This window comes from Pyrus communis, chromosome 3 (genome assembly GCF_041283825.1).
Source record: "Pyrus communis isolate YQ-2024b chromosome 3, ASM4128382v1, whole genome shotgun sequence".
Classification (NCBI taxonomy): Eukaryota; Viridiplantae; Streptophyta; class Magnoliopsida; order Rosales; family Rosaceae; genus Pyrus; species Pyrus communis.
Genome location: NC_142567.1, coordinates 11,456,809 through 11,528,897, shown reverse-complemented (window position 1 = coordinate 11,528,897; position 72,089 = coordinate 11,456,809). Strand labels below are relative to the sequence as shown.

Below are 72,089 nucleotides of genomic sequence, written 5' to 3'. Positions count from 1 at the left end.
CAAATCAAATTCATGCCTTAAGAAACAATAACTGGACGTAATCAATTCATATAAAACATATAATCATGGCTTTGAATTCACCTCTAACTAAAAAGAAATCAGTTCCACATGTTCATCATAATTGAAAACAAAATTAACATAAACATTGAACTAAAACTAAGGATAGAATACACCTAGAAACACTCCACACTCCAATGGCATGCATGACACTCCCTTGGATGGCAGATTGCACAAGTTTTCTTCTCCTTCATTCCTTACTTGCGGCACTAGGGTAGTGTAGGGTGAATTGTGGTGTTTGATGGCTGAAAGTATGAATGAATGAATGAGTGAATGAATGGATTGAATGGTGTGGCATAGGGTTATATTTATAGGCTAATTTATGCACAGTTTTTGAAGGAAAAGGATTGCACAATCCAATGGGAAAAGGGTTATAGTTTGGCAGAAACCTAGGGGGAAAGGGATACTAACCTGCGACATTCAATTAGGATCAGGTATAGGCTTCTAGAAAGGATGTTTAGGTCAGATTTCTAGAAGAACAAAGACTAAGGGGTGTGGCACCTTTGTAAGAGAAGGATTACAACTCCTAAACCTCCAAGGAATGGCATATATGCGGCACATAAAGGCTTAGGCTTCTAGAATCTGAGTTTATGTGTTTAAATGTATATCTAATCCCTTCTAAATAGCTAGATTTAAGGCACAACCTAATTTGGATAGTATAAGATAGGATAATGTTAGATTTAGGAAAGGATAAGGTTGGTTAGGATAGAATAAGATAAGGTTGGATAAGGTTCCTTATTTCTTGCTCTTTCCTTATCTTCTTTGCATTAGAACTTCTTTCTCCAGATTTGTAGCCTTTCCTAGCCTCTCTTGACTTGAATTTCGTCCATCCACTTTGCTCCATGGTTAAGTTATCCAATCCATGCCTAAAACTGCTCCAAATAGCTCCAAAATGCACTTTCTTGCTCCTTTTGCCATTAGGACCTAAAAGCATACGAAAATAGCTTAAAAGACTTTAATAAGTAGTAGTTAACTAACTAAATGCAAGGAAACAACATAGCTAAGTAGCATAAATATGTTGTTATCACAACCTCACACCAAACTCCGTCTAGAATTGTGAGGAATTGGTCGAGAAATTCCATGAACAATTCTATCGACCAGGGATGGAAATGTCAGTTTCATCATTAGCTAGGATGGTTGAAGCTTCAGACAAATCGCCAATGGAATACTTAACAAGGTTCAAGTCGGCCAGGAATTGGTGCCGAGTACCTCTCCCTGAAGTTGAATTCGTCATAATCGCTTTAAACGACTTGGACGTAGAATACAAAAAAAAATTCCTGGGGGAAAATATACGAGATATGTACGAATTGGCTCAGCACGTTAAGCAGTATGATTATTTGCTTCGAGAGGAAAAAATCTCAAAGTCCCCGTCCCAGGGAATGATATACAAGAATCCCACTGTCAGTTATGCATTGGCCGAAAGTGAGGATCCCTAATACGCCAGTGTGGACGCGGCTGAAATAGTAATAGACAAACCATATGTTTGTAAGGCATTAGCTTAAATCAGTCCTAAGGATGCCAAAACCCGCTTGGTCTCTGATAAGATGACTAAAACATCAAAAGTTTACACTTTCGATATCACCAAGGCCGATGCAATTTTTGACTAGTTGTTGGTAGCAAAGATCATAAAACTTCGGCCAGGACACAACATTCCTAAGGCCGAAGAGTTGAAAGGCAAAACATATTGCAAGTACCATAATTCGAACAAGTATGCTACCAATAATTACGTCGTGTTCCGTGATGCGATTCAAAGTTGGATTGAGAAGGGTAAGTTAAAATTTCCTGAGAAACAGATGGCGGTTGACGTCAATCCCTTCCCCTCGATGACAATTGGCATGGTGGATGCTCATCTCCCTAAAACAATCGAAAAGGGAAGGCCGAATTCGTCCCAGTACAACATGTCCGTAAGCAGATTGGTCAGCCGAGACTCAAGATTGATTTATTTTCAAATGTACCACCCACGAAATCTTCAGGGCCGATCGTCGTCGAACCTATGTTAGGTTTTAGTTTCGAAGAAACTGATGAATCAATGGTTTTGTGCGATCGCTGTAAAACACGAATTGCCCTAACTGAACCTAAAGAGAGAACACTTTAGGCTCAAACTTCATGTCAGCTATCCATGGCCACAGCAAAACCTCTGAAGGAACTCGGTGCCGGCCAACGTCGGCAGGTGTTTGATGCGAACTAAATAAGCACACAAATTAAAACCCTCTTGTGACAATTGTAGTATATGTATAAGTAGGGATCGTTCTTAACCGGGGATTAGGAGGGATTGCAAAATCACTTGGAAATTGACTCAAAAACGTAAAACAAACGTTAAAAACACTACACTAGACTCAAAGAATGCAAAACACTTATAAACACAAACTAAGACACTTTCTGACTAAATTGGACACTAAAGTAAAGGGGGATTGAGGTTTTGACGAAATTAAACTAAATGCACAGATTGCAATTAAAAGGCAGAATGTAAATATGAATGTGATGAAAATATGGATGAATGCTAGCTAGAAGGTTCTTCTCCACACATGTCACACTTGCATACAATTTGATTTTCAGTTGGTCTTTCGATGAATTATGAACCTTGACACTCCAAGTTAATTAGGTCCGCTTAAATTAACCTTCAGATTTCCCTAAAATCATTGAATTGGATGAATATGCATCGCAACCAAATTATTCCTAACAAGTTCTCTATATGAACAGCATGATAAAGATACAAGTTAGAATCATTACGTTCTTTGGAAATCATAAGCATCGACAAGGCATTTGTACTTATGAAAAGCATGATACTCTTGCCAGGAATTCATTTAACGCGATTGTTTATAAGCAACCTCCACTACTTGTGAATATAAGTTCATAACTATTAGGTGAAATTCACTTATATTCTAGCGTCATATTCATGCATGAAAATTAAGCTTGCACTCTCAACAAACATACACAAATAAGTTATCGATCAAGCAGTTAAACAAATTGAATTCACCATTCATGAAATTCCAACCAAAGGTAATCAATTCATATTGCAAGGATAAACATGGTTTTGAATCACCCCCTAGCTAATTAGGGATTTAGCCTCTCATGTTCATAGTAAGAGAAATACAATTGAATTTAAACATAAAGCACAAAGGATTGATTACACCTATAACGCACAACGAATCCACTTGAATTTCTGCGCGTCCAAGCTCCTCTTTCTCCTTTCCTTGCTGCGGCAGAGATGGTTTAGGGAATTTCTGGATGTTATTTTGGGTTGGGGATGGATTTAGGGAAGTTTGGTGGTGCGGCAAGGTAGTAGGGAGGTGTATGGAGGTGTGGAAGGTGGCTGGAAGGGATATGGTGGCTGCGGCAAGGATGGGGGAAGGCTGGAATTGGTGGTGAATGGAGAGGGAAAGCTACGGTTTAGAGTGAATTAGGTTTTTAGGTGGCTGAATGATAGAATAATCAGGTTCTAGGGTGAATTAAAGTGTATGGCTGAGATGGATTTTGTGGCTGCGGCTAAAGGAATGTGTGTGGCTGAAAAATGTGAAGAATGGATGAATAGGGTGCGGCTAGGTTGTAAAATGTGTAGGGTTTCAGAAAATAAACCCTAGCTTATTAAAATTAAATTAAAGTTAATTAAAAGGCTGCTAGAATTAGGGAATTAAATAAGAAATTAAAGGGGATGGCTTAATAGGTGTGGCTAGGGTTTAGGGTTAGGGATTTTGTGCATAAAATGGGACCAAAGTGCCCCTCCTTGCACGGCAAGGGAAGGAAAGAAGGGACAAGGGCACGGCAAGGGTGTTTAAGGGGCCTAGGGCCTTCGTTTTGTGTCCTAAAGTGCCTACAAGGCCTTCAAAGTGGCTAGAAAATACGGACGTTTAAGATTAGGAAAGGTTACCAAAACGAGAAACCTATGGTTACTTTCCTACTTCAAGTAGGAAACCTTGTTTGAGTAGGATTCCTCGTTTTGGTAGGAATTCATCGTTGGAGTAGGAATTCGTCGTTTCTTCAAGTCTTCAACTCTTTCATTACTCTTTCGCTCCAAAATACTCCAATTTGCATCTTCTTGCACACTTTGGCCTTTATAATCTGAAAATACACAAAAGTGGCCTTAAACACTAAAATAACTAAGTAAACACAACATAAATGCACGAGAACAAGCTACTTAAGTCGCATGAATATGCTCCTATCAGTGTTCGAGAGACTCGGCCCACATGTACAAGCAAAAGATCCAACCCCAGTCAGGCAACGTCTTGACTTTGACGTGCCATTCTATAATGAAGATTATTATTCGCGTAACTCCAGCAGTTCGAGTTCATCGGTGGGTCTAAAAACCTTCAATTACCTGGTGGCAGCCAAAAGAAGCAGTAGGAAGTGGTGACGACTGACCTACCCTGACCATTATGGCCGAATTACTTCAAGAGAAAAAGGCAGTTGATCGTGACTTTGAAACCACCATTGAAAAGTCCAAAAAAAGCATCAAGCTCATTCTTCGACCCGGAGATATGAAAGTCATCTTCAACATTTCAGACGAGAAGCCGAAAGTAAACTTCCCCTGTTACCACCACAAGAACCGTTAATAAAAGTACGACACAATTTGCATGCTCCATTTCTCGGTGAATCCTTGAAGTACATACGAGAATTTCATAAGAAATATTCCGCCAATGACTTTTATGGACTACCCAAGGCATGTCAGGAAGCCCTCGACCTAGCACTAACTTGTCGTGATGCTGAATAGATTATTTAGAAAACCACTGATCTAACAATGAAAGCTAGGTTCCAGCATATACGCTAGGCTCGAGTCCTCGGCTTTGAGGTCGACTGATACACAGATATAGACACCGTCGAACTACCTTTTTCCCTCGAAGACCTTCAGCATTTGCGATATCATTTCTAAGTCTTCTCGGCCGTGTCTCTTTTCGGCCTAACGGCCGATGAAGAGAATCGTGTGGCACGTTTAGATGCATACTTGGATACAAGGAACACCCGAATTGCCTATGAAGAACGAGCCCATAAAGCACTACAAGAACAAAATCACTCTTTGGCAATAAACAAGCTCGAGGATGACGACCAGAATAGAACCGATAATCCGGTTAAAGACACTCCAAAAGCTGATACCACACCCGCTCATTTGGAATACGACAACCAAGATCTTATGGGTCATTCGGTCCTCGAGCACATGGAAATCAACATGGTCCATGTCCTACCGGCTGAATTTCAACCGACCACTCACCAGTCAAATTTCTTGGATGGGGATGTGGTTGCCGAAGAAGCAACACAAGTCGATTTCATCGCTACTGAGGAGGATTGGGAAATTAGTAAAGACGATAAACTTAAAGCAGCCATGGCCGAATTGTTTCCTCGCTCTCTGATAGGAGCATATTCATGCGACTTAAATAGCTTGTTCTCGTGCATTTACGTTATGTTTCTTTAGTTATTTTAGTACTTTAAGCTATTTTCGTGTGTTTGTAGGTCCAAAGGGCTAAAGGAGCAAAAAGATGCATTTTGGAGACTTTTGGAGCACTTTTGGGCTAAGGATGGATAGCTTATGCTTGGAGCCAAAGTGTTGGACGAAATTGAAAACCTAATTGAAGACCAAAGTGTTGGAACCTTGTCCCTTTAGTTCTAGGACATTTAAACCTTTTCTTTATCCATTGCACATGCATCTCCATAAACCATCAACACATTTTCACCAACAATCTGCCCAAAAGCCGTGCATCACACATGCATTTCCAGTTCCCCCCTCTTGCATTCCCATCCTTTAATTCACCCACATGCACTCACAATCATCCACCTTTCTCCCATCAGATTTCCAACATTGCACATGCATTCCCCTTACAATTTCAGCCATCCTAGCTGTTTTGCACATGCATTCATTTAACCTAGCTGTCATGTTCCCTCTCCCATCCATTCATCTCCCTATAAAAACCATACACACTTCACACAACATTCATTCATTCTAATTCATTCCTCCATATTCAGAAATTCACCAAAAACACCAATCCTTGGTCGTGAGTTTCCCTTACAATCCAAACACCACCATCCTTCCATTTTCACCACTCCCCAAACCATTCACACCATCAAACTATCCTTAGACCTTGTGCTACAACGAAGAGGAAGATAAGAGTGCCTAAACGTTCATACAATTCAATTTTGAGTTGTTGGAATGTTTAGGTGTTTCTTTGATTTCAATGTTTAATTTCAATTCTCTTTGTTTTGTACCATGAGGAACTAAACCCCCCTTTAGCTAGGGGGTGATTCGAAATATATGTTTATGCTTGCATTTTGATTTGATTACTTCTAATTGCGTTTCATAAGTTGTGGATTCAATTTGTTTAACCGTTTGATTGATAACTTATTTATGTATGTTTATTGAGAATGCGCGCTTAATTTTCATGCATGAATATGACGCTAGAATATAAGTGAGTTTCACCTAATAGTTACGAACTTATATTCACAAGTAGTGGAGGTTCCTTATAAACAATCGCGTTAAACGAATTCTTGGCATAAGTTTCATGCAATCCATAGTAACGAATGCCTCGTCAACACTTATAATTTTCATAGAGCGTAATGATTCTTGCTTGTATCTCTTCTATGCATTCATGTTGAGGACTTGTGGGGAATGTTTTGAATTGTCGTATGCGCTAACCCATCCAATTCAATAACGTTAGGAAGATTTGAAGGTTAATTAGTGCATCACGGTTAACTTGGGGTGTTGAGCATTCATGGTTTATTGAAATGCAATTGGAAATCATTTTATTATGCAAGTGTAACATGTATGGAGATGAACCCCTTAGCTATTCTATCAACCATTCATTCCATTTCATCAATTTCATATTTACATTCTGTTTTAATTGCATTTTGTTCATTTAATTTAATTTCGTATAAACATAAATCCCCCTTTACTTTAATGTCAAATTAGTTAGAAATCAATTTAGTTTGTGTTTTTAAGAGTCTTGAGTCAATTTATTACCCAATTTCGTCCAAAGTAACCAAAGTGCTCAAATCTGCCCAGAAAGTGATTTTAAGGCAGTTTTGAGTGTTTTGGGTGCTGTTTGAGTCTTTTGGTTTGTTTTAGTGTTTTAAGTGTTTAGTTTTGCATTCTTTGAGTCTAGTTTAGTGTTTTAAACTTTATTTTACGTTTTTGAGTCAGTTTCCAAGTGATTTTGCAATCCCTCCTAATCCCTGATGCGAGATTTATACGCACACAAATTAAACCCTCTTTTTGTCAATTGTAGTAAGTATGCAAGTAGGGATCGTTCTGGACCGGGGATTAGGAGGGATTGCAAATCTCTTGGAAACTGACACAAAAACGTAAAAACAATATAAAACGCTATCCTAGACTCAAAGAATGCAAAACTAAAGTTTAAAACACTAAGACAAACCAAAAACTCAAAATGCTTTAAAACATAAACTAAACAGATTCTAAGCACTAAAGAATAAGAAAGTAAAGGGGGATTGAGTTTTGAACGAAATTAAACTAAATGAACAAATTGTAATTAAAGCAGAATGTAAATATGAATATGATGAAAATATGGATGAATGCTAGCTAAGGGGTTCATCTCCACATATGTTACACTTGCATAATAAAATGATTTCCAATTGGTCTTTCGATAAATTATGAAACTCAACACCCCGGGTTAATTAGGTCCGCTTAAATTAACCGTCAAGTTCTCCTTAAGTTAATGAATTGGATGGGTTAGCGCAACGCAATTCACAACATTCTCCAAAAGTCCTTTACGTGAACAGCACAATAAAGATACAATCAAAGATCATTAAGCATCATGAAAACTATAAGTGTTGACGAGGCCTACGTTACTATGGAATACGCATGAAACTAGTGCCAAGAATTCATTTAACGCGATTGTTTATAAGCAACCTCCACTACTTGTGAATATAAGTTCATAACTATTAGGTGAAACTCACTTATATTCTAGCGTCATATTCATGCATGAAAATTAAGCGTGCACTCTCAATAAACATACATAAATAAGTTATCAATCAAACGGTTAAACAAATTGAAATCACAACTTATAAAACGCAATTAGAAGTAATCAAATCAAAATGCAAGCATAAACATATATTTCGAATCCCCCTAGCTAAAGGGGGGTTTAGTTCCTCATACGTACAAAACAAAGAGAATTGAAAGTAAACATTGTAATCGAGGAAAAGAAACACCTAAACATTCCAACAACTCAAACTTGAATTGTATGAACGTTTAGGCACTCTTCTCCTCCTCTTCGTTGTAGCATAAGGTCTAAGGGATGTTGTTGATGTGTTGAATGGATTGGGGAATTATGGAAATGGATGAGGAGTGGTGTTTGGATTATAAGGGAAGGGAGACTCACGGCAATGACGGAATGGAAGTGTTTGTGGTGTGTTGTGTATGAAATGAGATGTTTTTTGAATGAATGAATGCAAGGGTATTTATAGGAGTAGTGGAGGGATATATGGCTGTTTGTTTAATGAATGATTATGAGTGAATGCATGTGACTTGTGGCTGCAAAGAGAAGGAGAAAAGCTGGAATTTCAAGGGGGAGTCACGGCAATGATGTTGGTGTTGTGTAAATGCATGTGTTTGCTGTTTTGGTTGTTGGTTAAAGTTTGTGTTTGCATGTGAATGTTGTTTGTGTGAAGTGTGTGTGAATGCATGTGAAATAAAGAGTGAATGGTGGCTGAATTAATGATGGAAAACAGTATGGAATGCATGTGAAATGTAAAGGGAAAAGTTGGAAATGGCTAGGAAGGTCACGGCATGGGTGTTTTGGTGCAATGATGAAAGGCAAAGTGCATGTGTTGATTTGTGGTGCAATGATAATGTTTTGTGGCTGAATTGGTGGTGGAATTATGATGGGAGTGCATATGATTAAAGAGTGGGAGTGCATGTGGGTGAATGTGAAGGGAATGCATGTGTTGATGACTAGGTTAGTGGGTGGAAATCTGAAAATGGCATAAGGGAATGGGAGCTCACGGTTTTGGCTAGTGTTTGAATGTGTAAAGTGTGTGTGAATGCATGTGAAGATGCTAATAAATAATGCATGTAGGGCTAGGAAATAAAATCATAACTTAAAGGGGGATAATTAAAGGGTGTTGAAAGGTTTTGCATGGCTTTGAAGTGATTGTGGATTGGGCTAGAGTTTAAGTACATGAAATGGACCCAAATTGCTCCTCCTTGCATGGCAAGGAATGGTGTTTGTGTTAAGCCCATGGCAAGGTGTTATGTGATTGGGTTAGGGCCATTGTTTTGTGTCTTCAAGTACATACAAGGCCTTCAATTTCATCCAACACTTGGGCTCCAAGCATAAGCTATCCATCCTTAGCCCAATAGTGCTCCAAAAAGCCCCAAAACGCTCCACAATGCATCCTTTCGTCAAACACGTCTTATTATCCTGAAAACACACAAAAGAAGCATAAAGGACTAAAATAACTAAAGAAACACAACGTAAATGCACGAGAACAAGCAAAGTAAGTCGCCTAAATATGCTCCTATCAATCCCCGGTTAAGAACGATCCCTACTTACATACTTACTACAATCGATAAAAAGAGGGTTTAATTTATGCGCGTATAAATCTCGCATCAAATTTTGGCGCCGTTGCCGGGGATTAGCAACTTTGCTAATCCTTTGGATTGTTATTTTCGTTTTCTTATTAGTTTTAGTTTTCGTCTCTGTTATATATATTTTAGTTTTAGTTTGTGATTTGTGTTTTGTTTATTGAATTCAAGTACTAGAAAAGCATAACATGGCACTTGATAATGCTTCTCTTTTGTCACAGCTCATGGAAAGGTCCCAAATGCAAAGCGTTTGTGCATTTGATCTTCAATCAAGGAATAACATGTTTTCCAATACTTACAATTCAGATTGGAGTGATCATTCAAACTCTATGTGGTGGGAACCTCAAAATGTTTAAGAAGAAGGATATTGGCAGCCATATGATGAATTCTATTCAACGCCTATGCAGCCACCACAACCTGCCCAAAGCAATGTAGGTAATTCAAGTGATAATGATAAGATTGTTCAATTACTTACTACTTTGACGCAGGGACTCCAACTTCAAAACAAAGAGAGGGAAAATCAAGACAAAAGGTTGGACTACTTGGAAAAGCAAATTGGGCAGATAGCGGAGTTTGTAGAACAAATTTGCGACCAAGGCGAACTCCCTAGTTCAACCATTGCAAATCCGAAGGAAGAATTTGAAACTGCCAAGGAAATCATGTTGAGATGTGACAAGGAGGTTGGAACGGACCCTCAACCATCAAAATCAAATTACAAGGAAAAGGAATACACCCAACCCACGGCAAGGGTGGAAACACCTTTACCGGAGGCACCTATTGCTCCTATGCCATCTAATTCAGGTATGGTTGTTCCAAATTTCATTATTTTTAACCCCGTTCCAACAAGTATCCCTATTCCTTGCAGATTCATGACTTCCAAGGAAGAAGAAGGTGAAAAAGACCTTCCAAAGGTGAAAAGTAGGGAATGTCATGAATTCATCAAAGAGGACGTTCTTGAAACCACAAAACCCAAAGAAGTTGAATTTGATGACATTGGACAAGTCATAACCATCACATGCAATCTGGCCAAGTCCAATATCCCTGAAACTTTCAAGGGAGTGGTGTTTGTCATTGAGTTCTTGTCGGACAAAACAAGTAAGTCATCTTTTCCAAATTCCATTACATTTTATACTAACTTGCTGTTTTTTATGAATCAGGCACCTACACTAGAATTCAAACCAATGCCGGTTCACTTCAAGTATCACCTTCCATTCAAGGACCAATTCCATGCCGTTTGATTTGATTAAAAAAAAAAAAAAAAAAAAAAAAAGATACTAAACATGGAGAAAGTGGAGCTTCACAAAGGTTGTTTACGTGAAGCCCCACTACGAGGCATCGGAGCGGAAGGCATCGGAGCGGAAGGCATCGGAGCCTAAGGCATCGGAGCGAGAGGCATCAAAGAAGAGGCCTCAATACTTGGCCAAGCGCTGGATGACCCAGGAAAAATGTGCCTCTGGAAGAAAGCTGCAAGCCTTTGACGGTCACTTTGACGGTCACTTTGCATTCGACCATTGGATTCTTGCAGCTCATCAAGCTTCCTCTTCATGCCTGATGAATAGTTATTTGCAAGCACATGCAAACTTCTATTCTCGTACTTAAGCAGTTTGATCTCTTGCTTAAGACTTTCCACCTCCGCCATCAATGATTCCACCTGACGGGAGCGGGCAAGCAGGCGTTGGCCCATGTTGGACACAGAACTCGTACACTGAACACTAAGTGCGAGGGACTCTTGAACGGCCAACTCATCGGACCGTCCTGACAGCAGCCTACTATCTTTTGGAGTGAGGAGGTTCCTAGCTACTATTGTAGCTGTTGTGGCGTCCTGCATCACGGAGTCTTCACCTGTGAGAGGACCGTTAGAAGATAAGAAAGAAGGGCGCCATACATTACCTTGACGCGGCGCGCCCGTATCACTGCTGAGACTCAATTCTAGCTAAGGTTCGATGGGTTTGCCATTTTTTCAAAAGTGTTCAAAGAGATGGGGTGGATGGAGTTAATTCTCAAAGGGCCGGAGTCGATTTTCAAGAATGGGCAATCTTCAGAGTGTGTTCGTTGTGGTGATCGATAGCTCTATAAAAAGCCAAGGTGACGCGTCCACCGATTCAAAAAGCCAGAATTTCCGGCGTAAGTTAAGCGACGCGTTCTCGGCTTTTCAGAAAACGCGTTCAACTTTGTCAAAAGTTCACGTGGAGGTCATCATCGCAGCTACACTTTTGCCGACAAGCGTAAATTTCGGCGACGCTTTTTCTGCTTTTCAGAAAACGCGTGCGACTTTGTCAAAAGAGCTCTGACAGAGCCGCGTACGCACTACTACGTGTCGTTCAAAAATCGAAGGGGCGTCGTGCAGAAATCGAAGAGGCGTCCGTTCAGAAATCGAAGAGACGTTTGTCGACACGGGTAAAAGAACAATACCACCACTTGATATTATCTCTATATATGTCGACCTTCGTCTTTTATGGCAAGGCAAACCTGAAGAAAATGCCCAACTCTCCCTCACCTCTGAGGGTGCACTCCCAGCAAAGCCTTTCGAAATACTCAATTCTTTCTTCTTCCCCAAAGATGATACCAGATGCCTGGAGTACAGATGACCCAGGAGGAAATGACGGATTGAAGTGTACTGATTCGTTCACCGCTTCTTCAAAAGCAAAGGTATCTCATATGATCAAGGTCAAAAGCAAAAGTATCTCATATCATGCTCTTTCCCTGTCTTTTTCTTTGTCCTTGTTCTTACTCGCATGGCAAAGTGAAAGAAGCAATCAGCCGGCACTTGGAGTCAGTCTTCCGATCTGGATCCGACTGCCTGGAATTTATTCCTGATTGCTTACCTAGCGTTGCTCTCGAGTAGTCATCTTCAACGGTTGATACACTTCCAGAGAAGGGACCACTCCTGCAAAGATTGAACAAAGAAACAGATAAAAGGGGAAAGCTCAGACCTCCAGGGGAGACCAAAAGAATCCTGCTGCCCAGTTCAAGAGTAGCACAAAGGAAAATCAACGATGGGAGGAAACCAGTTCAAGAGTAGCCTGTGGAATCACAAAGATCAAAGCCTCAATGCAATCACCAAGGAGAAGAGGGAATTTACACTCCATAACCAGATTTGCGTCCCTAAACTCTTCTCTTTGTTAGTTACATTCTGCCATGTTTAGTATGTTTAGTTGCTTTTTGTGTGTTTACTTATGTTTTGTGTGAATCTATGCTTAAAACATTGAGGACAATGTTTGATTTAAGTGTGGGGGGGGGGTAACTAATGTTGTTAATGCAAATTCGTGGGATTTTATCACCCATAACTTTAAATGTTGTTCCTTGCTGTTTTAAGGTGTTTTTAAGATGTTTTAGAGTGTTTTATTATGTTTTGTTTTTATAACTCCGAAAATCACATAAAAATTTGAAAAATATGTTTTGAAAAGCCTAAAAAGAGTGTTTTGAGTCGTTTTTTTTGTGTTTGTGTCTTAGGGTACCTTCCAACACAATGATAAGGATTTGGTTTGTAAATTGCATGACTGTTAAAAAGAGTTATAAACATAGAGAAAAGTTTGATTTACTCTTGGTATATGCTTGGTTATGGTTATAATATATGACTTCACATGCAATCATAAAAGAAAAATTCGTTTTTGTAACATGCTTGAAGGAAGGAACTTAAACAAACGCTACAACCCTGTTAGACTCGAGCCATTACCTTCTTTGGAGAGTTATTTTCTGTGATTTCTTGTTTTCTAAAGTCGTTGCATGATCTCATTATTCTTGCTTGGTTGCTAATTAGAAGGCGTTTCATCACTTAGTTCCAAATGCTAGAACTTGCATCCATTCCATTCAAAGCATGATTGCATAATATATATCAAGATGAAGTGTGTAGTGAAGCCATCAACCAAATAGCCAACCCATGCACTATATATTGTAGGTCATAATCCCCATTGAGCCATTGTTAGCCTTTGTTATTTGTTTATCCATATCATCCCTACCTAGCCTAGATTAGGACCACCCATACCCTTGTTCTTGAAGCATAGTAAGCATGATTTAGAGGGAATCCTTTCGATTATGCAAAACAACAAGTGTGGGGGAATTTGTGTGTGTGTGTTGATATGCCACAAAAAAAAGAAATAAGGCATGAGTGAGAATAAAAAGAAAAAAAAATTTCGTGGAAAAAGAAAAAGAAAAGAAAAAGTTGTGAAAAGAAAGAAAAAGAGTATGAAATAAGTGAAAATAAGCTCACATGTTTGTGGTAGTTGAAGAAAGGGTCCAAAACGTTGAATATGGCCCTAAGAGTTGTGTGAATTTTCCCCTTGTGTGTCTAAGTGAGTTTCTGCAATCATGAGTGATTCTAAGTGTCAAATTTCATTACTTTGCTTGTTATTGCCTAAAGAACGTTTGTTATCCTTACCTTTCATTGTTAGCCAATCACCCTTAACCCGTTACAACCCTTATGCTTCAATCTTGATCATTATGTTTTCAATAATGTGGAGTTTGGAATTGATGTAAGCATATGGTGTCCCTGGTTCTCGCATCTAATTAGTAGCATTCCTTTCATGAGATCATATTCATATACATTCCAGAAAATGCTTTCTTTGATATAACATATGTGAGTGTTAGAATTCATATTTACATCAATCTTCTCACATATAACTAGTGTAGGGTGTGTAGTCAGAAAATCTGTGTGAAAAACGAGTGCATATCTTGTAAGGATTTGAGCAAATTTTCTAAGGCATGTTACTTCATTCAAAACATGGTTTTAAATGCTTAATTGTGAAATAGTATGTGGTAACTATGAGTAAGAATGTACGTAAGTGTAAAGATGGCTAAAATCTGTGGGAATAATGATTTTTAACTTGTCATGTGCATTAGAAATCCGTGAGACGATTGTTGGAAGGTGTAGGTTGTGTTTTGTTCGTTTTGTCTAGTTTCGTGTTCTTTTGTTGTTTTGTTTTGCTCGAGGACTAGCAAAAGATAAGTGTGGGGGTATTTGATAGGAGCATATTCATGCGACTTAAATAGCTTGTTCTCGTGCATTTACGTTATGTTTCTTTAGTTATTTTAGTACTTTAAGCTATTTTCGTGTGTTTGTAGGTCCAAAGGGCTAAAGGAGCAAAAAGATGCATTTTGGAGACTTTTGGAGCACTTTTGGGCTAAGGATGGATAGCTTATGCTTGGAGCCAAAGTGTTGGACGAAATTGAAAACCTAATTGAAGACCAAAGTGTTGGAACCTTGTCCCTTTAGTTCTAGGACATTTAAACCTTTTCTTTATCCATTGCACATGCATCTCCATAAACCATCAACACATTTTCACCAACAATCTGCCCAAAAGCCGTGCATCACACATGCATTTCCAGCTCCCCCCTCTTGCATTCCCATCCTTTAATTCACCCACATGCACTCACAATCATCCACCTTTCTCCCATCAGATTTCCAACATTGCACATGCATTCCCCTTACAATTTCAGCCATCCTAGCTGTTTTGCACATGCATTCATTTAACCTAGCTGTCATGTTCCCTCTCCCATCCATTCATCTCCCTATAAAAACCATACACACTTCACACAACATTCATTCATTCTAATTCATTCCTCCATATTCAAAAATTCACCAAAAACACCAATCCTTGGCCGTGAGTTTCCCTTACAATCCAAACACCACCATCCTTCCATTTTCACCACTCCCCAAACCATTCACACCATCAAACTATCCTTAGACCTTGTGCTACAACGAAGAGGAAGATAAGAGTGCCTAAACGTTCATACAATTCAATTTTGAGTTGTTGGAATGTTTAGGTGTTTCTTTGATTTCAATGTTTAATTTCAATTCTCTTTGTTTTGTACCATGAGGAACTAAACCCCCCTTTAGCTAGGGGGTGATTCGAAGTATATGTTTATGCTTGCATTTTGATTTGATTACTTCTAATTGCGTTTCATAAGTTGTGGATTCAATTTGTTTAACCGTTTGATTGATAACTTATTTATGTATGTTTATTGAGAATGCGCACTTAATTTTCATGCATGAATATGACGCTAGAATATAAGTGAGTTTCACCTAATAGTTACGAACTTATATTCACAAGTAGTGGAGGTTGCTTATAAACAATCGCGTTAAACGAATTCTTGGCATAAGTTTCATGCAATCCATAGTAACGAATGTCTCGTCAACACTTATAATTTTCATAGAGCGTAATGATTCTTGCTTGTATCTCTTCTATGCATTCATGTTGAGGACTTGTGGGGAATGTTTTGAATTGTCGTATGCGCTAACCCATCCAATTCAATAACGTTAGGAAGATTTGAAGGTTAATTAGTGCATCACGGTTAACTTGGGGTGTTGAGCATTCATGGTTTATTGAAATGCAATTGGAAATCATTTTATTATGCAAGTGTAACATGTATGGAGATGAACCCCTTAGCTATTCTATAAACCATTCATTCCATTTCATCAATTTCATATTTACATTCTGTTTTAATTGCATTTTGTTCATTTAATTTAATTTCGTATAAACATAAATCCCCCTTTACTTTAATGTCAAATTAGTTAGAAATCAATTTAGTTTGTGTTTTTAAGAGTCTTGAGTCAATTTATTACCCAATTTCGTCCAAAGTAACCAAAGTGCTCAAATCTGCCCAGAAAGTGATTTTAAGGCAGTTTTGAGTGTTTTGGGTGCTGTTTGAGTCTTTTGGTTTGTTTTAGTGTTTTAAGTGTTTAGTTTTGCATTCTTTGAGTCTAGTTTAGTGTTTTAAACTTTATTTTACGTTTTTGAGTCAGTTTCCAAGTGATTTTGCAATCCCTCCTAATCCCCGGTTAAGAACGATCCCTACTTACATACTTACTACAATCGATAAAAAGAGGGTTTAATTTATGCGCGTATAAATTTCGCATCACTCTCCTTTTGTTAATCTCCAACATCTAAAGCCGTTATACGTCACGGCTCATATTGAAGGATACCTCATTTCCAAGGTGTTTATCAATTGTGGAGCCACAATCAACATCATGCCGATTTCCATCATGAAGGCATTACGTTGCTCCAATGATGAGCTCATACCGTCAGGAATAACGATGAGCAGCTTCATCTATGACAAGTCCCAAACCAAAGGAGTGATCCCATTAGAAGTAAGTGTGGCAAGTCGCAACCACATGACTGCATTCTTTATCATTGACTCAAAGACCGACTATAATGCATTACTTGGTCGCGATTGGATCCATTAAACAAGTTGCATTCCTTCATCGCTATACCAAATTCTCATCTTTTGGGAAGGCAAATCGGTAATAGACCATCCAGCCGACAATCAGCCGTTTGAGACCAACATGATTAAGGCTCGCTATTATGACAATCATGTCGGCTACATTACCCTACAAGGTTTTAACGAGGACGGCCGGCCGACTCGGATCTCAGTTCAGAAAGCCATCGAGATGGGCGCTGTGACTGTACAACAGGATTCGACGAACTCGGCTTGGCAGACCTAATTACCAACATTGATGACTGACGTCGCTAAACAAAAAAGGCATCGGGCCGCGGTTTCATGTACCATGGAACGTCTACTAGCTCATTGGCATGCTATTGCCAATCAACCACACTCGGGCATAAACCTAATCAATTTTTTTGCCGAAGGAAATAACAGCCCAGTGTTTTCGTTAGACAAAGTTCAGGCCGCATCGGCCGAACTCGAAGACAATCAGCCTCAAGTCAATGACCCATTGGAAGAGATAAATGTTGGCACAGCCAATGAGCCTCGGCCGTTGTTTATTAGTGTGTTGTTGCTTCACCCCATGAAAGTTGAACTTAGTAAATTACTCAATGAGTTTAAAGATTCTTTCGCGTGGAATTATCATGAGATGTCAAGCCTTGATCGAAACCTCATCGAACATAAATTACGCATTAAAGTTGGTAGTAAGCCTTTTTGACAACCCCCTTGCCGGTTCTCGACCGAAGTATAGCTCGGCATAAAGGATGAATTAGTTCGACTTTTGAAAGCCGGGTTTATTTGGATTGCTCGATACGTCGAATGGTTGGCCAACATCGTCCCGGTGCTAAAGAAAAATGAAGCCATACGCATCTGCATTGATTTTCGTAATTTGAATCTGGAAACTCCCAAGGATGAATACACAATGCCGATCTCGGATTTGTTAATTGATGCCGTATCCAATCATGAAATATTTTTCTTCATGGACGGCCATACAGGTTACAATTAGATCTTTATCGCTGAAGTTGATGTTCACAAGACTGTTTTCCGTTGCCCGGGGGCACTCGGTACATACGAATGGGTCGTCATGCCATTCAACCTCAAGAACGCCCGTGCCACATACTAATAAGTTATGAATACGATATTCCATGATTTGATCGGTATGGTCGTAGAAGTATATATCGACGATGTGGTTGTGAAATCAAAAAGCCGTCGAACGTATCTGGATGATCTTCGGCAAACATTCCTTTGTATGCGTCAGCATAGTCTAAAATTGAACCCGGCGAAATGCGCCTTCATTGTATCGGCCGGTAACTTCTTGGGTTTTCTTATGCACCATCGCGGCATCGAGGTCAATGAAAATAAAGCCCGTACAATCATTAGCGCTCCACCCCTGACGACCAAGAAGCAACTCTAGTCACTACTCGGGAAGATAAATTTTCTCTTTCGTTTTATAGCTAACTCGGCAGGTAAAATGGAAGCATTCTCTACACTTTTGAAACTTAAGGACTCAGATAAGTTTGAGTAGCGTGAAGAACATCAAGCAGCTTTTATCAAGGTCTCCCTTACCATGCCACCAGTATTAGTATCGCCTCGCCGCGGTAGGCCTCTCAAACTGTAAATTTCGGTAGCAGACAAGTCTATTGGTTGCCTCTTCGCGCAAGATAACGATGCTGGGTGTGAACAAGCTATCTTCTATCTCAGCCGAAATCTGAATTCGCCTGAGATCAATTATTCACCCGTTGAGAAACTTTGCTTAGCTTTGTTTTTTGTCGCGTCGAAACTTCGGCATTACATGCTCCTATCAGTTACACAGGTCATTGCCCAAACAGATGTTATTCGTTACATGCTTACTCGGCCTATCATAAAAGGCCAAATTGGGAAATGGACAATGACATTATCAGAGTTCAGTTTGCAGTATGTACCCCAAAAGGTCGTCAAAGGACAAGCCCTAGCCAATTTTCTGGCCCAACACCACTCTCCTTTTGGTTTTGGGGGCAGCGAAATCAACATCGATTTAGTCAAAACACGAGACAATTACTGGACGATGCATTTTGATGGTTCTAGCACCTCCACCTCAGCTGGTGTTGGTATCATCATTCAATCTCCTAACCACCACCGTTGGTATTTCTTTCTCAAGTTAGATTTCGACTGTACGAATAACCAGGTCGAATATGAAGCTCTCATCATTGGCCTTCACATCCTCCACGACTTAAGAGCAGCCCGTGTCCTCGTCCTCGGTGATTCTAAACTAGTGATTAACCAACTAAACGACGTTTTTCGTTGCATGAGTTGTACTTTGGCGCCCTATCACATAGGTGCCACCTATTTGGCCAAGTCGTTTGAAAGAATTACATTAGCACACATTTTGCATGTTCGAAACACTGACGCAGATGAACTTGCCTAAATAGCGTTTGGACCACAACTCCTAGGGGACAAGTTAGGCCGGGCAACACCCACAAAATGGCAGTCTTAGCCAGCCTTGGTTAATCAACAAGATTTCCAGCGCAGTTAAGTGATATGTACACAAGTGATGTCTTTACCAGCATTGCTAGAGCGAGGAGACCCTGTAGATATATGCACCATTGAGACAATGCCAATCGATTGAAGAACGGCAATTATACGATATCTCGACAACCCTAGCGACAAACACGACCGCAGAACGAGAGTACATGCCACAAACTACGTGTCGTACCAAAATGAGTTGTATCGGATGATTTATTGTTATTATGCCTCGGCTCACAAGAGGCTCCTCAAGCAATCGCCAAAGTACACGAAGGGATTTTTGGGGCTCACCAATCTGGATGTAAAATGCGTTGGTTGCTTCGTCGATACAATTACTTTTGGCCGAGTATATTGAAGGATTGCATCGAACACGCACGAGGATGCATACAGTGTCAGATTCATAGACCTATACAGAGAGCCCCGGCCAAATTATTCCACCCAGTTACCAAACCATGGCCGTTCAGAGGATGGGCAATAGACGTAATCGGCAAAATCACACCGTCATCCGGAGCAGCAAAACAGGCATGGATACTAGTGGCAATCGACTATTTTACTAAGTGGGTCGAAGCAAAATCATACACCGAGTTGACGACCAAAGAAGTTTGCAATTTCGTAGTGGAAAATATTGTGGCCAGATTCGGCGTACCAGAAACAATCATAACAGATAACGGTACAATCTTTACAACCGATAGGTTTAAGGAGTACATGGCAAGCCTAAATATTTGACTCGAGCAATCTACACCGTATTATCCATAGGCGAATGGCTTGGCCGAAGCAAGTAATAAGGTTTTGATCGGCATTCTTGAAAAAATAGTAAGAGAAAAACCTGGTATGTGGCATTTAAAGCTAAATGAAGCATTATGGGCCTATCGAACTTCACCCCGATCAGCCACTAGAACAACCCCATACACTCTAACCTACGGACACGACGCTATGCTGCTAATTGAGCTGAGTATAAATTCATTACGGGTGATTGAACAAAGTAGTTTGTTTAGTGCTGAATACAGTCAAGCCATGAGACAATAGTTGAAAAACTTGGAAGAAGTTCAGCTTGACGCTTATAACTTGTTAATAGCATAGAAAAAGATTGCCGAGCGAGCTTATAATAGGCATGTCAGACAAAAAACGTTCGGCGAATGAGAATTAGTATGGCAAACCGTGTTATCGGTTGGAATGAAAGACCCTAATTTTGGAAAATGGTTGCCAAATTGGGAAGGGCTGTTCGTCATACATAAAGTCTTCGGGAAGAGGCATACCATCTCCAAGATCGAACCGGTTTAATTCACAAACTACCAATCAATGGGAAATTTTTAAAAAAGTATTATCCGATCACGTGGGAAATGCGAGAATAGAGTTTATTTCATTAATAAGCCCTTAAAACAAGTATACAAATACAGATGGTCGATTCATTTACAGCTAAATATCCCTAAGGTGAGGAAGGAAGGAGAGTCTCAAGTACAGCCTTCAACTCCAACCACCTCACCTTACCTATAGTGACCTCGGCTTGACGATTCCTTTTGTCCATCTTTAGCTGCTTGACCCGCCGCACACTAGCTGAGTATTCGGTTATGCAAGATTTTCTGCCCGACTCGAAATCTCTAGCAAGCTTGGAAGCAATTGTCGATCTTTGGTTTTGAAGTTCGGCAATTTGATGATCGAGGTCGGCTAGCGTCTCTTTCTTTGTTTTCAGCATTTCGACCTTTGGACGCAGAGCTTCTTGAACGACCGTCGCAGTTTTCAAGTCACCTTCGGCACGAAGACCTCTTTCGAAAATACCGAAATATTCTTGAGTTCATTCCAGAGTAGAAGATGCTTGAGCGATGGCTTTATTGCTCAATTGACCATCAGCTGCAAGATCATTCAGATATGCCTCTACGAAATCGAGCCCCTAACATTCAAGAATTTGTGATGTTGAAAGGGATAGCAGCTCCTGCAGCTTGACAAGGGCGTCCAACTCGGCTGTTGACACGGAGGGTTTGGTTGTGGTCGTTAAAGAGCCAGTCACTCCCGATGTGGTCGTGATAAGGGCATCAAACTCAACCTCTCATGAAGGCTGCACATGAAAAGATTTTAGGCACATGGAGATTTTAAAACAAGAAGAACTGACCAAGAAAATTTGTTTTAGACCTGTCAGGAGGAGACTTCGGCCATGTCCCCTGGTTCAATGCTCAAACCGAGAGAGCTTAATGGCCGAGCCCAGTGCTTTAGACTGCTTCTCAATTCACATGGCCAATGAAGGTTATCTACGTTTGACGGTCACTGAGGTGGCCAAGAAATGTAGATAACACCTTTTGGTGCATAAATTTTTTGGTGAAATGAGAAAGTAGGCACCTGACATTAAATATTTCCTGGTTTAGAATTCTAAAGACAGGAGATTGGCCAAAGGAAAAAGAACCGACGTTACTTACGAAAGCTGAGGTGACTTCTTGGGGGGAATACCAAGATCCTGATCCTGCGGGTGAACAGGCGTTTCCGCAGTCGTTTCGGGCTGAACATGAAGCTTTTTCCCATGATCGGCCGTAGGGAAATCGACATGGTCAGTCGCCTCGACCACGAGGGGAATCTCATCACCCTCGTCGCTCTCGTCATCCTGAAATAAAAAGCTGTTAAGACTTGTAAATCTAAATACAACAACGAAGATCATTAGCGACATAATCATACCTCTTCCAAGATGATCGTCGACTATTTTTTTGGGAGATTTATCCCGACGGATGGGGCCATTTTCTCCAGGACGGGTCCAACCGTTGGCCCCGGAATTACAGGTTCTTTGACCAGTGGAGAAACCTCTGGATCAACCACGACCCTAAGGATTGGTCGGGCCGTTTGGCAGGATGATGTGGGCCGTTCTTCTGTCAGGGTTTGGACGACCGGGGTGGTAGGAGAATTATCAGGAGCAGTCGTTCCAGTAGTGTGGCTAGAGATCACGTGAATCTCCCGTTCCCCCTTTTTTGCTAATCTCTTGACGCGTTTTGAGGGTCAGGGAGCTTCACCGGCCACCTCAACTTCTAGATGACGCCGTTTTCTTTGCAAAGGATGCACGACGGCTTTGCTTCTCTTGGAGAGAACATATTTTTTTCTTAGCCACAGCCGCGGCAATCACGTCAGCTTTCTTCGACGCTTGACCATCTAAGAAAACGAGATTAAATTAGTGAAGTGTAGTGACAGTAAAAGGAGAAATAGAGGGAAGGGTAGCCATATACCTCAGGTTGACTATTTGGAATGGGGGGTAGAGGTTTTTCTAGGTTAATCGCCAAAACTTTTGTTAACGATGTCTTCGACCGAAACCCCAAAAAAGGCTTGAGTGTACTCTTCCCACCAGTCACCGAAAGTGTTAGTGCCAAGAGATTCAGGAAGAGTTGGTCGGAGGTGAAATGTTTTGCACTGATCCTGAAACTTTTTCTCGGAGTCTCTACACTCCCTCTCTGACAAACCAGAAAGACGTTCTCTTCTGAGGAGGGAACGAGAAGTGAGTAGAGGTACCGGACAACCTTGGAGATATCCGAGTTATCGGGCAGTAAAGTGGGGGTGGTAAACTTCCTAACTCCCTCGGCGAGAGTCATAACCGAGGGGAAGGTCGCGTGTTAACACGATTGACCCCCAATCCTGACGAAGGGCAGTATCTTCATTTTCATTCTATACTGATGTTGGAAGCCTGATGGAGCAAGGGTGCTCTTGACGATGACACACTAAAAATTCATCATCAGAGAGTACATCTAGGCTGAAGAGATATTTGAAGACCTCTTCGGCCTGGTGAGGAGGAGCTGGCCGGGATGCTAACTGAAGACCGAGCGAGATAGTGGGTTAGAAGTTGGAGATTTCTGGCTGAAGTGTGGTGAAATAGACCTGTAGCCAAAGTTGGAAGACCCAGAGGGGACCATTCTAGTTTAGGTCAATTTTGCCAATGGTCACCTTCGCCAGGCAGCGAAGAAGATTGGCGAGAACGGCCGAACTGAGCGCCAGGGTATAACCACTAGCCAGGGTTTCGGCCACTGGCATATTCTCGACCAGGCATTTGTTTGATTGGGTACAACAAATAAATTTGTCGTACCAGTAGAATAAGAAGGCTTTATGTTCTCCCTTCCGAAGACTTGCCTCTCCTCGGCCAGCAAAGTAGAAGATGAGAGTGATGTAGTTAAAGAAATTCTTGTGTAGTTTCTGAACCTTTTCATTTGAAGGCTTTTGGCTGTCTTGACTTAACGTCTGGACGGCTCGTTCATCAAAAAATGCCTTGAGGTCGAGATTCGATGGGCATCCAAAGAGTGCGGCATTTATCGGGGTACCAGAAAGAGAAGTCCCAAAAGGGCTAAAGGGAAGGACCATGGTGTTGGTAGCCGAGCATTAGAGACTCAGCGCTGCCATAAGAAGTTCCTTGTCTATAACTAGCTCCATGTTTAAGAGCCTAATGGCATCATAGATGCCAAGAGTCTTCCACTATTGATCGAAGAAATTTTCCATTTGGATGACCCAGGCTGCCCAATTGGCATTGGTTGTAGGCCAGGCTCCTTGGGGCTTCATTAGGTCCCACTTTGACCAGTTGAACCCTTGCAATAAGGGTGTCAGGCAGTAAGCCTTGAAGAGTCTGGTGATGGATGATGGTACTGCATCCTTGAAGGATTTCGAAAGTAAAATGGCGACGAGATTTTCAAAGGTTTCTGGAAGCATAAAATGCAGGTGGAAGAGACTCAGATATTTATAGGCATTTTGAGAGGAAGGCCAAACATTTTATAATCTAAGGCGTTTTGATTTTCGAATTTGAGGGAAAAATCGACCGGGAAATCACCAATCATTTCGGATATCTTGGAAATCTCCAAGGATAAGATCGACGTTTTTGAAGTTTAAAGACGCACGATTGCATGTTGCAATGAATTTAATGCATTGATGAGGAAGAGACGTTTCGACTGGTGCACGTTTTCGAGGGTCATGATTAAAGGCTGTTAGGTTAACTAAGGGGTTGACACACAGCAAAACGTGTGAGAAGATTTGGATCATGTGATCGTGTGTCATAAATGCACTCGACGGTTAGGACATATGAGGCTTTTCATTATCCCGTAGTTATCTTATGGGGATCGCTTCTTCAAGGTCTGAAATCGGCTAAGGGATTCTATGTCGAATACCTCAGAAGTGAAAGGGCAATGTTTGGGCCCAAAATGTTATTGGGTCGAAGAAGTCCTAATATGATAAGGGGTCTTAATACAATAAGGATTCTCGACCAGCAATGAATATGGCCTCAAAATGGGGTGAGATCAAAGTCATAATAGGAGTAGGATTGGTCGAGATAAAGTTGGAACAGAAAAAGAAGTCCTAATCCAAATATGGTTTCAGCTCAATCTTAAGGAGGATTTGTTGCTATAAATATAAGGCATCTTGCAATAATTAGTGCCCCTCAAATTCAACACACAATTGCCCTGCGCAAACCTCTCAAACATCTTGAGAATTTTTATTTTCTTTTTTTGCCAATACACCTTCAGTTTGGATAAACAACACTATGAAGGCAACCGGTGAACATCTTCAGTTTGGATAAACAGCATTATTGATGTAGAATCAGCCGACCAAGGAGCACCTTCAGTTTGGATAAACAGCACTGAGTCGAGGCCGACTAGTTACCTATCCAAGTCTCGGTCGAGAAGGGTTTCCGAATCCTTATTGGTAGAGGTCATCTTATTAGTCTTCTCGGCGAAGTAAGGTGTTACGAGTTACGACATTCGGCACATTGTACGCCAAGTGATTCTATGATTGGATACTCGCAAGTGAGTTTCAGAGTTCAGCATTTTGGCGGCCGAACCATATTTACCATTAAGACATACATCACCTTTGAGTATTTATGTCCATACAGCCTGGTGTCGATTCAACATGCTTATACTCTCACGAATATAATCACTGTGACCAAATCCTGGGCCGACGATTCGTGAACTTCACAAAACTAACAACCTTGTCTTTAGGCTCAAGAATCCAAAGGCCAAGATTTTTTCCTTCCTCGACCGCAATCACAAGATCAAGAAGTTAGCAACACGCTCAACGTAACATCAACAAATTTTACTCCTCGACCAAGCTCGGCCGACGAGTTGGCACGCTCCGCATCAACCGAAGGACGTAGTTAGCTCATTAGTTACTCGGCCTGCGCGCCAAGTAGGCTTTGTAATTTTTAGGGTCAACACACGGACTCTAGGTGAGTGGATCTTTTCCTTTCTATCGTGTATATACACACACACACACACACACACACACACATATGATTGATAATTCCATAAACGTTATTAAGTTGATTTAGGCATATTACCCACTTGTAATTATTATGAATACCTTGAGGCACAGTGCAAACTACGAATGGCTTGATCCCTGTTTAGGGTACGTAGGCAGTCTAACGAGACGTTAGATACAACCATAAAATAAATGAGACTAAATAATTGGGACAATAGCCTTGCTTGAGGAATTGAGCAATGTGAGGGACATTGGTGGAAAATGTGAGATTTAACCTTATGTTTTGGTGAATAAATGTTGGTCATAAAACAAAGAGTGACAAAGCAAGAAAATTGAAGTAAGCAAAACGTAAGTAATGATAGTTAATTAAACTAGTGTCTAGTTGGCCTTTTCACCGATAATTATTCCTGAAAGTAAATAGTTTGGGAGTAGGGCATTATTGATTGTATATTTTATGCCGTATTATATATTTTGGGAATACTATGAAATGCCTGATTCTTAGATTTGCATCATGGCATATTCTTATATATATTACATGAACCTAATTATTGTGAATGCTTTGAAATGCCAAATGACACTGCGGACGCCCAGGTAAGCTTCAGGTGAGTACTTGTTGATGATAATGATGGTAGTGAGTATGATTATGTTGAGATGAATTTAATGCTCATTATCCTGCACCTCGGTGTTAGTGCTCCGCTCGTGGCCAGGGCCTAGCCTTCACGTGATCATTCACCTCCCGCACCACACGCTCACCTTGGGTCCAAGGTAGGTGCCAGCCTGTCGTACAGACCACATTAGATGGTTCCGACTCGTAGGTAACTTGCGATACTTCGCACAGCTTTCACGTGATCGTAACAGTTGAGCGTATTTATTTACACCCAGCATGTCGTACAAACCACTTAGGTGGTTCCAACTCGTGTGCAGGATTTGGTAGATGAGCTAATTGATGAGATATGTGATGAGATATGGATAAGTTGTACAGGTCACTTTAGGTGACTTTGACTTATATGTTATCCATGATTGATGAGATATGTGATGAGATATGGATAAGTCGTACATGTCACTTTAAGTGACTCCGACTTATATGTTATCCATGATTGATGAGATACAGATAAGTTGTACATGTCACTTTAGGTGACTCCGACTTATATGCTAACAATGATTGATGAGATAATTGATGAGATATGGATTCAGCCATACAGGTCATGTGAGGTGACTCCGGCTAATATGTTGATGAGTTATTAGTTCAACTGTACAGGCCACCAAAAGTGGATCCGGTTGACATACCATTTCATATTAATTTATTTCACCTGGGTTACTTATTATGTGTTAGTGAGATATTTGGAATGGCATATTAATGAATTTCGCTTTTCTGAGCATGGTATTGAGATATATATATATATATATATACTTATATATACTTATATACTTATATATATATATATATATGTATATTCTATTTTCTGGAAAAGTATACAGGTGTTATGGCGAGGGGTTACTGCCTTTGGTAATTGAAATTGGTTTGAAAAGTTTTGTTTCACTCACTCACATTTTCTATTTATGCACCCCTCTAGGTACTAGCAGCAGAGTTTCTGTATTAACGAGGATTTGTGGCACTTCCCAGTAGAGGTGGCTTCTTTTGATGGTATAATCATTATCTTACCTTACTGTACTTTACTTATGCTCTATACCACACGTGAAATGGGTCCAGACCCTCTCACCGCGCACTCGTGTACTTAGGCACTTTTTGATTTTAATTTATTCACATTTTATACATTATCAAACTTATGGCTTCGTCACCTTCCTAGTGTCAGCCAGCACACCTCGATTCGGGGTCCTAGTGGACATTCCAGGTCAGAGTGTGTCACCAACAATTGTCTTCACGAAGGTAATTTGGAAGAAGCACTAAGCACAAATTTTGTGCTTCTGCAATACACTACTTTCCTTTTTTAGGGAAACATAAAACTCATTCGAAAGTACAGCCCGATAACCCAAAAAATGAGTAGAAAGTGCTCAGTCCAAGGGTTAGCTGATTTGGTAAGGGGTTTTGCCTCTCGATTAGTGATGATCTAGGGTTTCTGGTTACTTTCGTGGTCACCTAATTAGCATTTTCTCCATTTTTTTATTTAATTATACGATCTAGGGTATAGAGTATAATTCCTGCATCTTAATTTGTACAATGTAGGATTAGGCGTTTACTTACTTCTGGCAAAAGGTGGATGGAGGCACAATGGAGAAACAATGGTGGTAGTGCAACTTGTTTTGGTATTTTCTTAGTTGCTCGGAGATTGATACATTGTCAAAAGCCTTCAAGCTGCTTTGTTGAATTAAAATGAACAAAATTTTGTTTTGTTTACTAAGTCCTGGTTTTAAACATAAAGTTAGAATTCATGACGTTTCAGCTGCGCACTATGATATGGACCATATGGTTAAGACACAATTGAAGACTTCATGTGGGCAATGACATTTGTGGACATGATAGTTTGTTTCAAGTTTTCCTTTCTGCCCATGTCGTGGACATGGGTTACCAGTCACCAAACTTTGCCTGTCAACCATTGTCGACGAAATTCACTTGACCGTCACATTTCAGCTTGGCCGAAAGTCACCTCCCATCACCTACACTGGTGGTGCCTTGTATATTACCTTATTGATAAAAATTACTATTTTAAAAATCCCCTCTTGGCCTAGGTGCTAGGCAGCAGGTCACCGCCCAGATTAGTCCCTAAGGGTTTGAAAATTAAGAAAGTGTACATAGACCTGCTTAAACGTCTGCCTACCTGCTTAAACTTCTGCCTAGCCCGCTCAGGCGCCTTGCTCGCCTAGGCACCCACTTTGCCTGCCTAAACCTACCTTGGTCACGACTCTTACTTAAATAAAAAATCGATAACTTTCATTTTGCATTTTATTTTGTCAATAAAATGTAAGAGACTTGTTAAATACTTGGATGAACACTTATTATATGTTTCTTCCTCATGTTTTCAATATGTTCTAATACTTTATAATTTATATGTCATTTGATTTTGCAATAGATATATTGCGATACAGTTATGTGTCTTTTTTACTATATATAAACACTTATTTACACAATATATAATAAATTTACTTAAATCCTAAAATTGGTATTAGGCAGAACATCCGGTATATAAAAATAATAATCTGTTGGACTAACTAGTCAAGCCAGCAAGTTGACTAAGATAGATATGTTAGTTAATAAACCAAAGATTAAATTACCAATCTCAATTATCAATAGTTATCTTAGTCAGTAAGCTCTCAGTTTGTTCTAAGTTATTAGCATGTCAGGTAAGCATGATTGTGAGCACATACTTACTAAATATTCAAGTGATACATGTAGCTCATCTTGAGCTCTTGACCTTGTGGCACCGAGACCAGCTCACAAAAGTGGCAGCTCATCTTGAGCTCTTGACCTTGTGGCACCGAGACCAGCTCACAAACTATGCACATGATGATATGACAATGATATGCAGATCTGGATTTAGATGTCTAGTTAGTTTCTCCAATCAAATAGTTGAAGGAAGAAACTGACGAGAGTCCTACAGTGGGTCGGTTTTAAAGATTTGAAACTAGAAACACTTGACCACTAATTTAATGCAAAACCAAAGACAATGCAACCCCATTCTTCAATGATTAGGTGTTTAATGCACGAAAGAAGGTTTTGCAACTAAGGTTTCATAAATGAAGAACAAAGAGGAAAGTAAGGTCTTAAGGCCTTTCTCACTCTAACTTCTCGTTAGAAATATAATTTGAAAACCCCCAAAAACAAAGAACCTTGGCTGGGGATCTTAACCCCAAAAGCTTTGGCTTGTTTTTCACCTACAAAGGACACATGTTGTCCTACAAACTGATCAGAAAAGATTAAGGGCTGAGATCTGACTATCAGCAGAAGATGTCAGGAAGCCCATGTGGGTAGGTCTTAATTTGTGTGCCCAACTTGCTAGAAATTAGCACTCAAGCCTGACTCAACAACTAAGCTAGTGAAAATGAAGTAGGAATGTAGACGTGAAATGTACATGCATGAACAAAACTTTTGAAGTGAGGTGCATCTTATCCTTGTACATTTCTTCATAGCAAACACAACCCATTTACAATATTGATAAGGAAAGCCAAACCTAAAGTATAGACTTTACAAATCCAGCTAGCCGCCTTAGGCGCTAGACCCCAACCACTGCACAACTAGCTTCTAACGTCTTTTAGAACCTTTATAGAAATAAAGTGTTACTTGGTAGATTTGAACCCCAACCTCATAATTGTCTATAAGTTACGTGGTTACCAGGGCAATGATTTTTATTTTTTGGTTCAATGGCAATAGGAATTATATGACCTTTTGTACTTGTTTGGGGAAGGGGAAGCTTTCTTGTGGTGTTGAATAGGAAGAAGGGAGTTTAACGGGCAAGTTCCATGTTAATTAGTTCAAAAATAGGGTTTAATTTTTAAAATAATTTATTAAAGAAAATTCATTTTATTTTATTGAATTTCTATAAACTATAACTGTACATAAAAGACGTTGACAAGAATTAAAGATACTAATATTAATGACATGTTTACTTACTATGAATGAAAGTATGCAAGTATATATTTACATTATAGAGTGGGAGATTTGAGCTAAGGTAAACAAACATTATATATATATATATATATATATATATATATATATATATAAGAATCCACTAAATCGTAATGCTAAGCGTTGGTGGGTTCCCTGTTTTATACATGGGAAGATGTGCTTTTGTAATAGTGTCATCATGTTTAGTTGGTAGAGGCACAAGGCCCATCTGATGCTTTTCTCGTTTATGAAAGTTAAGATTTTATTCTAATATAAAACAAAAGTTTGCGACTTTGTTTAATAGTCCGTTGTCGTCCAGCGGTTAGGATATCTGGCTTTCACCCAGGAGACCCGGGTTCGATTCCCGGCAACGGAATATTTTTGGATTTTTAATTTAATTTAATTTTTTAATTTTATTAAAATTATTTGTACTCTGAAATAAATAAAAATAGGGTAGGGTGTTTTAAGTTTTAGATAATCAGAAAGACAAGAACATAATGACGGACGGCCGGACGCCAAAAGCCCAAAACCCTGCTCTCTGCTTCTGAGTCTGCCTCAAGCAACTTGTGCCCCACTCCTCTTCCCCTAATTATTTCCTCACCAAATCATTACCCTACCCACTTCCTTCTCTGCATTTCATCCATCATCGCGCAGAATCCGCACAACGATTGACACAGGGATTCACAGATGGCTAAGGAAAACAGTTGCTTGACTCGCGTTGCCACCGGCGCTGTAATTGGCGGAGCTATCGGCGGTGCCGTCGGTATTTCTCCAAAACCCACTTTTTCATATTTGCTTCAAGACCCTTGTTTTTGTTCTACTTTTCGCTTTCTTCCCTACCGTATCTTGGCTTTGTTGTGGAATAATCCTTTGATGTTCTTATTTCATCTCTTCGATTACTCTTCCATCTTTTAAATGCTTGTTGTTCGGTTTGTTTTGACGAGCATATGTGGAACTAAAAGGAATTTTGTTTTGGGTTTTCTAATTTTTGTTGCAGCTTGTAAATTGTGAGGTTGTTAAAGACGCTAGGTGCTAGTCAGTCGGTGGGTTGGAGCTTAGCAGCTAAGTGGGCTAGACGGATTAAGTTAATTTATTATATATCGGTGTAAATAAGTGTTCACTTAAACTTAAAAAATACATAATTGTATTGAGATACATAAATTGTAAAATAGAATGATATATAAATTATAAAGTATTAGAACAGAATAAAAACATGGAAAACAAATATATAATGTGTGTTCATCTATGTAATCAACAATTCTCTTATAATTTATTGAATACAATAAAATGAAAAATAAAGTTATCCATTTTCTGCCTAAGTGAGAGTCTTGACTTAGGCGGGCGCCTAGGCGGTCTAAGCGGTCATTTACGCAAGTCTAGGCGCCCTTTCTTAATTTTTAAACGCCTAAGAATCAATCGAAGCGCTGGTCAGCCGCGTAGCACTTAGATTGGGCCTAAGTGGTGCTAGGTGGGGATTTTTAGAACAGCGGTTAATTGGGGTTTCTTTCTATCACTTTTTTGGGGTTTTCAGTAAATAGGTTGACTTGAATTATGTGCACATTCTTCGTGTAGAAAGAAACTATAGCTCAATTTATGTTGCCAAGTTTCCATGTCGTCCTGGTGCATATGTAGAAGTTGAAGGACTTTGTTTTTTTGTTTTATGCTGAGCTTTTGCTTTGAATTAGAAGATAATTTTCGGCACAAGTTATTGTCCCTCAACGGGGATCAGAAAGAATTTTAGGCTCAAGATTCTTTATACCTCATTATCCTTTGCTAAGTGACAAAATATGCATAGATATGCTAGAGAGAAAAAAAGAAAAAAAAAAAAAAGGGAATGGGAAACGCCAACATGTTATTATTAGCAAACTTTAGCTGGCCTGAAATTGTCAAAAGCTGATCACCTATTTCCCTTTTTGATTTTCAACAAATCTCTCATGAATCCTTCACTTGGTACCGATAGAATATGTCTTTCTCGTTCTCTCATGTTATTCTCCAAGCCTGTTTTGTTATCTATTGCTAATAGTATTCGCCTTTCTTACCGTCAAGTTGAGTTGAGAGACATCTTGACCAACTCTTTTCCAGACAGTATTTATACAGCTAACCCTGAAATTGTGTGAAAAGACAGCCTTATCACGTAGTCAGTCATCAGTTTTCAATACTACCTTGGTAACGAGTTTGTTGTATAACATGCACTTCTAGACGGAACAAGTAATGTGTGATATTGGCATGTTATGTAATATTATGTTGACAAATAACATTTTGCTTCATCTGAAAACAATTTCTTGTTAAATCTGATGAGTCATTATGACTTTAGTCCACAGATTTCTCGCGGGACCATAATAGCATAAGAGTTGTTGATTATATTAATCTGGAACATGATAGATCCAGAATCACTTGCGATAAATTAGTCAGCTAGCTTGAGAAGAAATGGATGTTTGTTTTGCCTTGCCTAATCATAATGTATTGAATATGTTCAGGTTCAGTGTATGGGACGTATGAAGCTTTAAGGTTTAAGGTACATCCTCAGATCTTGTCTCTACTTATTTTCATCTTTCGTTTCATGGTTTTTCATTAATACTTTTTTAAGCTGCCACGACTAATGTATAAAAACTGAGCATATGGGAATGTCTATCTAAACACTATGTGCTTGAGATCAATATATATATCTAAGATGGTGAGAGACAAAAGTCAGGTATTGTTTGGGGTGCGGGTTAACTTTGAAATCAAAGAGAGAAAATATGTGACCGGAGTCCGAAGTCAGTGAAATAACCAGTTGAAAAACAACCATTCTCAAGTTTGCGGACTTTCTTAAGCCACAAATGCCAAAAGAGACAATGGAGTGGCCTTCCAGAAATACCTTCAATTTTTGCTCAGAAATAACCCATGTCACCCAGCCAGTAACAATCCCACTGGATCTGGCATCAACCAACGACCTCAAATAAAGAAAACGTTTTATACCCACTACTCCTTTAGGTAATGCAAGGTTCATCCAACAAAAGTATTGGCCGTAATCTATGTGATGGTTATGCTAGTGGCATGAGATCAATGAAAACTTCGAATGGTACATTTATGATGATTCAATTAACATTAGTGGTATCCATGTTCAGAACACAAATTGTTAACGATCCTATCATTTGTGATTAGGATGCAATAAGACCAAATATCATTGCAATTGTATTTCACATGTTAAAGTATCAAACATTGTTGTTAATAGTCTGCCATGCATTTAATTTTATTGTTGTAATTATGCTTGCCCAAATGAAAAATTGAACACACATGTACTGCGTGTTGCAGGTGCCAGGATTTCTGAAGATCAGGCACATTGGACAAAGAACAGTGTCGAGTGCGGCTCTGTTCGGTCTTTTCTTAGGTGCTGGAAGCTTGATACATTGTGGGAAGTCATATTGAGCTCTTTCCAGTCTTAGATGAACTAATTTTGTTCTGTTTACAAAGTTCTGCTTTTGGACACGAAGTTAGATGTTACGCAGGTGTGTCATGGCGACCAGTTGTTTGATCAGAGTACTTTTTTTTTTCTGATGTTTCTGCCTTCAACATCATATTGGAATTGTTTTTCGATTTCTTTCTCTTGACAATTATTTATAATTGTCCTAAGGTGACGCAGACAATTTTATTATCTAATCGGTTTGCAAGGTTCTAAAAGACACTAGGCGCTTGTCGGGCGGCAGGATAGGGCTTAGTGCCTAGGCGGCTAGGCGGGGGCCTAACCGGACTACGTGGATTTGAGTAATTTTATTATATATCATATAATAAGTGTTTGCTTATACTTAAAAATTACATAATTGCATTGAGATGCATAAATTCCAACATAGAATGATATATAATTATAAAGTATTAGAACATAATGAAAACATGGAGAATGAGCATTTAATGTGTGTTCGTCCAAGTATTGAACAAGCCTACAATTTATTGAAAAAAGTAAAATGCAAAATGAACGTTATTTATTTTCTGTCTAAGTGAGTCATGATCTAGTCGGATGCCTAAGCTGACTAAGTGGGAGCTTGGGCGGGCTAGGCAGGAGCCTGGGCGGGTCTAGGCGCATTTTTTTAATTTTCAAATGCCTAAGAGTTAATCGAAGTGGTGATTAGCAGCCTAGCTCTTAGGTTGTGCTAGGTGGGAATTTTTAGAATAGCGTCGGTTTGTATGTTACCTGATTGCAGAAAACATGGTAATAGCATCGATAGGCCTTCAACCAAAAAGATAAAAAGAATGATTGTGGAGTTCTTGAGCTTCTCATCACTGCTTAGCTTGTTTTTGGTTCTGATTTTTGGATTTTACAGAATTTGGAAAGAAAAAAAAAAGGGTCAAAATGTAACCAATCATTATAATTTTGACCAAAACTGGATGTAAAAATATTTAAATCTTGTTCACTCGGAACCTTTGTCATAATACTCGTTCAAACTCTTCCCAATACTGTAGAAGGTTGTTCTGCACTATTTCTGAGTCAATCAATGCTTTCCTCTCTTGTCCCTCTGAGCATGCAGCTCTGCTTCCCTGACCATCTTTTCAATCTCCCTGTCGGTAAGACCTCCAGATGAGCGGAGAGTAATCTTCTTCTCTTTGTTGGTGACCTTGTCCTTGGCAGAATTAGTGACAATACCATTGGCCTCAATATCAAACGTGACTTCGATCGAGGCAGGCCCCTTGGTGCTGGAGCGCCTACGAGTTCAAACTCTCCCAACGTCTTGTTGGTAGAAGCCATCTCACGCTCTCCTTGTAGCACCTCAAATTGGAGCTACTTAATATCATTCCTCAAAACGGAGAATTGAAAATCGTAATACATGAATACGTCATCAAGAGGATAAAAGAATTCAAATTTGATTTCTCGGGGGCGAAAACGAGTTATGGTGAATTGAACCCTGTAATTGATACAGAAGCAAAACTATGTTACGAGAAAGAAAGCCGGAAATACTGCACAATGAATGAAGAAGATATAATTTTATAATTATTTTAGTTAAGAAAGGGTACTGTAGTATTTTCATGCCATGTTTTGGTTAGAATTATTAAATGTTACAACTGTTGACTAAAATTCTATTTATGGTCTAAATTTTGACTATTTTTCCAAATTTAATGGCGCGTCACCTCCGCCCTTGTTATGAATTAAGTTTAGCTTAATCAAACTTAATAGCTTTACTTAGTTAAATAAGGAGTTGGTTGCTAATAATTAGGAAATATGGTTGCAATTGCCAGCTAGCAATAGTTGCTTGGGTTGTTATATATAGGCACTAGTGTGTGTAGTTGGCCAACAGTCATTTTGATCAAACAACTATAATACAAAAATAAAACTGAGAGCATTTGCTCTTCTTCTTCTTCATCATGCCTTCCTCCATTCTTATTGAGCTATAGGTTGATGTTGAAGCAAGTGTTATCATTGGGATCACCCAATCGATCTTGGATTTCCCTTGATTTGTATGCCCTGTCACACAAACACTTCACATTTTTCCACCATGGACGTTCATGTTGTTGCGATTGAATCTTTTGTTGCTGTGATTCCTGAGGCCATATCTACCCTTCCTAACGCTCTTGATGCTAAAGTGGTTGCTTAATCAATTTCGTCGCGAGCTCCCTTATGGGAAAGGTAGAGCTTCTTCTTCGGAGACCGTTCATGCTAATCCAACTGGTGCATCTGATGAAGCTGAACCGCAAGAATTGGACTTTCATCGCGAGATCTATGACAGTGAAGGTCAATCACTGCAGCCATAGTGGCAGCAATGCATTGATTTTCCTGTTTCATTGAAAGAAAAGACCTTCTCGCCTGGATCTACAAGGTAGAACAATTTTTTGCCTACTACTACACATCTGAGCACCAGAAAGTAGTGACAGTTTCCTTTCACTTGGAAGGAGAGGCTCTTCAGTGGTTCCACTAGATGAATTGCCTTCAAACCACCCCACGTTGGGAAGAGTTCACCAAAGCCTTTTGTAGAGAATTTGGTCCATTTGAATTTGAGGATAATTCTGAAGCTTTGTTCAAACTCCGTCAATTAGGTACTCTAAAGGACTACATACTTGAATTTAGACGTCTTGCTAATCATACTAAAGAAGTTGGTCCAAGTCCACTTAAGAGTTGTTTCTCAGGGGATTTGAAATGTGAATTGAAGTATGATGTTAAGTTGTTTAGGCCTGCTAATGTTCACGAGGCAATTGCCATTTCTGTGCAATTAGATGAGAAATTAGTTGAGCTTAAAACCACTACATATGTTGCATCACAGAGTGTTAAACCTCCTTCATTGGCCTTACCTCATGCTGTCTACCCAAAAAATAGACAAGTAGCACTCCCATTTACGAAACTCACTCCCATTGAAGTCTAGTGTAAGAAAGAGAAAGAAGAATGTTGGTATTGTGAAGAAAAGTGGGTGAGTGGTCACAAATGCAACCAAAACCAATTACTCATGCTAGATGTGGTTCAAGGGGAGGATGAGGATGTTGAGATCAATGAAGAAGTTCAGGGTGAGTTCTAACAAATGTCTCTAAGTGAAGTAGCTTTTTATGGTACTACAACTAGTAAGATACAAACCATGAAGGTTGAAAGGTTAGTGAACAAACAGCCTGTGAAAAATTTGCTAAATTCTGGAAGTACTCACAACTTCATTGATTCAAGGCTGGTTAAACAATTAGGTTGGCAACCGCAACACACCAAGTCTTTTGATGTCATGATTGCGAATGGGGAAAAAAGTAAAAAGTCAGGGTTGCTGCAGGAATGCATCCTTGGAAATTAGTGTTATATTTGTTCATCTGATTTATACTCTTTACCATTAGGTGGTTGTGATGTGGTATTGGAAGTGCAATGGTTATCCACCATCAGTCATGTCTTACAGGACTTCAGTTGTTAACTATGGAATTTACCAAGGGAAATGTGCACTACAAGCTCAGTCATACAGATCATGTACATCAATGCAGGAGATGTCATTCCAACAACTTGACAAGGAATTTTACAGTTCCAATTTGGGTATGTTTTTGTATTCTATGGAATATGGTAAAATTGAGGCTTTTGATTTGGATAGTTATCAGCTCATTGAATTGCAGAAGTTACCAGGGAACTTCCAAAGACATATTTGTGATTCCCAATGCCGTTCATTCTCAAAGAGAGCATGATCACATAATTCCTTTACTGCTAGCAATTAGGCATTACCACTATGGACCTCTGCATAAAGCTGAAATTGAAAAAGCTATTCATGAGTTGTTGCGGGCTGGATTTACTAGGCCTAGTCATAACCCATTTTCTTTCCCTGTGCTTGTACTAAGGAAGAAGGAAGTTACTTAAAGGCTATTTATGAACTATAGAGAGTTATATTCAATCACCATCCAAGACAAGTATCCAATTCCCTTGATTGATGATTTGCTAAATAAGTTATTTGGGGCCAAGTACCTCGCCAAGTTGGATTTAAGATCTGGTTATCATCACATAAGGATGAATTCATTGGATATTGAAAAGACAGCCTTCAGAACCCATGAAAGCCACTATGAGTTTGGGTTAACTAATGCTCCTGCAACCTTTCAAAGTTTAATGAATGACATATTTAAACGCCACTTGAGGAAATCATCTTGGTGTTCTTTGATAACACCCTAGTATATAGCAAGTCCTAGAGTGATCACCTAAGCCATCTATAGACTACCTTTGAAGTACTCATACATCACCAACTCTTTGTCAAAAAATAGAAATGCAGTTTTGGGCAAAGTCAAGTGGAGTACCTTGGTCACATTGTATCAAGTGAGGGAGTTGTTGCAAATCCTGCTAAACTAAAAACTATTGTAGACTGGCTTATACCTAGTAATGTGAAGGAGTTAAGGGGATTCCTAGGGTTTACTATTACTATAGGAAGTTCATTCGAGGTTGTGGCAAGATTTGCAAACCCTTGTAAAAGCTAACTAGGAAAGATGGGTTCTATTGGTCTCAAGCAGCTGAGGATGCTTTATAGCAGCTCAAGAAGGTTATGATGTCACCACAAGTCTTTGCATTACTATTTTTTACCTGCAATTTGAGATTGAATATGATGCATCTGGTCAGGGTATTGGGGCAGTTCTACAACAGCAGGGCATGCTTATTGCCTTCACCAGTCAAGCATTAAGCCCAAAGAATTAAGCATTATCAACCTACGAGGGAGAACTAATTGTAGTGGCCCATACAATGAGAAAATGACACAATTATCTGTACGGAAATCATTTTGTGATTGAATCAGACCATAACAGCCTTTAAGTTCTTTCTCAATCAGAGGGCTAACACCACTTTTCAACAAAAATGGATTACCAAATTGCTGGGTTATAACTATGAAATACAATACAAGCATGGCAATGACAATGTGCAAGCAAATGCCTTATCAAGACAGTTTGGAATTGGTGATAATTTTAAGGGTTCTAATGATCAATTGGGGAGTGAATTACAATGCAAGGCAATTACTTACCATATTGTGGTTGGAAGGATGAATTAAGAAGAACCAATGAGAAAGATGAGTGGATATTGCAAATAATTCAGAAGGTTATTTCCCAAACTGCAGACACATATACCAGCTTGAACAACCAATTACCAAAGTTCCAGTTTGAGAATGGGTTTCTCAAATACAGTTCCAGGATTGTAGTGAGTCCTACATCTCCTTGGAGGTCTAAGATCTTTGAAAAGCACCACTGTACCTAAATGGGAGGACACGAGGTGTATTAAAGACCTACCACATAATTAAAAAGGGTTTTTATTTTAAAAAGGGTTTTTATTGGTTGGGAATGAAAAATGACGTCAAGAATTAGGTTGCTGAATGCAGAATTTGTCAACAGAATAAATATGAAACTGTTGCACCCCTAGGATTACTGCAACCTCTTCCTATTCCTCAACAAGTGTGGTTTGACATTAGTATGGACTTTGTGGTTGGTTTACCTCTGAGTAAGGGAAAATCAGTAATTATGGTGGTAGACAGGTAATCAAAATATGCACATTTCATTGCATTATCCCATCCCTACACTGCTGCATCAATTGCTCAGGAGTTTGTGTTGAACATTTTCAAACTACATGGTATGCCCAAAACCATAGTTAGTGATAGGGATTATGTATTTCTCAGTACCTTTTGGAGGGAATTCTTCAAACTTCATGGTTCCAAGCTATGCATGAGTTCTGGATACCATCCTCATAGTGATGGTCAAACTGAGGTAGTCAACAGGTGTTTAAAAACCTATTTGAGGTCTACACTAGCAATCAACCTAGAAAATGGTTACAGTGGCTTCCATGGGCTGAATGGAGCTATAATACCTTTTTTCATACCTCTACACAATTTAACCCTTTTGAGATTGTTTATCCCCCTCCACACTTATCTGCTTATGAGTTGGGAACTGCTAAATTGGAACTTCTGGAACAAGGGTTGCTAGCTAGAGATAAGTTGTGTCAATGCTCAGAACAAATTTGGTAGTTGCTCAAAATAGGATGAAGGAGCAATTAGATAAGCAATGAAGTGAAAGAGAGTTTGTGGTGGGGGATTGGGTTTACTTGAAGTTGGTACTATACAAATTACAATCTTTGGCTACACATTCTTACCATAAGTTACACCCTAAGTTCTATGGTCCCTTTGAAGTCAAACAAAGAGTTGGTTCAATTGCATACATGATCCAATTGCCAGAGGGTTGCAAGATTCATCCAATGTTTCATATTAGCTGTTTGAAAAAGCACCTTGGCTCTAAAGCTTCTCTGGTACTAGTGCTGCCACAAGTACTGATGTTGGAATGGTGCCAACAAAACCTCTATCAATATTGCAGAGAGGAATGTAAAAGAAATGGAATGCAGCTGGAGTGCAATTGTTGGTTTGATGGGTAGGAAGCAATGAGAAGGATGCCACTTGGGAAGATTATGAAGATTTTGTGTTGAAATTTCCTACTTTTCAGTTTTAAATTATAACCTTGAGGACAAGGTTGCTCTCGAGGAGTGGGTAATGTTATGAATTAAGTTTAGCTTAATCATACTTAATAGCTTTACTTAGTTAATAATGAGTTGGTTGCTGATAATTAGGAAATATGGTTGTAATTGCCAGCTGGCAAAGTTGGCCAACAGTCATTTTGATTAGACAATTATAATACAAAAATACATCTGACCCACGCCTTCCTCCATTGTTACTGAGCTATAGGTTGAGGTTGAAGCAGGTCTTATCAGTCATTCCGTCAAAGCCTATTAGTTTTTCTTCATTTATAGGAGCCAAAATCGACAATGTAAACACTGATTAACCTCTCACCCTCCGCTTTTGCTCTCCCATTTAATCCGAAATGCAACTTCAATTTGGGACATAAAAAAATGTAATTGGATTGGATTATTGGCTAAAGAGAGTGATTATTGAATTAAGAAACACTTTTCATAGTTGATAGAAATTTTCATCGAAATGCTAAGAGTTTACAGAAGATGATCAACAAGGAAATGCTCCAAACATGGAGGAGCTTCCTCAACCCAAATATTACAACACATTACAAAAATGAGCAAATTTTGCTAGAATATGAGCAAATATTTTAATTAAAAAAAGAACATTTGGCCTCCTAGTTGAAATAGGTCGTTAGTTGTATTCGTCTAACTAGGAGGGATATATATATATATATATATATATATATAGATATATAATAGTACAAACCCTAATTACGATGAATATATAAAATATAGGAAACCTATTAAGGAAAGGAATCCCTAATTATAATAATTACCTATTTTAACACTCCCCCTCAAGTTGGTGAATATATATTAAACATGCCAAATTTTAAATCCTAATATGAAGGACAATGAGTTATACCGAGAATATTTGGAAGGATAAATGACTTGGCTTACAAAGTCTTTGGACTTTCAAGGATTCTCGGTGCCCTAGTGGAGTAAGAATCATGGAGTCTTAACCATATGCAATCAATCCTTATTAAGTAAACACAAAGATTTAGAATCATGAAGGGTCTCTAATTGATTTAATAGAGTTTGGGTTGATATCCCTTCCAATAATAGGCCTGTAATCCTAGTTTCATGTTGATCGATTCCGTGGCCTTCTTACCTGCGGTATGAGAGCCACTTACGTGTTTAGGGTTCAAACTAGTCTTCTGATATTTTCGATCCTATAATTGATGATTTGAATCATAAACTACATATTACATTTCTGTGTAGATATATATGTATGTATGTGTGCATGTAATCTATGATTTCATGTATGCATGCAGTCTCGTTTGTTGATTTCCTGCAATTTAGCTATTTTTGAAGGAAGGATGATATCAGAATGACATCGAGATGGATAAAAAATTTAAGGATTTCCCATAAAACTCATCAATAATGAACTGATGAGTGCTGTGTAAATCAAATACAAGGATTGCAGTTTCTAATCTGCTAAAAAATGTTTAGAACATTGAGATTGCTTGTTGTCCAAGCAATTGGACCTGACTTATATGAAAACATGATTAGCTAATCTGCTCAAAAGTGTTTAATTATTTTAAGTTCAATTAAATAAGTTGGTGTATAATGGAGCATGAAACTGTCAAGATTATGTACTTCATTTGCTCAAATGTGTTGGAGATATATAAATTGCACTTTTGTGTTTTATGTTTGGATTATGCAACCCTAGTATAAATAGTTTCTATCCAAAGATGTTGTTGTGTTTATATGATTTTGGTTAAGGGAAAAGCACTAAGGAAAGATTTTCATCGTTTTTTAAAAGATCAATAAGAATAATACTGATTAAATTGCTTGTTTTGATAACTGCACCTCCTCACATAACTTCACTTAATTTCACTAACAATGAGAAATTGATTGGTTCAAATTTTAAGAAGTCGAAAGACGATGTAGAGATAGTGCTAGGGGTTATGGACTTAGACTGGCACTAAGAGAGGATCAGCGTGCAGCTCTCACTAATGAAAACACTGCTGACCAAAGGAGCAAGTTTGAGAAGTGGGAGAGGGCTAACAGGATGTCTTCGGTGATAATGAAGAAAGCCATGACACAGTCAGTGAAGGTCCCAAGTATTAAAGGTCCAAGCTTTCTAGATAGAAATAGAGTTTGAAGCTCCCAAACAAAAAATTTCAGTTTATTCACTGAGGTGTTTCTTCGAACACTTGTGAGGTTGTTGTCATCAGCCAAACAATGTTATGCACATGTCAACACATATTGACATATGCCGAAGCAATATGATGAGTGATATCGAAAGAATTTGTTGATTACTGTCGACGCAAGCTGTTAAGATATGCCTAGCAGACATTACATCAAACACTTGACAAGCACAAAAAAAACGCATACCAAACATTCGAAGAGTCCTTAGAATACCTTCACATGTATATTTCTTTAATCCAGGGGATCTTCATACTACTTTGGCCTCAATGTACATCCACCCCTGGTTAAAGGTGTGAAATGGATTGGGCTGTTCCGTTTGACACCTCTAAACTTGAGTGTATGAATATCGCAGGGGTTCGATGTGAAATGGTCTGGGCCATTCCGTCGGACACCATCAAGCAAGCTGAGGCAAAAAGCTTTTTCCATTGTCGCAGGGGTTTGGTGTGACGACTTAGGACCCCTAGTAACGACTTATAACGGAGAAAGCCTTAGAAATTGCATGTTGATTATTTTTGTATAGCCGCCATTTGGAAATGCAATGCAAAGCTTTATTTTCTTTTCTTGCAGATAAAGATGGAGAAACAATAGTACATTACAGCACGGTTAGACCATCTCCAACCCTTGGAGATAAAGCCTAAAAATTTAAGTCATAAGCCAGAAACTGTTTTTCTCCTCCAATCCTTGTGGCTTAAAATTTTAGCCCAAATTATTAAATAATGATTTTAGCCTAACTTTTTGTTTTCGGTAACTTTTTTTGAAAATAAAAGTTTTGAAGATTATCTTAATTTATTTTTATGAACATTTTAATTTAAAAATATTGAAATTCTGATAAGTAATTAAAAATCATACAAACACATAGGTATTTATAGTAATAAAAAAATCATACAAACACATAAGTATTTATACATTTTTAAGTTAAATTGATTTAAATAAATATTCTTAAATTATTTTAGACGTTAGATTTAGTTTTAGGCCGTCAAATCTTTTTTTACTATTAAATTTGATCTCATTTTATCATAGCAGTTAGATTACAAGTAAAAAACAAAAAAATATTTGAAATATGACAGTTTGGTGGGTCTAAAATAATTTAAGTTTTATTTTGGGAGGAATCTAGCCTAGATATATATTTTCTCTACATGGCTTATTTTAGCCCATAGTTGGAGATGGTTTAGAAGGTTTTAAAGCTTATAATTTAAGTTTTATCCCATAAGTTGGAGTTGGTCTTAGAGGTGTCAAATGGGATGGCCTAGACCATCCCGCTCATTTAAAGTCGGCTCATGTGCTTAATAAATGGAACGGACCAACTCAACTCATTTTTATAAAACATTAATCCTAGTACATTTAAAGTTGAACCTACCCAAGTTAAATTATTTTAAAGAGAAATTCTATTTTAAATTTTTAAAAACTAAATATCACAAATATTAAGTTAAAGGCGAATTTAAATTACATTATTACTTAGCCCATTCCCCTACTCCTTAGTATAGGTAATATTGTTTTTTTTTTTTTTAAAAAAAAATTGTTAACCCAAAGTTGTTGCAATGCATTAGGACCAAGATATATATAAATCTTTAGCAATCGCGTTTGATTGATAGAGAAAAAAATATGTGAACCAGAAATCAGGTCTTCCACGATATTAAGCTGAAATCCAAGTTTGGTTCTTTAGGGGGTGTAGTCAAATTAAGATTTGAAAGGATTTTAAAAGTGATAGATTTGATAGGATTTAAGAGGATTAGAGACTTCTACAAAATTCATATGGATTTTTAAAGAATTTGAATGGATTGTGGTGGATTGTGGTGGAATGATTTATAATCCTAGGGGGTGGTGAGGTTGGATTCTTTTTAGTCTTCGTTATATATACTTTTGGCTCTCAAATCCCACAAAATCTACAACTTATAGAAATCCTCCAAAATTTTAATTTTTTTAATACACTTAGATTTGGATGGATTTTAAAATCCTTTAAAATCTTTTAATTGACTACACCTAGAATTTAAAGGATTCTAAAATCCTTTAATTGACTACACCTAGATTTGAATGGATTCTAAAATCCTTTAAAATCTTTTAATTGACTACAATAGGATTTTTAAAGTTTTTTAAAATTCTCTCAAATCTGAGTTTGACTACACCAATATTAGAATCAAAATCAAACAATGAACCAAAAAATTTGATCGAATGCAGAGAATTTAATTATTCAACGTATTATATGGGTCTCATTAATTTAATTACATATATAAAACAAGGAAGGAAGAAAATAATGCCTTTTCTTTAATTTTTTTTTTTTTAAACAAATGATATTATCTATACTAGGGAGGATGTGGGCTAAGTCTCACAATGAGTTAGCAATAATGTGGTTCAAATTCGCTTTTAACAAGAATCGAACCTAAGACCTCTCACTTACAATTGAAGCGAAATACCACTAGACCATAATACTAAATGGTTTCCTTTAATTTTTCCAAAACCCCTACATTACCCATGCTTTAAAAAAAAAACGCAAGAAACAAACAATCAAATTAATCAAGGGCATCCTTTTCAAAGTTGACTCTTTTTCAATCCACTACATCCCAATTCAGACCCTCTCTCATCCCGAATAGTCCTCAAAAGGATGTTGAGACAACGAAAAGACACAAAGAAAAAATGGTACTAGGGTTTGGCTTCTGATGCAAATGTGACAGCGCAGGACTTGGGCAACAAGAAGGAGACGGAATACCGATCTCTGATTCGTGAAAGATGGGGGCAACGAGGAAGGCTATGAACATGGAGAACCTGGAGCGGTGTTTTGGGGCGAAGCTTCAACTCTCAGAGAAGGAAAAGTGCGACGTTACAATAGGGAGGAAGGAAATCCAGGAAGCCCTTGTGGGTTTTCATTATTGTATGGTGGCGAAAGTGTTGACAGACAAGGAAGTTAATAAAGAGGCCTTCATTGATAGATTCATTTCCTTATGGAGAAGGAGAGATGGTGTATCAATTCGTGAAGTAGGAGAACGAAGAATATTCGTGGCTAGGTTTATCAGTCAAAAAGATATGTTCAGGGTTATTGATAGGGAGCAACCATGGACGTTTAAGGAGGCCCTAGTTATGGTGGCACACCGAGCCAAGAAAGGCTACAATTGTTGGGAGCCCCTAAGTCTGGGGACGCTGTGGGTACACATTCATAACGTGCCCCTGCTAAGTATGACGGAGTCTGTGGCGTTATCAATAGGTGGACGGATGGGTACAATTATTAAGGTTGATAAGTCTCTTAGTAGAGATTGTTTTGGAAAATTCCTCAGAGTGAGGATTCGTTTCAATGTACGAGAGCCCCTTACGCGTGGAACTTTTGCTAATGTGCCTGATGACGGGGTGATCTGGTTGGATTTTAAATACGAATGTCTACCAAGATATTGCCTCATCTGTGGTTTACTAGGGCGTGTAATGAGAGTATGCAAAGAAAAAATGTTGGGGGAAAGATGGATGGATGAGAATGAAGGCAACCAGTTGAATGAACTACTTGCTTTCAAAGGCCTTGATGCTGATGTTGATCTACTTGGGAAGCCACTATCATGTGGGTCCCAAATTCGGCAGCAGTAAACTCTCAGAAGAAGGATGGAGCCATAGGTATTGCCAAAGGTCTGGAGAAAAAATCAGAAGGGATCAGTGGAAGATGTAGAGATCGAATAGTTCTAATTGGAGAAAGTGCGATGAAGGAAAGAAGTGGGATGAAGAAGTTTATAGTATAGTAAACTCTCTCCGGTGAAGATACAGACACATTGATACTGTGAGATCCCCTTACAAAGTGAAGAAAACTGCACTTAAGAAATACATAGACAAGGAAGCCTTAATGGAAAAACTGAAGAAACAGAAAGAAGATGAGGAAGAAGCAAGGCGTGCGAAGGAAGTTGCCTTTGACACGGGCTTCATTGACCTTGGGGGAACCATAGCCCCTGAAGCGAAAAATGTCACGCTTGAACTGCATGAGGAAGTGATGGAGCTTGGAAGAGAAATTCAAGTCTCAAAAAAGAATGGCTTGGAAATATATTTAAACATTGTAGTACACATGGTTGATGATAATACATGTTTTCGTAAGCAGATACTGAATGATAATGTGAAGACACAAAGCTCAAATCCATTTGAATTCGAGTTGATTATAGCAACAGTTGAAGAGGAGAGAAAATTGAGGAAAGAATAAGCATGGAAACAGGGTGGAAGGAGAATGTTAAAAGGGGATGCAAGCGAATTCCTCATTCCAGAAACTTGGCTTTATTTGAAGTGGGGAGGAGACCAGCCCAGAGAGGACTCCACGGTTGCCATGAAACTTATATGTTAGAACTGTCAGGGTATTAGGGGATGTAAACAATCTTAAAGAATGATGGCAGTGTATGCTAGTACGGAGGAGAAAAAAAGGAAAGAATAGTGGTTAATTCCTCAGTAAAAGAATTTTGAGTGCAAATGACCCTTGTCTTATCATTAGAGATTTCAATGATATTTTAGAAGAACGGAAGATGGAGGGAGTAAAAAAATAACTGCTAGTATGCAGGATTTTTGGGAATATACTACAAAAAACGGCCTAATTGATTTGGGCTATGAGGGCTTTCCGTTTACATGCAAAAATAAAAGAGATGACAGATTCATCCAACAAACACTTGATCGTGGACTAGCAACGATGAAGTGGATCCAATTATATCCAGAAGCAAAAATTCTACATGAAGTATTAGAAGGCTCGGGTCATGCCATGTTAATCCTGCAAATTGAACTTCTGCTACCAAAAGGAATAAGAAGGTTCTTATACTATGGACATTGGAGGAAAAGTACGGAGGGTAAGAGCATTGTTGGTGACACATGGAAGAAAAGCTTTGAAGGATCGTATGCTTTTAATTTTTGTGAAAAACTAAAGGAAGTCCCCTGGGATTTCTCAAACTGGTGAAGACAAAATGGGAAAAATAGAAAGAAGAAAATCGTGGGTTTTAAAGGAGAGCTTTGAAATGCATATCAATTAGAGAAGACCAATTAGCAGTGGGTAAGGAAAAAAAAGAGAGTTAAAGGAAAGCTATTAAGGTGGAGGAGATTTACTGTCAGTCAAAATTATGGGCACAATGGCTAAAAAAAGGCGATAAAAATACTAAGTTCTTTCATGTGCAAACCGCAAACTTTGAACCTTAGAAGGATAAACTGTGATCGAGGCTTGGAAGACACCAAGGGAAATTGGCAAGAAGAGGAGGTTAGGATCGGCCAAATCGTGGTCTAACACTTTGGAGCTCTGTATGCTTCTGCCCAATCACACAGAGTCTAGGAGGTTCTAGAGTGTCTTACAAGGTTATTTCTAAGATCATCACAAACCGTCTCAAAGGATTAATGCCAAAGGTGATTAGTGAAAACCTGTCCCCCTTTATTGTTAGAAGACAAATCCATGACAACATATTCGTGGTCTATGAGATCCTACATTCTTTGAAGTGCCAAAGTGATGAGAATACCCAAGACATGGTCATCAAGCTTGACATCGAAAATGTGTATGATAGGGTGGAGTGGAAATTTGTAACAAGTATGATGGAGAAGATTGGTTTCGTAAGAGAGTTTTCCGCTAGAACTGAAGAATGTATTTTATCCATCTCCCATATTGTACTATTCGACGAGAATCATACTGGATTCATCAAACCGACTAGAGGGTTATGACAAGGTGATCGACGATCGCCTTTCCTCTTTCTCATTTGTGTGGAAGGTTTCTCAGCCTCGTAAAAAAGAAGTGAGGACTTGGATCTTCTTCACAGTTTTAAAATCCCGAATGATGGTCCTATGATTTCACATTTATTCTTCGCGGATGATTCTGTGTTGTTTTGTCGTGCTACTGAAGGAGAGGATCGATAAGTCTTGAATGTACTAGATTGCTATTCTAGTGCCTCTGGTCAGCTAGTCAATCTGGAAAAACCTCCATTTTCTTTGGTGCGGGCTACTAAATAAATATAAGGAAAGTCGTTAAATGCTTGAATATTTAGATTCAGGAGACATTTGGGAAGTGTCTGGGGATTCAATCAGATTTTTGGCACCCCAAAAAAGCAGTGTTCGAAGAGGTAAGAAGGAATAACGAAGAAAAACTAACTAGTTGGGCTGAACAATTTCTATCAGCATCAGGGAAAGAAACGCTGATCAAAGTAATGGCAATGGTAATGTCGAACTATGTCTTGCTTTAAACTACCTATCTCTTTATGCAAAGAGATGAGACAATTAATTGCAAAATATTAGTGGCAAGGCCAAGGACGCAAGCGAGGAATGCATTGGGTCTCTTGGGGCAAAATAACTCAAACTAAGCAGTTTGGTGGTTTAGGGTTCCAGGACTTGCAATTTTTTAACTTGGCAATGTTAGCAAAGCTGATTTGGCGGCTTATTCACAATTAGGAGATGTTATTGTCCAAGGTCCTAATAGGGAAGTACTATCCAGGAAGCTATTTCTTGGAGGCAAAAAATGTCACCTCGTGGGGGTGGAAAGGAATATTGGAAGGGAGATGGATAATCGAGAAAGGTTTGCGATAATGGGTAGGAAATGGTAAAATGAACATGCTTGGACCCGTGGATCCTATTGCCTTGCACATTTAAGTACGATCCTTCAACACTAATGTACTGCCAATGGTCTATAACCTAATTGACTAGAATACCTGAAGGTGGATGATGGAGCTTCTGGTGTTATGAACCCATAATAGGTCTCAATTGTGATTGTCTTAATCGATGATTTAGAGAGTTAATGGGAGGTTTTATGCTTTAGTTTTTAGTATTATGGATTGTTAAATATGCCAACTGGCATTTTAAGGGATGGAGTCTGTATCAAAGGAGCCCAGCTCCAGAAAACAAATGAGATGAGAATTTACACAAAAGAAATTAAATACAAAAATATTTAGAGCTCTGCTCCTTCATCTTCCTTCTCTCTTCCTCTCTATCCTCTGTGTTACTTGCAGGTTGATTAAAGGCCGAGAGATTTGGATCTTATCAATGGTATCATCCTTCTCGAATACTGGTTTCCCTCCCGTATAAACCCGCTAAACCGCTGCCCCTCATTTCTCTTCCCTGGAAGATCGTGTTGCTTCCTTGAAGGCTACGATGGCCTCGTTACCTTCCCTCATTGAGGCTGCTATCGAAAAGGCCTTCTCAACCAAGCTTCCTGCCTATTTCAACAAATTTCGTAGAGAGCTGCACTTTCGCAGTGCCTGGGAAGGCATCTTTGTTCCTCTTGCCACTGATCATCAAGTTTCTCCTGCGATTGAGCGTATCCAGTTACCTTGGAGCCCAATCTGTGCTGGAGGAGCCCAATCGCAACTTATTCCGGCAGCAATCCAAGCTCCACCGTTGCTCTCATCTTCACCGTTGTTGCGAGCACTGACAACTTTGGTCGTCAAGCCACGGTCGAACGATTCCACTGCAGCCATAGTTTATTTGCCGGAATCAAATAGAGGGATTCATGCTTCAACGATGACCTTTGCTCCGTGCCTACTTCATGAGCACTCGTTCTCCGATACTACAGACACTGGACCTGAGGTAGTTCTTAATTTAAGTATCATTTCAACAACTTCGAAGGCTAAATTCCCTTCTCTTTTGACTGATAACTATGGTGCATACCCTGAAAGATAAATTTGGATGGGTTAATTGGTATCTTGTGGGTAAATTTGTGAGGAAGTATTTTGGTGCATGGAAACTGTTTGATGAAATTCCAGACTGAAGTTGCTATGTTGTTCTCGATCGGGACATGTGCTACTGCAATGGCATTTGGGATAAGGGTGGAGGCTCTAAATTCCACAAAATGCAATTGAAGATGGCGATGGTTCAAATAAAGTTGCTGAGGAACAAGAAGGAGGCGATGGTGAAGCAAATGAGGCGTGAGATTGCCTTGCTCCTACAATCTGGTCATGATATCTGGGTTGAACATGTGTTTAGAGCACAAAAAATTTTGACCACCAATGAGTTCATTGAGCTCTTCTGTGAATTAGTAGTATCCAAACTTTCTATCATCGCAAAGCAAGGGGAGTGTTTACCTAATCTCAAAGAGGGAATTGCTAGTTTAATCTTTGCCCCTTCCAGGTATTCTGAGATTTTAGAACTGATCGTTCTAAGGAATATTTTTGAGGAAAAGTATGGTAAAGATTTTGTATCTGCGGCTATTGATGCACGTCCCAGCTGTGGTGCGAATTGCATGTTGTGGTGTGAAATAGGACATATGCAGTTTGTAGACTCATCAGCTGCTGAAACATCTGCAAATTCTGCTAGTGATACAATGGTTGCTACATAAGTGGCTGCATATTTGGCCAACAAAGACTGCAATCAGGTAGCTCAATCATGTTCAAGTATCAATGGAATTTCTACTTCTGAGAAATTACTTCATAAAAGAAACAAAATGTCTGGAGTTAATAAATTCACTGAAAAACCATTCCGTGGATTTATTGTTTATGTGTGGGAAGCCCTTCAAGACACTACCCTTATGATACTTGCATTTTGTGCCTTTGCATCTCCACTTGAAAGAAATCGTATGGGAAAAACTTTTCTTAGGCCCTTGGCTGATTCTCAAGACATTGATATTGTATCTATCAAGAAAATAAAAGTAGCATCCCTGTTGAGTTCGATAGTTTCTTTACGATCGATATGTGAGGGCATATTTCAATCTCTTGACCAGTTTCTGTCTCGTGAATATTGTATATCTCTTGTTGACAATATAGAAAGTCAAGCCAAGTTGAGGGAGGAAGACTATTCTCAACTCTTTACTGAAGTGCATAAATTTGCTGTTGTGATTTCCGAATTCAACAATATGGTTTCTACAATTCCAGCGATGGTTACACTTACACAGTCCGATGAGCTTAAGCTTAAGTTCGATGAAGGGTCCATAATGAGCAAGCTTTGGATTATGAATTTTGGTGGCAGTGAGCATCTAGCAAAAACTAAAGTTCAAGGGGAAAACCTTAAGGAATCTCAAAACATCAATAAATCTCTTCCAGCTTTTGGGGATGTGATCTCAGCTTTGTCACGAATTACGGCTTTGAACTAGTTCAGACATATGGATGAAGAGAATGCCAAGGTCATATCCTTATTTGAGAAGGTAGTGGACTTTAGTGATGCTATTGAAGACGATGTCAAGTAGGTAGAGGATCTGATTAGAGGAATAATTGCTAGAAATATATTTGATCTTGGTTTTGCACAGCTTGCAGAAGTTTTCTCAAAGGAGGGTATGTCCTTTTTTGTTAGTTGTCAAAACCTTATCCCTCGACCTTGGGTTACAGATGACTTGGATGCGGCAATGGGTGTGTGTGTAAGATCTGCGTGCGGGCATTCGGGTGCATTAGACCATGGACGAATGGTGTACTCTACCTACTCTATGAATTCACTTGAAAATGAAGCTGTGGTTGTTGGAAATTTGCGAAGGGGGGTGAATTAGCAACAAAATAGTAGGGTGAATTACTGGCAATCAAGGCTTCGTTCTATTATGGAGTCTTCTACAAAAGAAATTGCTTTTGATCAGCATTTGCAATATGCACTACAAGGTGGAATTGACAAGCTTGTGGGTGTTATTGGCCTTACTTTTGGTCCTAGGGGAAGGAATGTCGTATTAGATAAGTGTGGTAGTCCTAAAGTTGTGAATGAAGGAGTCAATTTTGGCAGAGCTATTGAGTTACCACACGACATTGGAACTATTGGTGAAGCACGAATTAGAGAGGTATTCAGCAAGACCAATGACTTTGAGGGTGACAGAATAACAAATACATTGAAGAGAAGGAGTGAATACACTAGGGGTACCTATCTGGATTTTGCATGCTCTCTCGAAGGTCACCTGGAAAGCAATTTTGGTGTTTTGGCTATTGATTTACACGCTGATTTTTCTTTGTTTTTCACTAGAAAATTTGATTTTTGGCCTGATTAGGATTCGGGAGATACATCGGCTAAAGCTGTCAAGTTGGTATTCTATTTTCAGTACAAGGACGGCAAGTGAATGGGTGTTTTTGTGAATCTATTTTGGGAATCATCAAATGGAAGGGATTTGCTTGGTTGTTGCCAAAAGTGGAGTGAATTTGAACGCCGAATTGCAACCCTTGAGTTTGATCGTGATAAGAAATCCACAGATGTAATGGTCAACTCTGTTTCAAGAAAGAGGTCATTGCTAGTGAAGGGTGCTGTAGAGAATTTGCTTGAGAAAAGCACTAAGGTTCAATTGCATGATGACACTGTTGTACCACTGGATGATAGCTCAAAGAACTATATCGTGCAAGCTTTTCGTGAGATGTCAACTAGTGCTTTTAAACCACTGAATGATGCACCTGTTTTGAAACTCGCTAATATTGGGATTGCAATGAGCATAACTGGAATTGAGAACGTATCCATCGTAAGGGAATGTGCTGCTGCTTTCAAACAAGTTTCCACATTCAAATTTTTTAGCCTTGTGGACAAGGCTAATTTTCAAGGGGGGAGTATTGTTATGAACCCATAATAGGTCTCAATTGTGATTGTCTTAATAGATGATTTAGAGAGTTAATGGGGGGTTTATGCTTTAGTTTTTAGTATTAAGGACTGTTAAATATGCCAGCTGGCATTTGAATAAAACCTAGCCCAGCTCCCAGAAAACAAATGAGATGAGAATTTACACAAAAGAAATTAAATACAAAAATATTTGGAGCTCTGCTCCTTCATCTTCCTTCCCTCTTCCTCTCTATCCTATGTGTTAGTTGCAGGTTGATTAAGGGCCGAGAAATTTAGATCTTATCATCTGGAACAATGGTTCGATCTGGATGAAATTGAGTTAATCTGTTCCATCCCAATTAGCTATGAGGGATGTGAAGATCAGTTGATTTGACACTGTACAAATAAATGTGTGTATAGCGTCAAAACTGGATATGAGGTGGCAATGGATTTTTTAAAAAACGATGAGCTCTATAAAAAGGGAATGGGTGTGAGTAGTACCTGCCGAACTAGCTGCTATATGTGGAAGCAAATATGGCATTTGTCGGTCCCAAACAAAATGACAATTTTTATTTGGAAGTGTTGTAACAATGCCACAACGGTGAGAAGTAATTTGGAAAAATGACGAATGAAGGTGTGTAACCTTTGTGCGTTCCGTGAAACGGAGAATGAGACAGTGGAGCATATCCTATTCTATTGCGAGTTTTGTAGGGCTTTCTGGTTATCTTGCGACGTTCAACTAAACTTTACCAATCTTGAATGTACGAACTTTATTCTTGCTAGAATCATATATGCCAACGGTTTCGAAAACATTAGAGAAGAAGCGAGATTAAAGAAGGAATCGTCTTCGATCTATGGAGGACCTGGAAATGCAGAAACGATACAGTGTTTAAAGTGATTAAGTGTGATCCCGTTGAGGCTATGTAAATATGGAAAAAAAGGATTGAAGAGTTTAAGAAAGCAATAGGAGTGGAATCGCAGGCCAATAATGGCCTGCATACTGCTATGATGCCTGCCAACAAAGAAAAATCATATGTGGATGGAAATGGCCGGAAGAAACCAAGCTTTTGGGTGCTCAAGGTTAATTGTGATGCAGCGTGGGATTCAAAAACTAAGAAAGGAGGAGTTGGTTGGGTCGTACGAATTTTTGCGGGCATGTGGCATTTCTCAGGTGGCACGGGAGGCCTGTTTTTCCCTTCTGCAGTGGCGGGGGAGGTTGCTGCGGTGAGAGCAACTTCATACGCCTGTTTGAAGGAAGGGATCACAGGAATTATTGTGGTATCTGATGCTAAGATTGTCCTAAACATGATCACAAGAGAATTACAATTGGGAGCTGCGGATGTTGGTGTCTTGGAGTTCGCATACTCTCCTCATCGTGCCAACAACACTGCGCATGTAGTTGCAGCAGATGTCTTCAAGACACAAGAAAATGTGATGTGGGATTGTATCGGTCCTGATTTTGTTTTCAATATTTTGGCAAAAGATGTAAACATATCTATTCAAATTTAACAAGTTCCGTCTTTCTGTCTAAAACAAAAACAAATTTAATCAAGGGCAAATTAGTCAAATGCAATTGGATTAAATTAAATATTCTCAAGCTCTCATAGCACGTCTTTTAACCCTGACCACTTTTCTTTTTCCTCTTCATTTTCACAAATCGTCAATGAGATTAATTTAAAAGCAACTTAGTCTTCCATTATCAACAGACATGAAGTTAAATTTGATTTTGGTTTCTAGATTGAACGGAAGACGTATGGTCCCCACGTTTCTCTTTACTGCAATGTGAAATTGAGGTCAAGCTTCACACCTTGAATCCACTTTAGGTATTTTCTTCTAGAAACTTCCAAAACAGTAAAGTTGAGTTTGTTCAAGTTCGACATGTCGTTGTAACGATGTGAACAAAATTATGGTTAGCTCAATGGATAAAAATTGTTCATGAATAAAGCATTCAGGTTCTATTAGATATAGTTTGGTTTAAATTAACATATAAACTTTGGGAAACCATCGGTGTCGTGTTTTAAGAATATCTCGGATTTCTATGGCGTTTATGCGTAACTTCGGGTTCAAATTATGAACCGCAAGTTCATGGGTCGGTACAAGCAAAGCAAATGTATCACAAAATCGAAAAAATATTGGGCTTACGAATGCTGTTGGGTTGCAGCCTAGCAGGATAGGCCACGGGCAAAAAGCCCATCCACAGGAACTGAGCTGTTTTGGTTTGGGTGCAGGGTAGGCCTAAGCCTAAAGAAGAAGAAGCTGGTGCCCAGGTCCAAGGCTTGGGCTAGGTATTATGCAGGGTGGTTTAGAGGCCCACAACTAGCCGGGTTGCAGACGCGTTGAGCGCAAGGAAAACAATTAGGGGTCCCAGGCCCAAAACTCGGCTGAACTGCCACATGCAAGCTAGGAGAAGGCCGCCAGGGCTTGGTAGGCCGAGCGCGGGAAAATTCCAATGGAACTTTTGTGGTGCAGGCCGAGTGTAGACGAAGCTAAAAAAAACTTGAGTTTGTGCTGAGGTTAGCCCAGCAGCTCGGTTAAGAGGGGCTCCGCTCCAACGGTTCAAATGACTTCAGGCCATGGCTCGTTGGCTCGGCGACGCGGCTCAAACAGCTTCAAACCGTAGCTCGCGCGGTTAAGGTAGAAAACCCTAAATTTTGACTTTGTGCCTCTTTTCTTTGGTTTCTCAAACAATCATTAAATTCCCATTATAATATAATAGAATAACGTGACTACAATTTAAGCGGAATCTATAATTCAAAATGAAAAGTTGAGATACATGCATCTTAGTGAATGTTTCATCCAATCAAGGTTGAAAATATGTGGACAATTTAGACCGCTTTTTAGAAGAATTGAGATTATATGATGAAAATTGTGAACTGGTTTATAATAGAAAATATCCTTCAAATTCCTTAAGGTAGTGTCAAAAGCGTAATTGATAACGTGTTGTGACAAATTTTTTGAAGGGAGAGAAGGAGGTGCAGCATCAGATAGACAAAAGCCGGGAACTTATAGATGATATTTCCCCTACAATAGTATCATTATTTATAGTAAACCGTGAGGAGAGAAAAACTTGCTCTCAAAATAGTACAAAACCTAATAAGAAAGAATTACTAGATTACATAGGAATTCTAGACCATTTTACCAAAAATGCATAATTACACAATATTGTGAGAAATGCTAAAGAGACTTTCTCAAAAGTGGGACTCTATATGAACTCTCTGCCACCAATGGCAAAGCTATAGAGGAGCAAAGAGGGGCGGTCGCCCCTCCTCTCGCTAGAAATGAAGCCCAGGAGCGAGTAGCCGCCTCTCTGGTCCATCGAAAAATTTGTAGGTGAGGGATATGTTTTCTTCTACTGCTGTGCACGGTGGCTCTTTTTTCTGAAATGTTCAAGCCCAAAACAAAAGGAAGACACGGTGTCCTTTGATTTAATGAAAAAAACTATATAATACAATATGGGGACCACTCGACCCCATTAATCCTTCATTCTCCCAGTCCTAAATTCCCAATCCCCTCACCCAAATCAATTATTCTACCTAGATTACCCCCTTCCTTTCCAGCCTCAAACCAAGTCCAGCGGCTTCTAGTTCCAAACCAAGTCAGCAGCTTTTGCTTCAAAGCCGGATTTTAAAGCCAATTTTTAAGTTAAATTTCTAGTTTTTATAATTTAAATTCCTAATTGATAATTTAATATGAAAATGTGTTTAATTGATTTGGAATTATAGCTCATGGTATTAATTATTAATTATTGATATGAATTATAATCATGAATGAAATGGTTTATTACTGATGAATTGAATTAATGATTATTGAATAATTTATGTGATTATTGATATTGATTAATTAAATTGTTAGTTTAATTAGTTATTAGTCATATAGTAGACTGTACTATAATATTAAGAGTCTAAGAAATTTTTTTTTTTCATTATACAGTTACGTAATGGAAAAAAACTATAAGAAGCAGTGTTATGAATATTCTAAAACACCACTGCGTAGCAAAATGGAAATCCATTGTTAAGTGATAGCTTGGTTTTTTACATTGAAAGAGATGTTTTTGCTTTTATTAATAATGAACTTATTATGCCACGTTTTTATGACTTGAAACCTCGGCCGCAGAATTGTAACTATATTTCTTTGTATTGATACATTATAAATGACATTAATATTGTCTAACATGTAAAAGGATTTGGTTGTTTATTTTTATTATTTTTTTAATTATTAACGCTTTTAAATTTCTCCCATTCCCTCATTTATTCCTGGCTTTGCAACTATCTGCCACCTCATATTTTTGGTACAATATTTTTTAACGTTGACATGAAATTTAATGTTAAACTATAAAATGACAAAGAGTCCATAAAAAATATTTAAGAGAGTCTCGTTTCCTCTTTTCGGCAGAACAAGTCATTGGGTCGTAAAAGGAGTTGTGGCGGAGAATCTTCAGCAGTTCTTCAAATAAATAGTCTACCTACTCTTATGTACTATATATAGTTAGCATTTAATAAAATTTACTTTCTGCAAGTGTCTCGTTTCCTCTTTCTGGCAGAACAAGTCATTGAGTCGTAAAAGGAGTTGTGGCGGAGAATCTTCAGCAATTCTTCAAATCAACAGTCTACCTACTCTTACGTACTATATATAGTTAGCATTTAATAAAATTTACTTTCTACAAGTGTCTCGTTTCCTCTTTCCTGCAGAACAAGTCATTGGGTCGTAAAAGGACATAACAAGTCATTGGGTCGTAAAAGGAGTTGTGGCGGAGAATCTTCAGCAGTTCTTCAAATCAACAGTCTACCTACTCTTACGTACTATATATAGTTAGCATTTAATAAAATTTACTTTCTGCAAGTGTCTCGTTTCCTCTTTCCGGCAGAACAAGTCATTGGGTCGTAAAAGGAGTTGTGGCGGAGAATCTTCAGCAGTTCTTCAAATCAACAGTCCACCTACTCTTACGTACTATATATAGTTAGCATTTAATAAAATTTATTTTCTGCAAGTGTCTCGTTTCCTCTTTCCGGCAGAATAAGTCATTGGGTCGTAAAAGGAGTTGTGGCGGAAAATCTTCAGCAGTTCTTCAAATCAACAGCCTACCTACTCTTACGTACTATATATAGTTAGCATTTAATACAATTTACTTTCTGCAAGTGTCTCGTTTCCTCTTTCCAGCAGAACAAGTCATTGGGTCGTAAAAGGAGTTGTGGCGGAGAATCTTCAGCAGTTCTTCAAATCAACAGCCTACCTACTCTTACGTACTATATATAGTTAGCATTTAATAAAATTTACTTTCTACAAGTACTTGGTTGGGAAGTTATAATGAATGAAAATTATTAATCCTAGTGCGGGTAGATCCCACCATCCTCTAACAAATAATAATTTAATTCAATAACGCAATCGTTTGTTAAAAAAAAAAAAAAAAAAAAAAAAAAAAAAAAGATATAATTTTTTTGTTTAAAATTTAAAACGTTTCTTACATATTTTATATCTTATGAACATAGTAAAAAATAAAAAATAAAACAAAAAGGGTTCTTGGCTAAAATCTGTAATAAGATTAGATTTTTTTTTTTTTTTTTTTTTTTGAGGAAAAAAAGAGGGGAAAAACATATTACCAAGTATTAGATGTGATTTTTTTTTTTGTTTAAACCTAGAAGGGTTTTTTCTGTTCTTTCTTTTTTTTTTTTTTTTTTTTTTTTTTTTTTTTTTTTTTTTTTTTTTTTTTGTTTTGAGTCAAGCAATAGTGTTAGTAAGTTAGAAGTCAGATAGCTATTGACGGAGTTCGAACCTACGCTATCATGCAAGAACACAACACCTTCCACCACCTAGAAGGGTTCTTGGCTATTTAGATTTTACATGATAACCAAGCAGTGCTATAATAAATTGGTTATATGTTTATTTAATGGCTTGTTGAGGTAGATAATGTAGAGAAGCAAAAAGAATATGTGGCAGGGGTAGATTAAAAACAAGATGTGGCACAGCCTTAATAAAGCTACCTCACATTAAAGTTAAGCAATACAAAAGTGTTTGGTAAAAATGAAATATCTTGCTTATTTTTAAAGTTATGGACTCCAAACAACAGCTTTTAAAGCAGCCTACAGATTGCTTTTGAAAGTTGCTTTAATAAAAAGTAGAGTTGAGCATTTAATGAATATTTTTAATTCTTATAATACCCGCATTAGTTTTTTAAAATAACATTATTTTTCATTCTATACACATTTATTCATTGGAGAAAAGTGACTGCCGTCACTTACCACTACAGACATTAACCTTACACCGCCACTTCCATTACAACCACAATCTTCACCTTGCCACCACCACTACTACCACCATAACCGCCACCACGGCCACCACAACTACAACATCCACTGTCACTGCTAACACAAACACAACTGCCAACACAACCACGACCACAACTGCCGCCATCGCCATCACCATTACCACTACCACCACAACCACCACCACCTCTACCACCATTCTTACATTTGTACCCTAACCACCTCACCCCAATTGACATCGCCAAGATACCCTTACCTCCGTCGCTATCATCATCACTAGCACCACCACCATTAATGTGTTAGCAAAATGTCGTTTTTAGTCTAGACGAAATTGTACCTACAAAACAAATAACACCTTTGATCAAAGACCAAAACCTCACGCACTAGGGGTTTGGCCAATGGTTCTCTACTGCCTACGTTCAGTAACTCTGAAAATAATGAGTGTTTAGGGTTTGTATGCATAGTAAAAACTTACCAAAGTTTGGTGGAGATGAGGCATTTATAGGGAGGTGGCGGGCCTACATGTAGGATTCTGTCCTATTCGTGGCGACTTCCTATTGGCCAAAGTTATGTTATCCTTATGATGAATGAAGAAATAATATCCCAAGATATTAGTTAGGAGATAATATCTTAAGATGATGATGGAGGTATGCCTGATTGTTTGTGATGAGGATTCATTACTTGTTTGAGTTGATCTTCAATTAGGAATGTATTAAAGATATGATCGGGTAATTAATCCTATCTTTAATGCCTTTGACTTTTCCATGCCACGAGTATAGGAGCTTAAGTAGTGTAGTCCACTACTTGAACTTCCAGGGATGCTGAGGCAGTGGGTGGGAATATTTGTGTGCCCTGCCCATTTACTGAGAGCAATCTTGTCTTCTTCGGGATAAAGTTCAAGTGTTGCCTCCATTATTTTTTGGATTATTTTTGGCTCCACAATTACCACCACTCCTTCCCATATCCATTTTGATCATTATATACAATTATATCACTTCAACGTTAAAATTTGCCAAACGCTTTTGCACTGCTTTTCATAGTCACAACACTTTTAAAAATATAGTTTATAATATGCTTAATTGCTTTATTTTATAGCTAATTATTCTTAAAGCACAACAAAAATTAGCTGTTTTTTTTACAAGCACATCATCAATCCCAATCTGAAAAGAAATTTGAAAAAGGATGGACGAGTGGAAGAAGAAAAAGAATGAGGAGAAATTATAGAGATTCATTTTTAATTTTGATAACTTATCATTAATGAAAGATAATGCTAAAATTAAAAGACAATATTAGACCATCCCAAATGAGATGTCAAAAATGCTACATAGACATATAACAGTAACAAATGACGTACCATTTACTCCAACCAAGATGTCAAAACTGACATGGAAAAGGAGATGTCAAAATTGACCCCATTACTTTATGGAGATAAATAAGGTTTCGCTATTTCCAAAGGCATTCCACTTACCTTACCTTAAATGCTAACATACTTAAGTAATGTTTATTTATTTTTAAACCAACAACAACCCAACTTGTATTATTTTTGTTTAATAAAAATATAAATGAAACAAAATTTTGGCATATCAGGTGGAAGGAAAATATTGACAATATGTTAAATTGCCAAGTCAGCCATCAAATTGAAATTTGGTGGTTTGAATTTGACACTTCTTTTGGAGATGCTCTTAATTACTTTACTTATTACTTAAGGGGAAAAACTGATATTAAAATAAATAAAGTAATTGTAGACCTTTGCCCAATGACAATAACACTTAGATGACTAAATGGGCTGTTGAGCAACGGTAACCTAGCTGACGAACCTTTAGATATTATGCACCATTTTTCCCTCTTTGTGCCAACCTTGCCCTACAAATAAGGTTTATTAATCATACAAATATTGCCTTAATCCCAAAAGTGGATAATCTTGAAACTGTGTCCAATTATAAATCTATTGGTCTTTGTAATGTTAGTTATAAAATTATAACGAAAATTATTGTTAAAAGGCTTAAGCCTTTGTTTGACCTGTGCATTTTTGCTAATCAAGGTGCCTTTACTCTGGGCATTCCATTCACAGTAATATCTTAATTGACCATGAGTCATTTTCTAGCTTCAAGGTAAAGAAAGGCAAAACGGGGACCATGTATATCAAACTGGACTTGGAAAAAGCCTATGACCGTTTAAATTGGGATTACATAATGTATGTCCTAATTCGTTTTGGTTTTAACGAGAAATGGATCACCTTAATAATGGAATGCATTCATCAACTTTTGTCTCCATTTTAATTAGTGGCTCTCCGCATGGATATTTCTATCCTAAACATGGTATATGACAAGGTGACCCCTAGTCACCTTACATTTTAATTTTATGTATGGAACCGCTTATTAGACATTTTAATCGTTTGGCTTCTACCCCTAAATCTCATGTAGGAATCCTATCATCCCCTTGAGATGTTTGCATTGACTGCAGGTTAACAGGCAAATTTTCATAAATCTTCTATTTATTTTTCAAATAATACTATCAACCAGGATAGGAACAATATTGTGAATATCTTGAGCATTCAACATAAAACCACTATTGGGAGGTACTTAGGGATCCATAATATAGTTTTCTGGAAGGATTTAGTTAATGAGATATAATTATAGGTGAAGCAAAAACTTGCTAGTTGGAAAGGGCAAACCCTTTCCAAAGCTCGGAGGCTAACTCTTATTAATTCTAATCTCATCGGGATGCTGACTTATGTAATGTCTTGCTTTAAGTGCCCCAATAGGGTAACAACTAAAATTGATAAAGAATGCAGAGATTTCTTTTGGGGAAGAAATACTAAACTTAGACCAATGGCCTAGAAAAAGGTTTGTTCCCTGAAGAATCAAGGTGGTTTAAACAAAAATACTCCTTTGCTTGGAAATACATTCTTTCTAATAGAAACATCATCCATGAGGGAATGAGATGGATTATGGGTAATGGTGAAGACATATTCTTCTGGACCCATCAATGGGTTTTTCCTTACCTCTTTTTTCATATAATTCCCGTGAATGGTAGAAATAATATTGATTGGGATCTTAAAGTAAGTAACTCTATAGTTCATAATAATTGGGCTAATATTAAATTAGCTATTGTAGTTGATGGTGACATCACTAGAAAAATTTGTTGAATTCCCCTAGAAAAAATTCTTGTATTCCCCACCCTTTACAAGAGTCAAAGGACAAGTTAAATTCAATTTTTATTGTTCAGTTTCGAGCAACCGTGTTGTTGCTACCTTTGTGCTCCGTAACAGTAATTATCAGGCGATTAGGGCAGGGGCTCTTAATCTTGATGGTGTTACTATTTCGGTAAAAGAAGCGATGAGTTTACGAGAGGGGCTCAGTGTGCTAGGTGCAAGGGTTTCACTAAAGTGATGGTGGAGGGGGACTCTAAACTCATCACTGAAGTTGTGCAGGTTCATTGGGGAGTTCCTTGGAGAATTAGTTCTATCATCAATGATATTCGTGTCCTGGCTCAGTCTTTTAGTCATTTTGATTGGAAGCACATTTTGAGGGAGGCAAACTTTGTTGCGGATGCTTTAGATCACCTTGGTCTCTCCCTCTCAAATCCTCATTTTTAAGATTTCTATTTACCTGATGTTGCTCTTCCTGCCTTTAATTTTGATTGTATTGGAAACGGATGTACTAGAGGTTTCGTACTTTAATGAATTTCTTTGCATAAAAAAAAAAAAATAATAATAATAACATCTATCCCGTAAAGGTTTTGAGTAAACCCTAAATGTTGACCAATTTTGCCCTACAAACTTAATATTTCTTTATCCGATGAAGACCTGTTCGTCGGGCAAAAGTTTGTAGAGCAACCCCTAATTTTTTTTTATAGTGATTGGATCTATTTCAACAATAACACAAAAATAGAGTTATATCAATTATGCCCCTTGTTTTTGTTTTATAAAATTTGTACAGAAGGTACCCAACCATCACAAAGCAGTGAGATATTAAATGGGTAGTGCTATCCATACATCATTTTTTACCTCTCACACAACTCTCTCGATTTCTTGCCATTGGATCGAATAAACAGAAGAAGATCAAAGGACAAAAATTAATAAAGCATGTGTGAGAAGTAAAATGAGCTGTGTGGATAGCACCACCTTATTAAATTGCTTCCCTATATATCTAATGTTTCGCCGACCAACATTTTCCAAAACTCAAAAGCATTTTCATACGACATTCTTTAGATCAAGTAGTAGCTCTACTTCTTACTCAACGAGTTAAAGAAAAAGATGAGGATAAGTGAGAGTATGCTTTGCTACCATATATTATGGAACATTGGGTGAAGATTGGGATGATGCCCTATGGAGAATTCTTGGGGAGAAAATGGAAGTTGCAGGACCTAGTCATAGCTGGAGGCCCTTTTCAATGTATATATAGATGTTTACTTAAGTATATAGAGATTGTTAATAACACTGCATATGAACTACGTACTGTAATAGATGCATGCAGTATTACTAACCCTAATTCCTGCAAATGCATCAAGTTACAATCAATGAAACGGAAGGTACTCACTCGAAGATGAAGCCATGATGTTTGAGATGTGATTAAGACCTTCCCTTCTCTTGGAAACATATTGGAACTCTTGCTCTCCATAGGACGAGCATTCACACTATGAGTGCCTTGTAACTTACCCGAGAAAGGGGGTCAAAACCCTTGTTATAAGGATGTAACTGCTCCACCTATCATGGTTGCAATTACTTTCAATTTTCCAACTCCTTATAACTGTCCTCTACATGATTTTGTACAATACTTATAGTTTTCTCACCTTATATTATACATTGATCAACATGTATAAGATTCATTACTTTATATCTCTTTTTAATCATGTTATTTCATATCTTTATTAGGTGTTTTGATTCACTTCTCACATATGAGTTCTAACATTCTCCCACATGAGAATGATAAAAACATCTAAATGAAATAACTAACAAGTTACCACTGAGATAAATATGTTGAAATAAATCTTTCAAACATACTCAAAGAAGCATTGGTTGAACTTTAGATAGTATAATACAATTTAGAGTACCATTTGTACTAAAATCACAAACTAATCGAATAGAAATGAGATCATATGTGAGAATAAAACATTTGGACAAGAGAACTCTTCATTACAAGCATTAGTCCCACATTGCTTGTCAAGTAAGGAATGGCATTGCAGCTGCCATTCTTTCTTTATTGCTGCAAAATAGCAAACATCATCATATGTTTGATTAGTATTGAGCTTTCACAAATGTATTACATCGTCATGTAATATAATTCGTATTCATTATAAGCACAAATTATTATCAAAACACATACTTAAAGTTGTGAAAAGTTACGTTACTCCCACATTCAAACATTATCAGTAGTTGTTTGTAGTCCCATGTTTAGCAGATGCCTTTGAAATGCTGTCACATGTAATGCCTTGGTTAATGGATCTGCAACCATATTAAATGTACTAATATGCTCCAAATCAATAGTTCAATTTCTTATTTCATCTTGGAGCTTTAAGTATTTGATGTCCACAAGCCTCGAAGCCTCAGACCTTCTGTTGTTCTTAGCCAAGAACATAGCTAAAGTGTTATCATAATAAATAATGATTGGCTCTTCAATGCTTTTAACTATCTTCATATCACAGATCAAATTTTTCAGCCATACACCATGCCTCATTGCTTCAAAACATCCTATATATTCTGATTCCATTGTAGAAATAACCCTTGTGGTTTGTTTTCTACTTCTCTATGACACTGCACCCCCAACCATTATGAAAATATATCCACTCATGGACATTTTATCATCAATGTAGCTTCCCAAATCAGCATCACTATAACAAACAACTTCCAAGTTTTGGACTCGATGATAGGTTAATACATAGTTTTGTGTCTTCCTTAAATACCTCAGTACCTTTTTGCTTGCATTCCAGTGTGGAGTACCAGGATTTGATTGAAACCTTCCTAGTACACTTAATGCAAAATCTAAATCAGGTTTGGTTCATACTTGTGCATACATAACACTGGCAACTAGAGATGCATATGATTTGTCCTTCATAGCTTAAATGTCATGTTTAGTTATAGGGCATTGTGAAAGAGAGAACTTATCTCCTTTACCAATGGGAACATCACCTTTATTGCAAGTTTCCATATTGAATCTCTTCAAGACTCTATCAATGTAACTCTTCTAAAATAGCCCCAAGGTTCTATGCTGCCTATTTCTCACAATCTCAATACCCAAAACATAATAAGCCTCTCCCAAATTTTTCATGTCAAAGCTGTTACATAGCATTTGCTTGGTTTCATTGAGCAACTACATATGTGAACTTGCTAACAGTATGTCATCCACATATAAAACCATGAAAATGAATTGAGACTTGTGTTGCTTCATGTAGATACAATTATTAGTAAGATTGCACAACTTGATCAAGACGTTTATACCACTGCCTAGAAGCCTGTTTTAAACCATAGATAGACTTATTTAGCTTGCATACCAAATGTTCTTTCCCCCTTTCAACAAATCCTGGGGGTTGTACCATGTAAATGTCCTCATTGAGACTACCATTAAGAAAGGCAGTCTTGTGACATCATTTGGTGAAGCTCCAAATCAACGTGAGTTGTGAGTGCCATAATGACTTTGAATTAGTCTTTTTTAGAAACTGGAGAGAATGTTTATGTGTAATCCAACCCTTCCTTCTATGTAAAACCTTTAGCTACAAGCCGGGCTTTAAGCCTTTCAATCTTCACATGAGCATCTCTCTTTGTTTTAAATACCCTTTTGCATCCAATGGCCTTCTTAGTGTCTGAAATATCAACCAAAGTCCAAACATTATTACTTTCTATGGAAGTAAGTTCTTTAGTCATTATAGCCTACCACAAATCACTTTTAGTACTCTCCATTGCCTGTTTGTAAGTTATTGGATCATCTTCATCACCAAGGTCATACTCAACCTCTTGCAGATAGCGTAAGTAATCATTTGGAATAGCAAGCTTCTTGTTTCTCACTGATTTCTTCAACAAAGGTGCAAGAGACTGTGTAGATGATTCTGGTACTTCTGTAATTGATGCAGATGAGTGCATAGGATGATTCAAAGCCATTGTATGTTGATGTTGAGGTATTGTAGCTATTGCAACAAGTTCTAAGATATCTGGTGAAGCACAGTTTGGTATTAATTAACTCAGAAAGATATACACCAGCTTCCACTTTATCTGATCTCTTGTAGTTTTCTTCAATCCTTGCCATATAGTCCTTTGCAAGATCATAGACTAAAATCCCTCCCCTTATGTGATCTTCCATAGCATTTTGCAGACATTTGATTAGCCCCTTCCCATTTGGCAAAGCTATCCCTTTGTAGTGCAGTACTGTTATCTGCAAGTGTTAATGGCTGAGGCAACTTAATGGCAATATCGAACTCATGCATTCCCAAATGCATTTCAACTTTTTGTTTCCAAGCTTTAAAGTTTGTTCCATTCAGTTTCTCAATGTTGATCATGCTCAACATATTGAAATCTGCGTAAGGTGTACATAATGATTTGTAAATTCATATGGAATGACATGAAATCATGTTTACACTCATAGAATCAGTATCACCTTTGGGCAAGAAACTGTTTATAATCGAAATATATGAATGACAAATCTGTATAAACATTTACAAAATACAATAATCAATGTAATCTGCATGCCTTTGGGAAAAATTGAATACATGAACTATCATCTTTTATAACTGACTATACTTCTAATGTCTGCAAAAGACATTAACACGGTTCCATAGAACCTGATCGGAATTTTCAATATGCAGCACACTCTTGAAATTAAATGTCTGATATAACAGAACCATGATTAATGAATGTAAATCACTTTAGTGACTCATTCATACAAATTAAGACAATTCGAAGAAGATGTGATACAACAAAATTTCAGAAAGAATTGTGAAAGAAGAGTTGCTGCATAATAAAGCAGTTTAAAAATTTAAGTAAAACTTATACAGTTTCCTTGTTCGAGTTCATTGCAAATGCTGATGGCTCTGATACCACATGGAGGCCCTTTTCGATGTATATATATGTTTACTTAAGCATATAGAGATCGTTAATAGCACTGCATATGAACTATGTAATGTAATAAATGCATGCAGTATTACTAACCCTAATTCCTGCAAATGCATCAGGTTACAATCAACGAAATGGAAGGTACTCACTCGAGGATGAAGCCATGATGTCTGAGAAGTGATTAAGACCTTCCCTTCTCTTGGAAATGTATTGGAACTCTTGCTCTTAATGGGATGAGCATTTACACTATGAGTACGTTGTAACTTACCCAAGAAAGGGGGTCGAAACCCTTGTTATAAGGATGTAACTGCTCCACCTATCATGATTGCAGTTACTTTCAGTTTTCCATCTCCTTATAACTGTCCTCTGCATCATTTTGTACAATACTTAGAGTTTTCTCACCTTATATTATACATTGATCAACATGTATAAGATTCATTACTTTATATCTCCTTTTAGTCATGTTATTTCATATCTTTATTGGGTGTTTTGATTCACTTCTCACATATGGGTTCTAACAATAGCGACTATCCTTTCGTCTATGCACTTTTTTTCTTTATTTGCACCCTTTTATTTCACTTGGGGTGCATTTTGGGTGGCCTTTGTACTCCATCAGTTAAACATTTTAGGAATCACTGTGTCTTTCCATAGAAATCTTTCACACAAGAGTTTCAGGCTTCCGAGATGGCTCGAATACTTATTTGCCTACATGGCAGTTCTATCACTTCAGGTACATTATATATATGTGTGCGTCCTAAGCAACGGTTTGTTCCATTTTTTTAGCATCATTCGTGTTTAAATAGTTGTTTTTCCTTGCAAAATTATTACAGAAAATGCTTTTTCTCTTGGTCAATAATATTACAGAAAATGTTTGAGTAGTCCAATAGAATGGGTGAGCTCACACCGTTACCACCACCAGTATACAGACACTCAGAAAGATATAGCCACATTCGAGGTTTTTGGTTTAGTCACATTGGGTAGATCATCGATAGCGGCTCTTGGTTTGGAAAGGTAATAGCATACAACTATCTCTCTCTCTCTCTCTCTCTACCCCCCACCCTCCCCCCCTCCCTCCCCCTCCTCTCTCTCACGCATAAGTTGGAATATATCTCCCCTCTCACGCATACGTTGAAATATATTGAAGGCGATTTGTATAGATCTCAAGGATGGGTTGTCATCCTCACTTTAGCTAAGTCATGGGCTAAAGTGATGGTCTTAACCCTACTCTCATGTCTTCCCATACCTTGTCATTCACCTTACCTCTTTTGTCAACCTTTCTTGCTTGTAGGAGCTTCTTTACTTGTAATAAAGTTTTCACCTTTCCACTTGTTAGGGCAGATTTTAGGGAATGTGTTGTAGCTGTTAGTCCCACTCTTTACAAATTTCCCAACAACCGTGAAACTAAAAGGGTTTCGAGCTGCCCTCCATATACAATTCCTCCGCTTAGTATACCTAGAAAATATAATTACAAAAATTAAAGGAAATTAATTTATGAAATTAAATGTAATATAAGTAAATATTTAAAATAAATTGTGAAAACACTTATTTTGTCGTAGTAATTGGCGCCGCTTTCATGTCTACTTAGGGCTGCTATCAGTGATTGATGCCATTTATTCAAACTTGAATGAAGATGTTTCTTCCATCTTGAAGAACAACTCTCGTGGTTTTGGGTATTCGATGGAGTGATGCCTTCGTAGAACTCATAGCATTTTTTGGACATACAAATCCTAATACCTTCACTTGTTTGAGAAGTCCCCCTCACACTACCTATATCGATTACGATTCGAGAATACACATTTTTTAAACTCATTTTATATGGCCCAATTCACAATGTAACTTCACGAACCAAACCGTGCATATTTAAGTACATTATTCATAGATCATCTTTGCAAAAAATTAGACAAATTCAAAACTCTTAAGAAATTAATTTGAAGTGAAGAAAATGAACAAATATGGTTCGACAAAGAAATACTAAATTTAATCAAATGATCATCTGGTTTCGGGTTTGGGTGATATTTGCTAGACATGATCTTTGAGGTATGATAAAACTTAAGATGGCTGGATCGTTAAAATACAGTACGGAGTGAGCCCCACAAATACGTGTGCCTAAAGTGTAAGTATATCCGTAGATCCTAACCCTATATTATAGAAAATAGATTTTTCCCCTGATGCAAGTGTAGATTTTCAGCTACTTTCTCAACATCAAATAGATCAGGCTATGCAAAAGGGTCATAATTATTTGCATATTGGTTTGGTTCAAGTGGCGGTGAAGCTCGTTAACAAGAATAGGATTAGATACTTCTATCCTATTCTGTTTGAGAGACGACGGCACGAAAACTTTGTCAATTCTATGCTTGGTCTAGTAGGTTCATCTCATAACGAAGGACAAATTTATTTCAAATGTTTTCCAAAAATTTTTGCGGCGTTATTGGATCCGGAGTCTTAAAGACTTTCATCCTAAATGCTGATACACAAGGTAATGATATGGAACTAGAATCATAAAATGTGATCCATAGGATTTCTTATAATGTAATGAATACCATTGTACCTAAGGCTAAGATTATGGATAGTAAGGGATAAACTACTTTGTTCCAAGCCAACATAGGAAAGGCCTATATAGCTGTAACTAAAATGATAAAAAGGAATGAAGTTACTCTACCTGAAATGGAGACGTCAAAATGCAATTTTCTACTAATAGGATGGCTAGATTAAGCATTGGTTATAGATTATGCGTTGATTCCTCAAATGTGCAAAGGCCCCTTGTTTTCGAATAAATTAGTTTAGAAGGCCAATAACAAGGTCAAAATCTTTTGGGTAAGATCATGAGAGAGTTGTTATAGAAGGTCTTGGGCAAACTCGTGAGCAAGTTCAAATTCCGTTATATGAGGTAGAATCCTCAGAAACTTCTACTCCATTAAGAAACCCTCCTCAACAGAACCGTCATGGTCAGATGTTGAAACTAATATGTGTCATATCTAAGTTTGAAATTGATAAAAATGTCATGAATTAGATTATAAGTGTGAAGAAAATATCCTAAAATGAGAATGGTTTGAGAAAACAGTTTTGAGAAACAGACATTCCTTCATAAAGCTCATTCTCAATTTATGAAGGAAAATAAGTTTAATGCAAGGTTCTTTACTTGGTATGAGTGTTGTGCGGACAGATGGAAGTTCACTGAATATGCTGAGTGTGTAAGTGTTGTTGAAAATTCCTTCAAAACTTATATCACTAAAGAGGCTATAGTTGCAGGATTTGTAGGCCACCTTCGTGGATGGTGGATTTCCACATAAGCGATCAAGCAAAAGAACAAATATTTCCAACTACAAGTATAGTAGGAGACAATAATCGTGAACCAATGTACCAGGAAGATACGGTTAACACTCTTAATATATACGATTACCCTCCACTTCGTTGGAACTATTGAGATCCAACTAGACCGATCTAGAGAACTCATGATGAATCTAAAGTGTCCAACTTTGTCTCATTTTATATGGGTACAATGATGGGTTTTATCCTAATGTATTCACTAGACCACATTGCTACGCTAATTTCTCGAAAGAAAAATTATCTTTCTAGTTGCCTACCCTTTTTGCTGAAAAGGTGCGCAATAGACTTAGGAACACATTTGGTGGAGTTATACCTTATGATAGGTATGCCTGCGGAGAAATAACTAGTTTCCTACAAATGTGGAAAAGTAGGACACTATAAAACTGAATAAATGATGAAAGATAAGATGAATAATCTTAATCTTGATGAATGCATGAAACGTCAGTTGTATTAACTAATGCTAAATTCTTCTGATTCGGAAGAAAGTAATTATGAAATAGCAATTCTCAAAGGTGAAGAACTGGTTGAGTCGACACCTGAAAGTAGTTGTTTCAATTCTTGAAGATGAAGAACTGTTTGAGTCGACACCTGAAAGTAGTTGTTCTCGAAGATGAACTGTCTGATTTTATACTTAACTGGTAAACTTGAAACCCATTAGAAAAAAGAGAAAACCTGGGAAGATACTTGACCACGGCTAAAGAAAAACCAAAAGAAAGAACCCTCGAAAAACAACCAGCTAACGCTTATAGTTTCAAAACTAGAGGCGACATGATGGTTAAAACTACCAGTACGAACGGACCAACTCTTAACAAATTACATCATGAAATAAATGCTACCAAGGAAGATGTAGACATGTAAATTTCACTGAAAATAAATGTTCACTAACACATTAAATTTTGACATGATAGGCTTGCGTGGCACACACCATGTGGCTTAGAAATCGTACACATGGCATGTGAGTCATCAAAATCGGATGGGTCACCAAGATAGACACGTGTCAACACTTGGTGGAAAGGAATTATTTGATTTTACATTAATTAATTGATTGAGTCAAATCATGAACCAAGCCACAAATCGAGTGCTGATTCTTTCGTCAATTAATCAAGTCCACAATCAAGGCCAAATCCATGCATAGGCAAGGCTTGGAAAGTTTATAAATTCGAGGCTCGAAGACAAAGAAAGGGGCCAGAAAATCAGTCTCACACCCAGATGCTGAAGCTCTGAAGCTCTGAAGCCTCCAAATTCCCAATCACTCAAACACTCAAGAAGACTCTGAAAACTCTATGCATTCTTCATTAAATCTGTGAAGAATCATCAAGCGTCACTGAAAATGCCGATTCTTTCATCTCCATAAGCCAAAACCTTGAGGCGTTCGTTCATCCATCATCGTGACCCTTGGATCAACAACACATGGATTCTACATCATCGAAGATTGGATCAGAGGATTCAAACTTTGTAAAGAGATTGTAACCCCATTAATACAAATTTATTAATTTGTACACGTGTTCTTGTTTCATTTGCTACAGGAATTCGCGTTTACAAATTTGGCACGCCTTGTGGGACAATTTTTGCCTCTCATCTCTTTCTCTATTCAAAATCAAAACACTCCATCGAAATCAATGACTTCAAAGAAGGGTCAAGTTGTTCTCGCTAGCAAGGCAAAGAGTGTGAACACATTGGCTACAAGCGGAGACTTTATCGACCTCAGGACTCGAAGCAAGGCAAAAGTGGTGACCATGATCCAACACACCACTTCCAAGCTGGTGCCATTAAGGGAGCAGGGGAAACGTCAGCGGCGAGCTTGTCATTAGCCTAGCATCGCTGGGGGCACCAAAGCATGCTACTAGGACACGCGAGAGGGCTCCCAAAAACGACGAGCAGAGTTCTTCAGCTTCAAAGAATTTAAGGAAGCATTCTTTGTCACTGATTTCCGATGCGGACTCAAGTAAGGGATCATACCATGGATCGTCGATTAGCAACCATTGTTGGAAAACTTCTTCATCTTCTGC

The 72,089-nt window shown here is 38.2% G+C and overlaps 2 protein-coding genes and 1 non-coding gene across 3 annotated transcripts; all 3 read left to right on the top strand.

The window, feature by feature from the left end:
- Positions 1–30,306: 30,306 nt before the first annotated feature.
- On the top strand, positions 30,307–30,378 carry TRNAE-UUC (transfer RNA glutamic acid (anticodon UUC)). The gene has a single exon. It is a non-coding gene; the product is annotated as a tRNA-Glu (tRNA).
- Positions 30,379–30,465: 87 nt separating this feature from the next.
- On the top strand, positions 30,466–33,578 carry LOC137715441 (uncharacterized). The gene is made up of 3 exons (XM_068454776.2): positions 30,466–30,765; positions 32,480–32,517; positions 33,297–33,578. Exons 1-3 carry the CDS (start codon positions 30,690–30,692, stop codon positions 33,408–33,410), a joined length of 228 nt encoding a protein of 75 aa, XP_068310877.1. The 5' UTR covers positions 30,466–30,689; the 3' UTR covers positions 33,411–33,578.
- A 16,244-nt stretch (positions 33,579–49,822) lies between these two features.
- LOC137714395 (uncharacterized) lies at positions 49,823–50,296 on the top strand. The gene has a single exon (XM_068453624.2). The coding sequence runs from the start codon at positions 49,823–49,825 to the stop codon at positions 50,294–50,296; it is 474 nt and encodes a 157-aa protein (XP_068309725.2).
- The last annotated feature ends 21,793 nt before the right edge of the window (positions 50,297–72,089 follow it).

Coding starts and splice junctions, on each gene's coding strand:
- LOC137714395 (XM_068453624.2), top strand. CDS start 49,823: ATGGCGATGGTTCAAATAAAGTTGCTGAGGAACAAGAAGGAGGCGATG.
- LOC137715441 (XM_068454776.2), top strand. CDS start 30,690: ATGGCTAAGGAAAACAGTTGCTTGACTCGCGTTGCCACCGGCGCTGTA. Junction 30,766..32,479: donor AGCTATCGGCGGTGCCGTCG/GTATTTCTCCAA, acceptor GAATATGTTCAG/GTTCAGTGTATGGGACGTAT. Junction 32,518..33,296: donor ATGAAGCTTTAAGGTTTAAG/GTACATCCTCAG, acceptor TGCGTGTTGCAG/GTGCCAGGATTTCTGAAGAT.